General features: G+C 32.1%; 4 protein-coding genes, 1 long non-coding RNA gene and 1 pseudogene across 5 annotated transcripts in view; 3 read left to right on the top strand and 3 right to left on the bottom strand.

Moving 5' to 3' along the window:
• The window catches only part of LOC131605362 (uncharacterized), a 1,923-nt pseudogene extending 601 nt beyond the window's left edge, over positions 1 to 1,322 (bottom strand).
• A 1,433-nt stretch (positions 1,323 to 2,755) lies between these two features.
• LOC131607265 (sm-like protein LSM36B) lies at positions 2,756 to 5,233 on the bottom strand. The gene is made up of 4 exons (XM_058879282.1): positions 5,080 to 5,233; positions 4,752 to 4,897; positions 3,126 to 3,239; positions 2,756 to 3,038 (listed from the first exon to the last, which is right to left on the bottom strand). Exons 2-4 carry the CDS (start codon positions 4,861 to 4,863, stop codon positions 2,992 to 2,994), a joined length of 273 nt encoding a protein of 90 aa, XP_058735265.1. The 5' UTR covers positions 4,864 to 4,897; positions 5,080 to 5,233; the 3' UTR covers positions 2,756 to 2,991.
• A 772-nt stretch (positions 5,234 to 6,005) lies between these two features.
• On the top strand, positions 6,006 to 7,112 carry LOC131607264 (uncharacterized). The gene is made up of 3 exons (XR_009285232.1): positions 6,006 to 6,129; positions 6,331 to 6,429; positions 6,552 to 7,112. It is a non-coding gene; the product is annotated as an uncharacterized LOC131607264 (long non-coding RNA).
• A 6,744-nt stretch (positions 7,113 to 13,856) lies between these two features.
• LOC131607263 (transcription initiation factor TFIID subunit 7-like) lies at positions 13,857 to 15,111 on the bottom strand. Its single transcript, XM_058879281.1, has 3 exons — positions 14,920 to 15,111; positions 14,529 to 14,794; positions 13,857 to 14,433 (listed from the first exon to the last, which is right to left on the bottom strand). Exons 2-3 carry the CDS (start codon positions 14,790 to 14,792, stop codon positions 14,275 to 14,277), a joined length of 423 nt encoding a protein of 140 aa, XP_058735264.1. The 5' UTR covers positions 14,793 to 14,794; positions 14,920 to 15,111; the 3' UTR covers positions 13,857 to 14,274.
• A 25,376-nt stretch (positions 15,112 to 40,487) lies between these two features.
• On the top strand, positions 40,488 to 45,471 carry LOC131602380 (probable alpha,alpha-trehalose-phosphate synthase [UDP-forming] 7). The gene is made up of 4 exons (XM_058874467.1): positions 40,488 to 40,786; positions 41,243 to 43,283; positions 43,765 to 44,038; positions 45,025 to 45,471. The coding sequence occupies exons 2-4, from the start codon at positions 41,287 to 41,289 to the stop codon at positions 45,334 to 45,336; spliced, it is 2,583 nt and encodes an 860-aa protein (XP_058730450.1). The 5' UTR covers positions 40,488 to 40,786; positions 41,243 to 41,286; the 3' UTR covers positions 45,337 to 45,471.
• A 23,987-nt stretch (positions 45,472 to 69,458) lies between these two features.
• LOC131602378 (aspartate aminotransferase, mitochondrial) overlaps positions 69,459 to 72,089 on the top strand; it is a 4,058-nt gene continuing 1,427 nt past the window's right edge. The window contains exons 1-6 of the mRNA XM_058874466.1: positions 69,459 to 69,729; positions 70,061 to 70,146; positions 70,928 to 71,134; positions 71,260 to 71,365; positions 71,657 to 71,761; positions 71,852 to 72,024. Coding sequence (XP_058730449.1) covers positions 69,556 to 69,729; positions 70,061 to 70,146; positions 70,928 to 71,134; positions 71,260 to 71,365; positions 71,657 to 71,761; positions 71,852 to 72,024 — 851 coding nt within the window. The 5' untranslated portion in view covers positions 69,459 to 69,555. The remainder of the gene's footprint in view (positions 69,730 to 70,060; positions 70,147 to 70,927; positions 71,135 to 71,259; positions 71,366 to 71,656; positions 71,762 to 71,851; positions 72,025 to 72,089) is intronic.

Below are 72,089 nucleotides of genomic sequence, written 5' to 3'. Positions count from 1 at the left end.
CAAATCTATAAGTCTTGTGATGATACTGCTTCAAGCATGATTGTGGGCTTACCATGATCACCTCGACAATAATGTCCTTTCCATGCAACATGACAATTTTTTCATTCCCAATGCATACAATCAATGGAACCCAACATACTTGGAAAGCCATGTGACTCTCCCATTTGTAAAAGATGTTCAACATCAGTGTTGTTAGGCTTTCTCAAATACTCAGCCCCAAATACAGCATTCACGCCCTGAACGAATCTTTGTAAGCACTCAATTGAAGTGCTTTCACCGATTCAAACATATTCGTCTACAGAGTCAGCAGGAGACTCATACGCCAACATACGAATAGCTGATGTACATTTCTGCAATGGTGAAAGACCCATTTTACCAGTTGCATCGACCCTTATTTGGAAATATTCATCATGATTTCCAAGGGCATCTACAATTTGAAGAAATACATGTCTATGCATTATGAACCTTCTTCGGAATTGAACATTTGTGTTTACTGGATTTTCCGAGAAGTAATCATTGAGTAATTGATTGTGCTCTTCTTCACGACCTCGATCTGTCGTTGTTCTTCTCTTTGGCCGAGAGGAACTTCCAAATTGACTTTCATTCTGAAGTTGTTGTTCTTCATCAATGTCGTCCATAAATTCTTCTTCAATCAACTCCCAAAATTCTTGATCGTAATTATCTGAATTGTCTGAATCCATTTTAGTGAGTAAAGAATGAGAACAAAATGAGAGAAGAATAAGATGAGAATGAGAAAACAATAACATAAGTGGTAGTATATATAATGGTTTGAATAACGGCTAGTTTGAATAACGGCTAGTTTGAATAACATAATATTTATTATAATTTAAAGTGGTACTAATAACCATTTTACATAGGTGTTGATAAATTAAAGTGGTACTAGTGACCATTTTACATAGGTATAAATTAAAGTGGTACTGATGGCCATTTTACATAAGTGATACTAACTACATTCCATCTTTTTTCATCTTATTACAATATTTTTTATGAATATCTCGTTAACTACCGCTCATAGTAGAAGTGTATTTCATTATTATTTGAATTACCTTGACTTCTATCTCGTCCTCCTTACATTGCGCTAGTCTTTCCATTGTCTTTGCTCTTTTATTCCTTGCATCTTGCTTAGCAGATGGAATTTCGTTTGCCTTACCATTCATTTTTGCTGCTTTTTGTCCCATTGGATGTTCCATTGGTGATGAAGAGTTAAACTCATAACTTGAAGGTGTATTTGGGTTCTCCGATGGTGCCCCACTAGCAGAAGTCTTTGTTATTTTTGAAGAACTTCCAATCGATTCTCCCATCCATTTAGGTTCACCTTTTAACAGTCGCCATGCGTACTCAAGATTGAATGTTGTACCTTGATCCTGGGAAAAAAAGCATGTGCAGCAGCCATGATATCGTTCTCCGATGTCCCACTTCTTTTTCCATTAACAGCTTGTTTGTAACACCCAACAAAATTTTGAACCAAGCCATTTATTTGATGCCATCGACATTTTAATTGTCCCCCTGACTTTTCTCGCGATTGTCCACGATATTGGTTATAATTGACAGCGACTCTTACCCAAAAACTCTCAGCCTTTTGATCAACTCCCACAATTTGATCCTTTGAAACATTGAACCATGATTGGATAAGAAGTATATCTTCATCCCTTGTAAATTGCTCTCGAGATTTTTTTTAATGACAACACTTTTCTGTTTCAGCACCAACTTAAGTAGAAAACAATGGAAGTTAACAACCGAACATTGGTTCATGACAACAAAATTTCATACTATAGAATTCATTTGAGGGCTGGGAAACATATTTGGATTGTTTGGTCACGAAAAAAATATGACAGCATTTGTTGACACCGATGAAATTTGAAAAATTTGAGAATTAGAATTTTGATAATTTTACATGTAATTGAATATAGCTTGTTGATAATGAAAATGATTAGGATCCATTTGACCTAAACAGTTTTAAGTTGAAGTAAAAAAATAAAAATTTGAATGAAATTTTGAAAGAAACTTCAAATTTATGAGAAAATGAAAGTGAAAAAAATTGGTGTTGATAAATTTTTTCCTAAAAAACTATATTTATAATTGAGAAGTTTAAAAAAAAAAGAAAGGAACTAGCCTCAACAGCTAGTTTGAATTTTTTAATAATAAAAATAATTGAAAGAACCGATGAATTTTTTAATAATAAAAATAATTGAAAGAACAGTTGTATATTTTTAGACCGTTTGTATATTTTTAGACCGTTTGTTAACTAGAAAACTTTGAAAACACAAAATTTGTTGCCACTGTACAAAAGAACCGGACAGAATTGAAGTTTATTACCTCTCACTATAGTTCAACTTACGAAAGTTCATTAAGCAGGCATGGATGGCACGTTCTCATTGCAGTGAATATATAATTTGAGTATGTGTTCTAGTAAAAGGAAATAATCATGATTATACTATCCATCATAAAGGGGCATAAGGCCCCAAAAAAACAAACAAAATGACAGTCAAGCCAATATCATAATGTGCTCGTATGGTTAACATTAGATTTTACCTTTTACATAATGTGCCCGGTTTATATCTAGTGCAACAAGATCATGAGCTATATATACCTCAACAGTATCCACTATTCACACAAAAAATCAAGTTTTAAGTTGTACCGTTGCCAGGATAGAGTTAGGACAAGTTACAATCAGATAACAACAACCATACATTTGTGGAAGATATCATCATAAACATTAAAAAATAACTATATCGAAGTAATAACATTTAATATTAATATTTTAAAATTTCAAACCAAGCTAAAATATTCTGCCAAGAGATCCCAGCAAGTATTTTACAAACCGGTTGAACTGTTTTGCCTTAATATATAACCATAGCAACTCAATTACCATGAAAAACATGAATTAAAAAAGCTTCACCAACACAAAATACAAAAAGTTACAAGAGTCTTTCAAAGTTCAAACCAGCATGTATTTGGATTCCTGTATTTCTAAGCCCCGTCTGCTAGAGTCCTCTTTGAGGTACTGATGTACAAAACTGCATCAAAAAAATTAATTTTCAATTGCTTAATTCTGCAGTCAAATAACAATAAAGAATCAAGAACATTTTACTCCAAATGCGTACCATTATTCCCACGAATGAATGCATCACCGTACTTGTTCTTGAGTTGTCCATTAACATACTCCTCAGTTTGTTCCATTGCAATATTCATATAGCCATCTAGACAAGCTAAGATACCTGCAGCATTAACGAAAAGGATTCAGCCTAGTTTATGTGTACCTAAAAAAATACAGATTGACATATGCACCGATCTACACCAATAAGTAATAGAAACAAACTAGTAACAGAGGCAACTTAATGAACAATCGAAAAACAGTCCATGCAATGCATAATTTCAGAACTACTGTTTTAGGGTTTAGAAGATGAACATTGATGTTTGATAGACCCTGATGCTCTCTTGAATCCAAACCTAACTTTTTCTTTCCACCTCTAGTATTTCCCCTTCTCCCTTCAATTCCCAATTCATACTCTTAAGTCTTAACCAATGTAGTAAAGCAAAAGATCTTAAGTAGGATCGGTCGGCGAGTGAAAGATCGTAAAACTCAGAACGTTAGAACGGCACATAAGATCCTACCGAAGGGAAAAATGGTAATTTCATAAATATATATACACACACATACACAAACACATGAATATTATAATACAGGCCCCAAAAAAAACAAAACTTTTTTTTTACGATCTTGCTTCAAAAAGCTCGATCTTGACCACGCCAGCAACAAAAACGATATTTTTCGGATCGTAGCACTCTTGAGCATCCTTAGCACGTAAGATCTTATGATATCCAGCACTCGATCTTGACTACGCTGCTCTTAATCAATAACTAAATGATTAGTAACATTAGTAACATAAGTTAGACTTAGAGGTAATATAAATATACAATCCATTGTGCCATACTTATTTTCTTAGTGTTCCCTTTTTTACTATTGTATCAACTGTTTTTCTTTGTTTTCTCACTTCAAAACTCAATTCTTTTCAACTTCTCTTACATAGGGAGTTTTGAAAACATATTACCATAATGATTATCTTCAGCCATTTCTAGATGGGCCCGGACTTTCGGAAGAAGAAAAGAACAGCGCCAATTTGACGTGTTATCGCACACGGGTCAAAAACAAGTTAATAAAAATGAAGTTTAGGGAAGCAATACTCAAGTCGTATCATAGGTATTCCTAATTCAATTACCTAAATCTAAAATCGATAAAGTTATAAAGGGGGTTTTTCGTGTTTGGACAGCTTTAGTATAATTCCATAAAAATGTGTATGAGTAAAAACCAATCAATCCGCTGAATTGATAACTCTAGCCTATCCATTCTACGGTTTAATCTCTAATTTCAATTCTATTCATGTTTGACTAGAGTACATTATGCAAGCGTCAATCGACCCTATGCGAATTTGAGTTCCTAACCGTCAACCGGAGTTCATTTTATAACTCCAAATTATACGAAAAATTAAAAGGATACTATAATGATATGTCCATTTCATTGAATCAAATTTGAAACAATTTCAAAAAAGAGAACTCAAAATCATTCCAATTCATCCAAACAAATTTGAAACAATTCAAACAAGAGAACTTAAGATATCCAAATATGGTATATAAATGAAAAGAATCAACCAAATAAAGATAACCTAGGAATGTGATTCAGTATTTGAGCTCAAAATCCAAAAAATCCAAAAAAAATATAGGAATCTGACCTCGATAGTCGACACCAGAGTTGAGCTTAACAACAACTGGCCTACCACGAATGGATTTGAGGAAATCAGCTGGTGTTTTCGTGGTTCCCGAACCTTTCTCTGCTCCACTCATCCTTTTTGTTTACAATCTAAACCCTAAAAAAAAACTTCAACAAACAAAAAGAACAAAATCAACATAATGAAAATGAAACAACAATTAGAGAACGTGTGATCTATTTGTTGAAATCCCTAACCCCTGTACTGAAAATTAATTAAACATTAGACACAAGCGAGTAAAGAAGATAAGAGAAACGGCAATAAACGAAATCAAAAGAGGATGGAGATTTACCTGGTGGAGACTGGAGAGTGTGTAGCCAAGTCGAAAGGGGAGAAAAAAGGGGCGCGATGGGAGGGAAACAGAAGAGAGGGGTTTGGGTTTTGCGTATGAGGGTTTCGATAGGAACAGGAACTGAAACAGTGAGTAATGTGATGTGAGTAAGTAGCGCCTAAAATAAAAAGATTAGGGTAAATAAATTTAGATATTACGTGGATAAGATATATTTTATGAAGTTATTTGGTATATATTTAAACAATACACATGTTAATTGGAGGAATATCTATAATAAATTTAAATATGTAGTATGTTAAATAAAATATAGCAATAAAATATATATACATATATATATTATATAAAATTATAAGTTTAATATGTATGAATCTATAATATAAAAAAATTTACTGTTTTGTTCTGGTATTCACTAAAATACCCTTTGATTAACTTAGTCTAAAATAATATATTTAGGGTAAATAATGTCTTTTGTGTAGTTTATTAAACCCATAATCAAAATGTATGCTGGCCCACAATAACAACTCACACGTTTCTGTACTAATGCTATTATTACCTTTTCCTCTTTCCAAAATTTCTTTTCGTCTCTACACGGCAATCCAAACAACCCTTTCTCTTCTCTTACCCAAATTGGTCTTGGAACCCTAATTTTTGCTGACAAAAGCTTGCTTTCTGGATTCAAACATGTCACATTTCACAAGCTACCGTTAATGTTTCTCTTCTTTTCCTTCAGACACAAACATACCATCTGCCTCACCAACAAATACCGCCATCTCTCTCCACGCCAATGCCGGAATATCATTGATGTTTTATCAACTAAGTTAGTTTCAGCTGTACTTTTAGCTTCACGATAGCTCGATTTGATGGCAAAAGATTTTAATTGGGCCATATGTGATGTTTATTAATTTGTTTACTTTTAAGAACCTTATCAGTACTCTGGTTGTTGTCTCTCTGTGGCAGAGTTTCGGTTGAAAAGCTCAACTGGAGGTTGGTTAGGGTTTTGTTGCCTGTGAATGTGATATTTATCGCCATGCTTGTCTCAAGCATGTATATGTAAGTGACATTCTTGTATTATACTCATTGATTTGCTTTTTAATTTCACAAATTTGAGTTCATTTCATTGTTGGTAAGGACCATTTGATGGTAATTCAATGTTTATTTAACCTTTATTTGGTCTGACGTATATCTCTGCACGTTTCCGTTTTGATACATGTTTTTGAAGTTACTTTCTCCTCTTATATGTACTTTATACAGATTATCTCTGCTGGCAGCGAAGGTGTTATACATCTCTCATTTGATGCAGTCGGTTATGCCTGGCAGATTATGAATTGTTTTCTTACCCCAAGTTATTCGGTATGCAGCTGGTTATGTCTGGCAGATTATAAATTGTTTCCATATTCTGTAAGAGTCTTCTCTGTTTTTTCCTGTGATTGATAATTTAATCATTCACTAAACATTTTTTCATTTTGTGACAGCTTACCCTCAGGTGGGTTATGGATGAAGCAAAAAAATCTACAAAATATGGTTCTCTTAATGAAGTGGCAAAGGTGTTGCTCAACAATTTATTGTCTTTACCTTTTGCAATAATCATGATATTCCTTTTCGGCGAGTGCGATTATGTAATACACACGTGAGTGTATGTTTCTTTGTTTTGAAATTCAACGAAGCCTTATACAATCTCACCATCGGTTTTGTTTTGGTTTCTAGCGACGTAGTGGACTGATCGGACTTTCCATCAGCTTTTGTTTTGGTTTCTAGCGACGTAGTGGACTGATCGGAGTTTCCATCAGCTTTACCTCAATGTGGTTTTTACATCAAACTAGCAAGTTGTCATTTAGGTTGCAGTAGTCTATGGTTAAAATGACTACTCGGATTTGCTATAAGACTTCAGTTTATGCTTTTAATTTTCTTTAAAATGGAAATAAGAGCTAAATATTAACATTTGACTCATTGACATGCAGCGTGGTGTTGTTTCTGAAGTTTCTTACTCTGGTCTTGTAGCTTATATACAATTAAGGAGACTGTTAATTTTTGGTGCAAAGGTAACACCTTCTTCTCTAAATAAGTTTACAATCAAATGAATTTACATTGATAGATTTTTTATTCCTTGATTGTTTACTTTACAGACCAAAACAAAATCAGTACTTCTGCATGACATCCTTCACTTCGAACGTCTTCGCTCTTCAAACCTGTAGATTTTCTGTAACATTGAATTTACCAATTGGTGATGATTTTAATTGTTAGTTGTTTGGTTTCTGTGATTAAGCAGGGTGACAAAGCATGGGTAATACATATCCATCTTTTTTGTAGTTGCCATTAATACATTTCTCCAAGCACTTTTTGGAAAAAGATTGTATGGAGTAGTTAGAGGCTCGTTTGCATATGTAATTCCAGTTACTTATATTATTGGTGACTCTGATTGCAACCGATTAATGATCCTTACGAAGTAAGTTTTCATCCTTCCTTCTCATCATTGCGAATTTAAGACAACATTAAATCTAAACATTAGTTATTCAAATTTTGGATTTATGATTTACCTGCTAGGCATTTTCACCAACCATTATGAAATTGATTTTTTTTATTCATAGGGTAATGATCAAGTGTTACCTTTTCGCCCTCTTTTGATCAAAAGATCAACCAGTGGACTTTTGAAGGTGCGGTCAGGAAATGCACCAGCAAATTCTTTTCCAACTGTTACAGCAACTCCGTAGCCGGGCAGATCCTGATTCCTGCAAGCCATAAAAAGTTTGCATGCTGTTAGCATGAATTTTGTGAGTTGATTAACTATTTTTGTGAGTTGATTGGTTATGTAAATAAATTTAAAAAACTATGCATCTCAGTGTAATGTATAGAAGTGTTAGTTAATTAGTTGCAAAGTGAGTTAATAATGTTGTTAATTAGTTGGCATTTGGTAAGCACACATGTTGGTTATATAATTTATGTATCTAAGTGTAATATTCATTCAACTGATTTGACTCAGCATCTCATTTTTTTCTACTTCCAAAAGGTTTTACTCAGTAGATTTCCAGCAGTTGGTACATAAAGATGTCTCTACAAATGCAATAAGCAAAAATACTGCATTAGTTTTTCTCTTGGGCTTTACTTTGTTGAGTTTGTACTTGCTACTTAGCCAATACTGCTCATTTTTAATTCATTTGGGGGGTCCCGTGCTATTAGTTACCGCTGGAAAACCTCTCTTAAGATTTGTTGTTCAAGGTAGTTTTCCTTTAAAACTTGATTCCGGTGCAGCAGAGTTTGGAGGTATCTGATCAAGGATGACCAAACCAGTTATCATTGATGGTGTGCTCAATGCTCCAAAAGCTTGAGGCTGAAGTCTTCTCCCTATGATGTAACCACAGTTTAATTCATTGTTCACAAAAATGAATTGATTATTTAAATTTAGGAGACATTACTTTATCTTGGTCCAATCTAAGCCCTCCATATAATGTCATATAATGTGAACTCTTCCAAGTTTTTACTAAGCTTGAAACTGTTCCCAGAATGGTAACACCAGCATCCTGAAGACCTGAACAATTGTAGTTAAATGAATAATGCCTACTTGGTGCACTGTATATAATTAAGATGATGCAACATACATCTTTAATTTTCGTTCACGTTACTTGGTAGTCCATAATTGAATGTTTTAAGGGAGAGTATTTACCTGTGTTCTAGCTGAGAAAAGTGTGTTAGTGATAGAAACAACTAATTGATAGATTGGAGAGTAATTATGTGACCTACCAAGATGTAAACGTGAAGATCATTTGAAATATAATGAAAAGAACTAATTAAGCTATTGATATTAAAATATCGAATAATAATGATTGATTTAAAAATTTTTTATAAATGTTTCAAAAACAAAAATAATTATATATAAGAATAATTATATTGTTAATTCAAATATAAAACTTTTATATATGATAGAAATTATACAAACCAATTTTTTAAAAAAATTATAAACTATTTTGGTCATGGCATTTTGTCTTTTTGTTTTCATTTAATTTTTATTATATCTTTGAAAATAAAATGCGTGTAACATACCAGTACCCTTGCGAACACACAGGTACTACAACACCAGTACCTAAACGCACGAGTAATTATGTCGAAATGTGTTTGAACACACGAATTATTACATTTTTTTACAATTAAAAAAATATTAAAAAATTATTCAAACATGAGAAAAATATGTTATTTTTGAATTATTTATGTATCTAATATTTTTATTTTGAAATTATTTTAAATTTAAGATAGAATTTTTTTTAATATAATATATAAAACATTGAAATATATAAATTATACAAATTAGTTTTGTTTTTCTTATTTACATTTTTATTATATTTTAAAAACAAAAACATGCGTACCACACCAGTACCCGTGGGAAAGCACGGGTATCCCACTGATCAAAATATTAAATAATAATATGACAATTTTATTATTGGTTTAAATATTTATGACAACAATTTAGAAAAAAACAATACTAATATAAAAAATATTTATATTATTAATTCAAATATTTTGAATTTTAACGGGAACATGAAGTTCCTGATAAAAATATTGAATATCAATGAAAACATCAAGTTACTAATTAAAATATTGGATATTAACGATAACATGAAGTTAATGATAAAAATATTAAATATTAACGGGAACATGAATCTACTGATAAAAATATTGAATACTAACGGGAACATGAAGTTCCTCATAAAAATATTGAATATCAATGGGAACATGAATTTATTGATTAAAATATTGAATATTAACATAATCCACACATTTTCTTTATATATATTATTTCTCAATGGAACCTCTACATTTCTTAATTGCATCCTAAGTTGTATTATTCAATCTAAAACAATATAAACTCTATTTTCTAAATTACTTTTTATTTTCAATATTCAATTTTTTTAATATTAATATTTTTTATAGCTTTACCCATTTTTTACCAAAATTTAGTCTTTTTACTAATACCTTTTGTTTTTCTCAATCCAAATGCGCAAAAACGACAGGTACCCGTGCGAACGCACGGGTATCACACTAGTTTTGTCATTAAAAACAATGCATATAAGAATAATAATAATTGTTAAATAAATAAAAAAGACCATTTAATTATTTAAAAAAATTAAAAAATGTAATATTTTTCATAATAAAGAAATTATTATTTTATGACAAATTATACATTGTGCAATATAAGCAATAGATTACAAAGTTATTTTATAACACTTAAGTATTTTCTATAGATTACAAAGTTATCATATATGAATTTGGTAATTCAAAACAATGCATATAACAAATATAATATATTTTAAATCATACGATGTCGCACGGGTCTGGTCGAGATTTCACATGACATGTATTTAGTTTTGACTTGTAAAGTTCCTTTATATATATCAAAAATTTATGCAATAGCTGATATTTCATTGATATGTTCACTTCTACCCGTTAATTCAGATGAGTTAATTCTAAAAATTTATTAAACCTATTTTAGAAATTATTCCATTTTCTCAAGTTCTTTTATATATATCAAACATTTATTCAATAATTGATATCTCATATATATACATTCACATCTACCCATTAATTCAGATAAGTTAAAAACTCAATTGAATTCGAATGAGTTAACTCTAAAAATTTATTAAACATATTTTAAATATTATTTCATATTTTCAAACATAAAATATATGACAGCTCTTGTCAAACTTAAGAATTTTACAAATTTAAAATGTAATTAGTTATCATTTAATTTCCTTTAAGATCTATGATAATAAAAAATTGAATTGAAAGCTCGAAAAATTGGATTCTTCGTATTTGCACTAAAAGACTTTTCATCTTCCCGTGTGACCTTTCAAATTAATTGCATTGAGTAGGAAAAAACTGAATTTGCATTGAAAAGTTAAAAAGACGATTCCTAATGTTTCAAAAATGCTATATTATTCATATAGGACAAAAAATAAAAAAGTCACCCGTATTTTTTTTATGTTAGATGAAAGCAAAAGTCATTTAAAAAAAACTATTTTTGACTTTTAAAATTATGAAATTAAGAAATATATAATAATTATGAGGAATTTAATTTTCAATTCAATAATAATTATTTCATTCAATAATAAAATTTCCTAAATCTATATTAAATGATAATTTGACAATTATTCTTGTAATTATCATTTAATTGCCTTTAAGATATATGTGAATAAAAAATTTGAATTGAAAGCTCAAAAAATTGGGTTCCCCGTATTATATATATATATATATATATATATATATATATATATATATATATATATATATATATATATATATATATATATATATATATATATATATATATATATATATATATATATATATATATATATATATATATATATATATATATATATGTATTAGAAGACTTTTCATCTCCGCGTCAGATTAGTTGCATTCAACAAAAAAGAATTAAATTTGCATTTAAAAGTTAAAAAATATGAGTTTTAATAGATATGGTCATTTGCATTTTCATTGTTTCAAAAATGCTATATTATTAATATAGGACAACTAAAAGTTAGGAAAAACAAATAAAAACAGTCATTCCGTATTTTTTATATTAGATGAAAGCAAAAGTATGTAATTTATAAGTACTTTAGTTTTTATATAATATAAATTAAGATAAATTCTTAGAAGAAATAAATTTTCTCCCATTAAAAATATTCCTTTTATTCTTTAATACTTAAAAAAAATCATTTTCACATATTTTCTAACAAATATATTATATTGAATAGGATTAAAATAATAATAAATAATATAATTAATATATTATATATTATATATTATATATTATTTTAATAATTAAAATAGTTATAAAAGCAGTGTTTATTCCGATTATGTAATAATTAGTACACAAATGATTAAGAAAATAATATATTTTTAAATAATTAAGACATATTTATCAGATTGTGTACATTCTCGAATAATTAAAATATATATGGAATAATACATCGAAATGCACAATAAATAAATAAATATATCATTTAATAGAATCTCATATTTTTATTTACACTTCCAATATTTCTATATGATTTTTCTTTCCACAGCAATTATAATAAACTTTTTAAAAATCACCTGCCTCTTCTTCATTTTCATCGAGAATACAGTCTATTTTTTATAAATTAATTGTATCAACAATATACTTTTTCTCGTTTATAAAAATATTGATAACTTATTTCTGTTTATAAAAATAATTATATCAACAATAGACTTTTTCCAATTTATAAAAATATTTGTAGCTTATTTTCGTTTATTAATTAATATAATTGTATTAACAATAGTATTTTCCGTTTTATAAAAATATTTATAACTTATTTCTGTTTATAAAAAAAATTACGAATAAAAAATTATTAACAGATTTTCATTAATTTTTTTAAAAAAAATTTATTCGACGTACAAAAACATGTTGTGGCTTTTAGCTGATTATTAACAAAGAAATAAATAAAATAATAATAAATTTATATATAAATATATAAATAAAAATAACATTTTCAAATTGAGATAAGGTAAACAAAATCATTACATTAACTCATTATTTAATCATATTTTTTGTATTTATTAAATTTCAACTTATTAATTAATAACTAATTCTTATTTATCATGAATACAAAGTTTAAAAAAAAATTGATGAATGATAAAATAGAGAAAACCACTGATATGCACTTATAAAAACATGTTAAATATGTAAATTTTGGAATACAAAACATATAAATTTATTATGTATATTATTTTTATAAATGTAAAAACAAATGATGAATAAAAAGTGGCAAATATCCTCAATAAATAAATAAAATATTTATTGTAGTAATAAGGGATATGTACAAATATCATAAAGTGATTGATTTATGCATAAAAAAGTATAACGTGAGAATTCTAATTTATGAATAGAAATAAAAATTGGATCCCCTGAAAAGATAACATTAATAGCTATAGGAATTTCTATTTTTTATTGTTTCAAATCATAACGATTTATTTAGGAAAAAAGATATTTTAAATGGAACTTTAAAAACGTGATTTTTTAAATAATGATTTTCTTTTGTTAAATAGTAATTAGGAGTTAAAAGAGAATAATTCAAAAGATGTGTGATGCTTAGAGACCCACATAATCTATTTAAATAAATAATAATCATAATGAACATTGAAAGAAATCATTGGTATTAAAGTCATTGAACAATTAAAAGGCATAAAATGATTCAGTTTTTTGAAAAAGTAAAATTAAAAGGCATAAAGTGATTTAATTACGTGTTTATTAAAAGCAGATTGAAGAGTTATAAAATGTTTTAATTTCCATTTAGTAATAATAAATTTAATTCAATAAAAAATTAATAAAGTGATGAAACGTTACAATATTAGATATGTATATACACACACAGTGAAAACAGTTATATTGCATTATCAACCTCTATTAAACCTTTTTTCATTTCATGAATATCTAACAAACACAAAATCAGTTGGTCTATTTGATTTTTCAATGAAGATATGCTATAAACTCCTCCCATAATCTTTTGAAATACAATTCCAGCTTTGCAAGAGTAAATTCACCTGCCGTGCAGGATCTTCAAAAGCTATGTTCATCTTAATCTTTATTTCTACCAATCAAACTGCAGATTATTTCTACCAATCAAACTGCAAAACCGAAAATGAATAAATGAGATTTTTCATGTTACAATAGAGATAAGATATAAGCATAAAAAGTAGAAAATAATCCAATACAATAGACCTTGTTGAGAATAATAGCATTATAACATATATTTGTGTACTTTAGATAACACAAAACTGCACATACAAATTATAAAATGAGAAAATTCTACTAAACTTTGAAACTTATATATAAAATTAATAAACAGAGGCATACTGAGAGAGACAAACCAATCTTTTGAATACACTCTGCAACAATAAACATGAGAATTAGTTAAGAGTCAATAAATTGATTCAATTCAATTAGATAGAACATAAAACCCGAGAAAAAATATAAAGCCCGAGAAGCATCAAATTACATTACACTGCATATATTTCTGTCAACATCAGTACACTCTAACTAAAATAAAAATTAGTTTACACAACATAGGGACCTAACAAAAGTTGGTCCCATTTCAGATCTATTGTAACATTGCGTTTGCAGGAACAATGAAGAAGTATCCCAATTCTATTCCTATCAAACAAAAAATCCAATTAGATTATAACCTAACCATAAAAACCAAAATTGAATCCAAAAAAGTAGATGAATAGAGAGGAAGAGTAGAAGATCAAAGTTTTGCGTGCGTCTCTCATGGGAGGGGTGAGGCCATGTCTACACTCAATTACATCTGGAGCAGCGTCACCGGATTCACTCACCATAACTATCTGTTAGTTGCATCCATCAAAACAAATAGTTATTTAACTATCCAAATCATGAATTGTGAGTAAATGAATAATGTGAATAACCATGGATATCTGACCTGACTAATATCGGCGGTCTTGACCAAAGAGTTATCGTCGTAAGTCTTGTATGATTCAACAATAGAAGGAAGGTCAAGTAGATAAGCTGGGAAGTGGTCATCCCCAATAACAAACTCGCCGCTTCTGCCGCTTCTTCCATCCTCGGTAAATTGCAAATCTAGCGACTTGTCCTCAGACGACGAAGAATGATTGCTTTCGTTAAGAAGACGCTCTATCTGCTCCGCAACGTTAGGCGGAACTCTAAATATGAATTGTTCCTCCATGACTACATATAATAAGTTGTGTTATGAATAATAGAACAAATTGAATTGATTTGAATTAATGTAAAAAAAAATCAACATTCGCAAACCGAATAACTGAAGGAAATACGGTGTTAACAACGTAACTTACCAGAATCAAAAATTGATCGAGGAGTTTTGAAGTAGAGATGATGAGAGACACTTTGATCAGTTTAATTTTGGAAGATGGTGTTTGTTGCAGCGGCAATCGGAGCGTGAAGGTGGCACTAGGGTTCTCCAGTAGAGAGGATCGGAGAGGTTTGATGGGGAAGAGAGAGAATAAGAAGAATAGCTTAGGGTTTGAAACTCTCCTAAAACGTGATTTTTTAAATAATGATGCATTCTTTTCATTTTATCAAATAAATAGTTGGAAAGTGATTTTTTAGAAAACTGGAAAGTGGCTTTTCATTTTTCAAGGTGAAATTTGAAATTCAATATTATGTATTTCCAGCTTCTTGTGTATTAAAATAAATAAAAAAATCAGTAAGAAAATAATGAGGAATTGCCATGTCAGCAAAACTAAGATTACAATCAACCATATTGTAGTATTTAACAAATAGACTAACTTGCCCTTAATAATTAGATTAGTTTAAGTTAAAGTCAATTAGGGTAGACGTGGAATTTCCAGGTACTTTAACTTTTATATATTGTTAATAGATCTTAACTTTTTAAGGGATGTATTAAAATTACTCTATATTTAATTTTTGCTTTAATTTTGAGTTAAATATATTTTTCTTTATAAATAATTTTCACTTTTAGTCTTTTAAAAGTTTAAAAAAAAAAATATCTCTCAACAGTTTTACATGGGTATAACCCTAACGTTAAATGGAATTAATAGACACTGACATACATGACCGTCAATCGTGTATAAGTAAATTTATTTTTGGCTAAATTACCTGCTGGGTCCTTTAAGTTATTTAATTGTAACAATATGTTCCGTTATGTTTTTTGTCTACAAATAGGTCCTTTATGTTAACTAACGTCTGTAACGTTGACCTTATTCACAAAATTCGTTCCAAAAAAGTTAAGTTGGCACAAACGGTATCCTTACAATATCTCTCCAACTCATAATTAAACACTTATGTATGATTGTGTGAGTTATATAAACACTAAAATTAACTATAAAGAAAACGACGTGGGACTTAATTTCTAGATTTAACTAAAATTGAACAATGTTCTCACATGCTTAATTTTTAGTTTAATGAATGAATTGTCATCATACATTACATTAATTTGGATATAATCAATTGGCATTCATTATAGATAAATCAAAATTTAAAAGTAAATATACTTGCCAAGCTTATTCATAGCATCACACATGCAAGCCAAATCAACAACAACTTGGACTCCAGTAAAATTAAAATCCTGGGAAGAGAAATAAGAAATGGTTAAAGGAAGAATGTATATAATCTAATATCGCCCATTCACGAATCACGATGATAACAACTTCGCTGCACCCAGAATTAAATAAGGTACTTGCATGAAAACACGAGCAGGCTTAAAAAGGATCTCAACTTGCTTTGAATAAGTGTTTTCCCAGTCGATAATATTTTCAACATTTGCTTTTGTAACTTGGAAACTATCACAATTACGAATGGCAGATTCAAGAAGAATTCGGATAAGGTAAGGTAACATATCTGCCATACAACCACAAAAATAAAACCATCAGCAACTCAAAGAGAATGTGCTATTCTAAAGAAGGATATACTAGTCCTTCATTAGAAAGATGATAATTGAACAAAATCACCAATACCAAAAATTTCAACAAAAAAAATCTAGTTGAGTGATCATCAATGGTCTGAAGAATGATGTGTGGCCTGTTGTTCGTACTGCAATGGAGTATATGGAGTAATTTATAGAGATGTTGATGGTCTTATCGAGAATGACGACAAGAATGGAGGAGGAGGCCTTCACAGCTGTTTAGGGTATATTTCCATGTCCCACATCGTTTTTTTACACTTAAAATAAGTGTTTATATAACCCACACAATCATACATAGTGGGTCAGGTTGATGTGCATAAGGTATATCCACATGCACGTTGCATAAGTCTCGTACGAGTAATATTTAAATTGTTATTATTAATTGTGAGTAATGAGTAATTATTCTGAGTAATATCAAATTTTAACTATTTTGAGTAATATATTCATTGTTCTGAGTAATATTTATACTATTTTGAGTAATTTGTATATTATTTTAAGTAATAAATATAATACTTTGAGTAATATAAATAATATTTGAGTATTTATGCACTATGCATAAGGATATATCTTATGCACATCAACACATCTCAGATAGTTGTCTAATAATGAGTTGGAGAATCAAAATAATCTTGAATACAATTTAGTTTTAAAGAATAATGATTCTTCAATAATGTAAATAATGTAAATGAATAACGATTATCTTGAATAAAATTTGGCTCATAAAGAATAGTGATTCTTCAATAACATAATCCCTTAATAATATCTATTAATTATTATGGAATTAATCCAAATATTTTTTAATAGTGTAATGAATCCTAATATTATATCAAGTTATTTAATTTTACAGTTTAAATATATTTTAGTAAAGATCCATTAATATTTGTTATTAATAGTGAAGTTTTAAATTGGATTGATTTTTATGTATACCAAAATTAAAAATAAATTAACTATTAATTTTGCATTTTTTTAATTTATATACTTTAAATAGCATTTTGATTTATTTTTTTCGATTTTGATTTTTTTATTAAAAATATTTATTTTTCTATAACTTTATAAATGCATCTATATTAAGTCATTTTAATATTCGTTAGCAATAATATAGTTTTAAATTGACTTGATTTTATCATATAAAAAAAGACAAGTCAACTATTAAAATAAAACAAATTTAATATTTTTGGAGGCTACATAACTATTTTTATAGAACACAAATTTTTATTTTTTTTCAATATCAATATGTTCAATTTATTATATATTGTTTGTTTTAAATTTTCATTTTTTTAAGAATATCATTAATTGATTTTTATTACTAATTTCAGCAAATATATAATTATAACCTTAATGTTTCGATTTAAATTAATTAAATTTTAATTTCAATAAATTTTTATAACATCAAAATATTTAATGTTATAATAGTAAAGTTCTTTTATATTCGCATTTAATAGTGCAATTTTAAATTGGATTGATTTTGATGTAAACCAAAATTAAAGATAAATCAAGTATTATTTTGTTTTTTTTCTTCAATTTCTCTATTTTGAATAGCATTTTGATAATCAACTATTAAAATTAAACAAATTTTAAGTTACATTTTTTATATTCAACAAACTATTTTCTTTGATGATTTTTCTATTTCCACAATAATATAAAGAATTTAATCGAAATACACTAAAAAAAATTTACACTGACACCAATTAATCACTAATATAAATATAATGTTATGAGAATGATTATATTAATTTACAAATAATATTTACTCAGATTAAAGAGCCATTGGTTTGGAATCAATAATTTTTCTGATTTTGATTGATTTTTAATAATTAATTTACAAATAATACTCAAATTTATATTTTAAAAAAAATCTGTTTTTTAATCTTTTCTATTTAAGGATGCCGATAATTTTTACCATGAATTAAAGATGTCACTAAACTAAATTTCTCTAAAAATTTGTTAATGAAGTTAAAAACTTTAATCATATATATATATCTCAAAGTCAATTTGAGTATGTTTAAGATTCTTTTTTCTACAGGTTTGTTTGTTTAGTGTTCTATCTAATCCTTATTATGCTTCTTTCTCTGGTCTTGTTCTAAACTCATTCGATCCAAAATAGAAGAAAAAATGTGTGCCACCACAGATAATATCAATTTAGGAGAAGACTTAGAGATAGAGGTATTGTGGCGATTACCTGCAAAATCATTGATGAGGTTCAGATGTGTGAAAAAATCATGGAACACTCTCATCACAAGTGTCTTCTTTGTAACTGGAAGAACCAATTTACAGATTCATGAGAACAGTTATCTTCTAGTCGTTCACAAAACACCCAACATCAAGTTTCAATTATGTGACATAGACAGTGAAAAACCAATGCTTACTAATTCAGTGTTTTCAAACCACGTAGCAACAATCCAATTCTATGGCAGTTGCAACGGTGTTTTCTGTCTCAAAGGTAATTATCCATACACTAATTATCATAATGAGTTGATCATGTGGAATCCAATCACTAACGAGGTTCACTTTATTGCTCCTGCTCCTTCGCTCGGGAACTGTTACATTGACGAGTCGTTGTATGGTTTTGGTTCCGTTAACGATAGTTTCAAAGTTGTTAAACTTAATATATCTACCAACAATGGGAGGATGAGAATGCTTTATCTTTTATCGGCCGAAATTTATAGCATCAACACTAATTCTTGGACACTCATCAAGAACCATCCTCCTGTTACTATGGTCACTCGTCAACATCCTCCGAGATACAACCCTCTTGTTAATGGTGTTTATCATTGGATTACCGCGTCTAATCGAAATAATGCTGCAAATATTCTCTGCTTTGACTTTCACAATAACAAATTTCAACAGCTTCAAGCTCCTTATTCAAGATATCCTGCACTACTTTTCTCCGAAGATGTTGCTGCTATAAAGGATTCTCTTGGATATGTGGTGCAGCATAAATCTTCTACTACGATTTTGTTGGAAATTTGGACCTTGGAACAAAACAGATGGTCCAAAAAGTATAACATTGGGCCATTTAATTCAACGTTTACTATTTTTGGTATTTGGAATAATGGTGATGAAATTCTTATGGGAAAGGTGGGACAACTGCTTAGGTCTTATGATCATCATGGAAACGTTCTTCGCCAATTTCGAATTGATATTTTAGAGAATGAATATTTTTGGATTTATGAATTTGTACCAAGTATACTCCTGTTAAAGTAATTCATTAGGAACAGGCTCTAACCTAATCTAACACAAGTAAAAGACAAAGCTTTATACTTCAATTTTTCAGATCTATTTAAAATAGATCTCCAAACTTTTTGTATTTTATACTAATATTAATATTAATGTTTTCAAATTAATACTTTCAAATTGACACAATATAAAACTCGTTGCTAGCACCTCTAAATCGGCATTTTTTGTTTGGCGAATCACAAGATCAATTTCCACCTTATGCATTTCATGTTAATTGTTTTTAAAACTATTAAAATAATAACAAAAATTGTGTTATCTCTTTTGGAAGGACACTTGGATTGATGACAATCCCTTGTGCGCTAAATTCGCTAAACTTTTTTAATTTCTTGAACCAGCAGAATTGATTGTTGGTCAGGTGGGAGTTCTAGTTAATGGTCTGCTCACTTTGGAGTTAAAGTGAAATAAACTTTTGTTTGATTATTGACAAGAGATGGTTTCTAACTTGATATTTTTAATCAGGGATGTCTGTCTCTCCCTCCAAAACATGATATAACATGATATCCAAAACATGAAAAGTGACATCGGTGTCTTTTTAAAGATGGTGTGTTTTCTCTCGTTTCGGCCTATTTTGGGCTCTTTCATTCTATTGGACATAAAACTTCATACGCAAAAGAGATTGAATTGTGGATGCTTGAAAAATGTTGGTTAAAATAAAAATCTTTGATAAAATTAGAGTTTAAAAACATTAGTAAAACAAATAAGTAAATACGCAATAGAAAAAGAAATAAATGAAAAAACAGAGGAAAAATAATAAAGTAAAGGATATAAGGAAAAGAAAAAACATCACAGATTTGTATATGTTTACCCTAAGATTTATACTCCTAACCCAAAAAAAAAAATAATACTTGACAATTTCCACTATCCTGAGAGATTTTAATAGGATATGTCCATAAATCTCCTTTTACAAAAATTTAAAGTTTTTCAATGGCTAACTTCAAACCAATCATAATGTAGACTTTTGACTGAATATCCTCTAAATTGATCTTGGATTTTACACGGACTGACCTCTGAACCGAGTTGAGATTTTACACAAGCTAATATCAAAGCAAGATAAGATTTTACACATCCTGATCTCGAATCAAGATGAGATTTTACATAGACCGGTATCAAACCACGATGAGATTTTACACGGATTAATATCGAACGAACATAATTTTTACAATGGGCTGAGCTCTGGAAACTTTGTGGAGATTTTGATGGTCGGTCTTCACAAACCAAAAAGAGAGCTTTTGCAACAAGCAAAATTCAAGAACCAAGCATAGACTTCTTAAGACACCCACCAAAGCAAACAAGAGTTTTTACTAGTTTAACTCGCAACCAAACAAATTCTTATAAAAGATATTTAACTCAAGAGAAAATACACTCTTGGGTAAATTACAAATATGTCCTTACCCAAAACAATGAACCTTACTAAGCACAAGAACACTCTCGAAGTATTAAGGCAAAATTCAAGTGAGAAAAATGATATATTTATAGAAAATGACGAGAGAATGAGAATGTATGATAAAAGATTGTTTCCTGAGTGATTTGAAATGATAGATGAGATCTCTATTTATAGGCTAAAGCATGATATAAATTTGGACACATTTCATGCAAAATTTAATACCGTCGATTAAGCTAATTGGCTTTTTTACCCCCAAAAGGAATGTTTTAATTTATAGTCATTGTCAATCATTAAGAGACTCCTCCAATCCTTTCTGTGTATTATAAATTGAAATAATCGATTATACCACTATGGATAATTAATTATTTACTTGGATATATGATTTTAACTTTAAAGATATGATTTTAACTTTAAAGATATGATTTGATCTTCAAGAACATCTTCAAAAGGATAGCTTGATAAACCTTCTTAATACTAAGAGCATCTTCGACCGCTTGATCAATCTTCAAGAGATAAGTACTTCACTATATATCTTTATATATCAGGAGTTATCATCATTAAAACCAAACAGTTAATTTAAGCTTTGATATAAAAAAACCTGGACACTTTGGATCACCTTAATAGTACCTGCAAGCACATAGTGTTAGACGCTGGCCTAAGGATCTAGAGGGGGGGTGAATAGATCTCACAGAGTTTTTCGGAATTATTTCGAACTAAGGCGAAAGCGGTTCTGAATCGACTTGCGTCTATTCCGGACCGTTATTGCAAGGGTCGTATATGTGACAAAACCACAAGATAATTGAGATTAACGATGAAGTGATATGTTATCGAATCAATACATTTCACAGCTGAAAATCAATTAACTTCTAAATTGACAAACTTTGGTTTGCAATGCAGTAATAATGGAATAAGTAAAAAGACAAACACTTGGTGATAATGTTCAAATTGATGATGATTCAAGATGTGGTGAATTGTGATGTTTATGCAGAATCTTAATTCACAATTTTAGCACTTGAATCGTTAATCAATTTTGCAATTATGACCAAGTATGAACAGAACGTAAATGAAAAGATAAAAGCGACAAGAACACGATATTTGTTCAGGCAGTTCGTCGATCGTCCTCGCTACGACTACGTCTGCCCCCAATTCCAAATTGAAATTGGGAAATCTTCCATTAATGTTGAAAGCAGTTTATACAAAGAAGAAAGCAAAGCGATAAACAATAAACCAAATTTGTCGATCCTTTGAATCTTCTTCCCCCTTAATCTTGAGTCAGATCAAGGTGTCCCAAGAGCTTCACTTGATCCCTTTTCTGCAGTGTCTTGAATTGCCTTGAACCCTTGTTCTTCAATCTTCACACTCAGATGGATCCTTGATGAAGCCTCTTGATAAAAACCCCCAAGAATCACCTATCTTGGAGGACAAAACCCTCGGATTTTATTCACCAAAAACCCCACAAATCTTCACCCACTAGGAATCTTCAATTCCGTTCCATGGACGTTATCGAACTCGATCACTAACCCTCAACGCAAGAATGATTATGTGTAATTGTGTTGGAGATGATGAAGAACGAAGATGAGAAGCCTTTGTGTATCTTTCAGTCGTTGGTGTTCTCAAATGCAATAATGAACCTTGGACAATATATATGAGAGCTTATCAGTTGGAGCAGAGAAAACCAGAAATTTTGGTATTTTTGATCAATTAGGTCGACCTCTTGTAGTGCTTAGGTCGACCTAGCAGAGGTGCATTAGCTTTGAATGATATTTGTTCCCAGTTAGGTCGACCTGTTAGGGAAGTAGGTCGACCAGAATTCTCTTAAAATGCGTTTTGGGACATTTCTTCAGTTTAGGTCGACCTAGTTGATGTGTGGGTCGACCTAGCAGAAGTGTATGAAATTTTCTCCATTTTAGGTCGACCTGGGTTGACAGTAGGTCGACCTAGCTGCTGCTTTTCTGCATTCTTCTTGTTTTGCTTGTGTTGAGTCGACCTATATGCATAGTAGGTCGACCTGCTCTGTCATAAGTGACCAATGCTTGCTTTTCTTTGAGTTCTTCTGCTTGTGCCTTGTTGCTTGTATGCTTGTTGAGTTTGCCATGAATCAAAAACATCTTTGTGAGTGTGATCTTGTATTCACACATAGATCCATACATATTAGGCTTCATGATACTTGAAATTATGTTCCTCAAGGGACACATGTTGCACACAATTTTCTGGTAACTGATTTGACAAATCACCTATTCATATTGTTAAACCAATAACAATAAAATCTTTAACAAATCTTCTGCACATCATTCTCTAAAACGTAATAGTCTGGCATGTTAAGCAAAGGCCCAAATGTCTTACCACATGTTGTAACACTGTGTCCAGTATGTGTCATTTCTGGAGTTTCGTATAGCTTAAGAAAGCTAGATCAACTTGAACACTTCTCCATATTGTTGTTTTGTAAAATGCAGCTAATCCAAAGGAACAATTCACAAAGAACTTCGATCTCCCCCTTTGGTAAATTATGGTAAAATAACTCTTCAAGATATAACACTTAGTTCAACTCTTCAAGATATAGCACGTTGTTCATATCATAATAAGTGCAGTAGATTTAGTTGACTTCATCAAAGCATTCAAATAAAAGCAACAACGGTCTTCCATGATTAGAGTTAAGCACGACAACAACAATATAAGCTAGTAGCTTCAAGATCATAAGCTTGCACATAATCCATTTAGTTGCTTCAAACCAAACAGACAATCCAATATGCAATCATTTATAGACTTAGTCACATAGTTAGTAGCATAAAATCCTAGTAACGAACAATCATTAACATGTAATCATTCACAAACTTAGTCGTGCGCAATACAAATAGTTAGTAGTTAATACTTTGGATACGTAAAATCTACTAACACAAGTATACTAACAATCAAATATGTTTACATACATACAAGGGTCATATGTCTTGCCTGATGCTCTATCATGAAGCACGATATTAGTACTTCCTGATCAGTCAGTACTAAATAACTACTAGGTTTACCTACACACAACAGATAAGCCCCTTCTCACCAATACTCCCCTTTTTCCCATTATTTAACAAAGGGTTAGTTCTTCAAAAAAGTCAGCATGCATAAAAGATATTTTGCACAAGGTCAGCCATGCAAGGTTAGTATGTTAGAACATACACAACCAAAACATGAGAAAAGCCACCATATTCAGCATTAAAATATGCACAATAATTATTACATAACCCAGTCTTTTAAGGCTTACAGAGCCCTTATAGAATGACAAAAAAACATGTCTAAAAGCCACTAAACTGAAGGGAAAACTTCAATTCTAGTCCTCAATTTGTAGAAGGCTCCATACTCCAGCTTCTTATATTAATAGCCAATGTCAGTTGTCCTCGTCTGAATCTGAATCACTTGACTCCAGAACCATTGTAAAACAACTTCTATCCTTCTAATCTTTTATGCACAAGGTTAGTTATGCAAGGTTAGTATGTTAGAACATACACAACCAAAATATGAGAAAAGCCACCAGAATCAGCATCAAAATACGCACAATTATTATTACACAACCCAGTCTTTGGAGGCTTACAGAGCCCTTATAGAATAACGAAAAAACATGTCTGAAAGCAACTGAACGGAAAGGAAAACTTCAATTATAGTCTTCAATTTGTAGAAGGCTCCACACTCCAACTTCTTAGATTAATAGCCAATGCAAGTTGTCTTCATCTGAATCTGAATCACTTGACTCCAGAACGGCTGAAACAATAACTTTTATCCTTCTAATCTTCTCAAGATTCGTGTTTGCGAGCCTAATATTTCTGGTGCCTCAATAAGTTTCAACTATGGAAATGTTATTCCCAACTTATCACGCTTCCTTAACTTTGTTTAACCAAGACTCTAACATATCACCAACATCCTTAGGGACTTCAATTTCCTTTATAAGGATGTTCCCACTCATGTCTCCAAAATTTTCATTCATTTTGTGAGGATGATCTTGAGTTATCATAGTTTAATCCTAAATATGAGGGCAATATGAGGTACAAAGAAGGTTTTTCTTGATTGTAACAACATCCAAGTTGTAACATATCTCATAAAATAAAAGAATTCTCTTTATTTTTAGTGCCAAGGTGGTATTAGGGGAGATAAATGTTTTTTTCTCTTTTAACACAACTCCCTAATATTGATTGCTACAAGGTTTTATAGAAGCAGAGCCCCAAAGCACTCCTAGACTTTTTAACCATGAGTTTATCCTTGACAACAACCTCCTCCAAAGTTACATTTTAATAGTTTCCTTTCAACCTTAGTATCTTATGACACACACTTTTTCTTCTTTAGTAACCTTTCCTCAGACTTGAGAGAATCATTATCCTTCCCATGTATCTGTATGATGTCCAAGACATCTTCTTTAACATCTATTTCTGATTAAATCTTTCCATGTTTCTCATAATTAGAATACTCAGTATGCACTTTCTTCCTATGATATGTGGTCTCACTCACTAACATGTTACCCATAATGTTTGCTACATCTATATTTCTCTCTTTGATCATTTGGTCATCTTTCAACAGCTGAGTGCAATTGCTTACACCATGTCTATATAATAAGTTCTTTATTTGATTTACTTGATAATGAGAAAACTAGATAGTATCACCTATCATGCTCACTTCAGACTCAGGCTACATTTGATGGACAACATGCTTCATCATCTTGATTGGCAATCTATATTGCACAATGTCTTCTCCAAGACTGAGAATTATCTCATTCTCATTGTCTTCCATATGATCACTTTTCAAGTTGTTAACATATATACTGACGCAACTGATTGAATGTGAGAACATGGTTTCAATATCTTCATCCTCCTTCATTTTGAATAGCGCATATTGTTGGACCAAAAGATTTGCTTTAGCTTCTTTGACTTGTTGATTTCCTTCATATGAAGCACACAGAGATTTGAAGCTAGTTTTGGCAGTAGATTTGTCTAGAATCTTGAGATTCTCAGAGTGAGTTTGAGAATCTATCAAGATTCCTATGACTATATGATGTGTTATATATATATATATATATATATATATATATATATATATATATATATATATATATATATATATATATATATATATATATATATATATATATATATATATATATATATATAATGAGGTGTGAGGCTCTTTATATCAGCCACCATACTTACTCCATTAACAGCAAAATCAATATCATCTTAAAGAATATCCCATAACTCATCATCAATACCTATGATGTGAGTATACATCTTGCTTTTCCACCACTCAAACTTAGTAAAATTTCTGTTGAATGTTGGAGGTTTGAAAATGTAATTGTTCTTCTCATATATACTGGTTTTCGCATTGTTAATTACTTCAGATTTAGGCATGAATTTTTCTCTCAAGATATTTTATGTACCACTAATAAGTGTCGATGCACTGACCGTGCTCTGATGCCAAATGAAGTTTAAAAAAACACAAGAAGGGGTTAAATTATGTTTACTTTTTTTCTTTCTCTTCTTTAAAATCTATTATCAGATCTAGATTGTAAGTTCAAAATCTAATATAGAGTTTGATTGACAGCAGTTGAATAATATTGAGCAGGAGTAAAGAATATAGCAAGACAACACACAAATAATCTATCTCGGTTCCTCCTACAAATTAGGAGTAGTCCAATACCCTTGCACTTCCAAAAGATTTCCTCTATAACTGAATCTGATTACAAGTTACTCAAGCACAAAAGCAAGAGACTTCCAAACATACATGTAAGGAACTTCAATGCTCAAACGCACAAGCAAAAGACTTTTGATTGCTCAAGTATACAAGCAAGAGACTTTCCAAATGTTCAAGCATGCAGGCAAGAGAATTTACAAATTCTCAAGCACACAAGAAAGAGACTTCACAAATGCTCAAGCACGTAAGCAATAGACTTCACAAATGCTCAAACACGTAAGCAATAGACTTCACTGCTAAAGCACACAGGCAAGAAACTTCTAACAATCTATCTAACAAATAAATAATAGTGATAGAGTGATAGTTATACTTGATATACGATCAGAGGTATAAAAAAATTACAACACAGAAAACTCTAAGGATGAGAACTTATAAGAATGTACAACGGTAAGAAGTTCTAAGTTATCTTGTGCTCTTTGTTTTGACATAGTAACTTCTCCTTTTCTTGACAAGGCGCAATGTTGTGTCTTTCTCCAAACCTTTAGTTTTTTTATAGAGTTCCATAAAAGAGTCGTTGGAGAGATATTCGAGCACAAGAGAGACATTGCAGAGAGGCATCAACATAACTGTTTTAAAGCTTTCTCAAATAGATAATTGTTGCAAACTCATTTTGACTTCCTTTACTACATATTAGTGACTATTATAAATATTTTATTATATTAATATACTAAAATAATATATTTAGTAGCATATAAAGAATAAAATATTGTAATAACATTTAAAATATAAGAAAAATTTGTTATAAAAATTTATATATATATATATATATATATATATATATATAAAGAATTAAATGAATTATTATTATGTAAAAAATAACGGTTCTTATACTAAAATTTCATTAATACACTTTTAAATTTCGTACATTATTATCATTCATTGTATTCCTTAAATTTTTTAATTTTTCATATCTACTCTCACTGTTTATAACCACGTCTCAAATATTCACTTTCCAGTCCGTATTCACTTATCATTATAACTCACTCAGTTATTCATGTATTATTATTAATAGTTTTGGCGGTATCATTCATACTTCACTTTGAATAGAACTTTGGGTTATCTTGAGTATAAAGATATCTTATTTGAAAATACTAAAGTTATCCACATCCTCCGCAAAGACAAATCAAATTGCAGATCCCATGTCAAAGCTCGCATCCACTAACATTAATCTTCTAATTCACAACTCTATACCATCAGAAAGAAATTTATTTTTTTGTTTATAATTTTTTTCTCTTTCAATCACAAATAATGTATACAAGTAATTTAATATAGTTTTTTTATAATATTACATATTCACGTAAATATGACATATCTTTCAATTTTAAAGAACATAATTGAATTATATTTATATATATATATATATATATATATATATATATTATTAAGGATTATCATATTGTTAAATTTTGTTTATATTCAATATAATTTTAATCTTATGGTTATGATTAACTATACTTAATCAAATATATTTTTTCATTCAGAAAAATATTAAGGTAAAATTCTAATCAAACTCGTGGAACGCACGACCCATATATCTAGTTTCTTATTAATAAAAAAATAAAAACGTTACTTTTTATAAGGCCATTGCAACGCTTTTTGGTTCTAAAACCATTATAATTTTTTTATAAGATCATTGCAATATTTCTATTCATATAAAGTGTCGTGACGAATGATGTAGTTGTCACGAAATATGTCAATATCCTCACTCATAGAAAAATGTGAAGGCAGTTGACCCTAATTGTCGCGAGAATTGTCATAATGTTTGATTAAGGGCGATTTTGTTGGAATCGTCACAAGCCAAGTGTTGTAAATTACAAAACTTATTGTAGTGATGAACCTCCCTCATTTGTTGGTGTCCAGTTATCAAGATATCACGATGAAATGAATGCATCCGTTTTTTGTGAGTAAGCACCAAAAGGTTTCAATTACCATTCTATAAAATGTACTAGGGGAAATCCTTAAGGTTTGAGTTCAGAGCCAATAATAACCAGGCAGAGTACAAAGCCCTTGTAGACAAAATGAATATAGCCAAAGAAATAGGTGTTTATAACTTCACGTAAAGGCGAAACTCTCAACAAATCACCAATGAAGTCGTCAAATATTGGAAAAATAACCCAAGTCTCACATTGATTAAAGATAGTGCCCACAAAGGGTTTATATAAAGTGACATTTCTCACCTTACCAATCGGTTTTGTAAGGATAAATTAGGTCAAACTCTAATTCTATCATTAAGGAATATCAGACAAAGGAATGTTGGCTTGTCATATACCTTCAGAAAATACAAGTTTTGTCAAAGCACTTCAGGTTACTCGATGTGGTATACGTGTGTAACTCGGTGGGAGAACTGACTTTAATGTTTCGCAAACAAATGTTGCGGTGAGCAAGAGTCGCCACCGACTTTTATTTTATCCAATTAGGAAAGGCAAAAAGAACAGGAAAGACCTTTTGAAAGATTTTGAGTTCGGGGGGTAAGTTATACAAAGGGAAGATGTAAGCACCATTTGTATCCATGGTTATCCATGCGCTCTTAATTGCTTAGCTTACTTTTTGTTTGAAATGTTTGAAAGGTGTCGTGTGTGTTTAGAAAAACAGTTTTATTTTTGAGAATGTCAGAAAAGACAACGTTAGAAAACAGGGTGTGAAAAGTATTTGATTTGAATTGATTGTGAGCAATCACTTAAGAGTTACCTACCCTAAGTTCGTAAGGTCTTTCCTATTCTAAAGAATTTCCTTGAGCGATAGTACTATCCATACCATATAGGGGCCGGTAGTCCTATACATTGGATGTACGGGTCATCGAAGGGTCATCGAATCGTCATAGGGGCTATCCATACCATAAAGAGGGTAGGAAGTCCTATGAGATGTGAATAGTCATAAAGGTAACCAGTAAGGATACCTTAGCAATCGAAGGGACTATCATCATTTATCGTAGGCAACTTGAGGGACGGGATCATTTTATCGTAGGCAACTTGAATGGACTATGATCTTTATTCTGAAGGGACAATGATGATTTTGAATCGGAGGCAACATTCACTAAGGTATTCCTATGCTCGAGGGACTTGACTATTATTCGAAAGGAAATGGAAGAGGGGAAACCCTAAAGGTGAATGTGTGCGAGGTGTGTTACTTGAGTTAAGGTTAGCTAGCGATTGATTTTAAATCTCTTGTCATACAATCCTAAGCATACATCTAAACAAATATAGGAGTGCGGAAAGTAAAGGCAGAAAAGTAAAGGTCCTACGCTATTACAAGGCTTTGGGGAGGGATTACATAATAAAAAATGGGGGATGCGGAAAAGTAAAAGTCCTAGTTAAAACTATTACAAAACTAACCTTGCGACCTATACATCGATTTCTAATATTTAAATATAAATGAAATAATTTAAATAAATAAATAATCAATCATGCGACAAACATTGAGAGTTTGAGAGGGAGAAGAAGAATCGGGAAGAAATTAGGGTTAGTGAAATCAAGGTTAGCAAACTTATTTCTTAACCTAATTATTAACTAAATTAAAATTAATCCTAATTAACTAATTATTTAATTAAAATATATTCAAAATTACAAATTAAAATTAATATTACCTATGTCTAATTATAGGTCCTAAAAATAACTTTTAATTTTATTTAACCTAAAAAAACTTTTAATTTTGGACTAATAACAAATAAAAAATCTTTTTTAATATTTTTTTCTTTTATAAAAAAAAGTTAATTAATTAAATAATTATAAAATTAACTATTTAATAAAAACAAATTAAAATGGTTAGTTAGTTTTTGTTGTTAATTTTCACTAAAAAAACCTAGGGGTTAGTGTTAAAGAAATAATAAAAAGAACAATAAATTAAAAAATTAAAAAAAAATTGAAGAGGTAAGCGCTGAATCTGATATGGATGGTCCCTGCAGCTCCATGGTGGAACGGAGCTTCAGACGCGTTAGATTAATCCCAGTTCGATCTGACGGCCAGGGAACTAGGATGCATCACGCATATGATTCGGAGGAATGCACCAGTTATTGCTCTTCAAACTTGGTCAACATGGGGCCCAGATATTAGTGAATAACCAAACAGATGCCTCGTTTGCGCCACGTCCACAATCAATTATTCAGCACCTCCCTCAACGATCAGAGCTAGGGCTCCGGCCTTCTTCTCCGACACCCTAAATTTTGAAACCTGCAAGAACAAGCGGATTGAAAGAAAAAAACAACCCAGACCGCATAAATGAACCAAGGCGAGTTCAATGCTAACGTTTTTAAGTCTTGAGGAGGCCTGAAGAATGTTGTACGAGGCTTGGCCGTTTGTAAGCTCCAACAATGGTGAATAGCGTTTTGGCCATTAGAGACCTCATGCAATGGTTCTATCCTGTCCCATATCATCTCAGGAAACTATTAGCAATGTTAGTTCAATCGAAAACACGACGGAAAACAAAATACAAATTTCATAATGTTTATGCAAACTAAGTTCATGATGTATGATTTTCAAGAAGCTTTGGCCATTGCTTGGGACCTGGACTTACTCAATGAGGCCTCAAGAATACGATCGAGTGCATTGAAACTCTTGAAAAAGGCTGCAAATAACTGAATAAGGATTCAAAAGTGCAAGTTTTTATGCAATTTTTGATGCAAAACCTGGCCTCCTTGGTTACTGTTTTTCGTCCCCTAATAGCATGAACGAGTTTGGTATATATAGAGGCCTGAATTAGGGTTTGATATCTCGGGAAAGAATCAAATATTTGATTGGAAAAAATTAGATTTTGATTCATGTATTAAATCTTTCCACTTTAAGCTCCACTGTATTTTCAACCTTTTTTCCATTGATTTTTGGCCCTTGGATGATAACTTGGATCTGAAAAGGTGAATGAGAATGATTCATAAAATATCCTTTTATTTAATTATGATTTTATTTGGATTAAATTGATTTTAAATGAATAAAATAAAAAATAATTGGAATAAAACCATAAAATAAATAAATATTAACTCATGGGCCTCTTGCAAGCTTGTTATCACGTGGATAACTCAAGATTATAAGCCCAATACTCAAAAGTGTGAAAATCACCAATTAGGGTTTCATGCATTTTCCAAATTTCGCTCAACTTGCACCAGTCATAAATCTCTCAATATTTATCATATGAAGATGTTATAGGACTTTTTGGAAAGCTCAAGATGTCCTCCACAAGCTACTTTGGAACCTTTTTTGAATTTGAGGGTTTTATCTTGATGATATTGGTCCTGAAAAAAATAGCCTTCTGTGAACTTCTAGAAGGACCTGTAATGTTTTGGCTCATATCTCTCAAATGATGCATTTCTTAGTCTTGGGCCCAACATCAAAGTTGTAGAGAATTGAATTTTCTTGAGAATAATCTTTGGTTAGACAATTTCTGATAAACAATGTGAGAGTTATGACCAGTCAAAGTTCAGTTGACTTTTGCCTAAAACCCTAATTTAGAAACTTTATCTTTTGATAATTTTTGGAGCTTTTCCTGATGAATCATGATTAACCCTTGATCAAATGATTAATATAACTTCAAAATGTTGATGTTGACAAAAAATCAGGAGTTTTGACTGTGGGTTGACCATAGTTGACTTTTAACCTAGCATAGTCGACTGTTGACCTTTTGAGCAATTGACTGGGCAGTCTTGTGAATCAGAGCTTGAAACTTGGTGTGAGGATTCTTTGAGGCATATGAGGAAGTTTGAATACCACTTTAGGCATTAGGACTTGATTATACCTTGAGAGGATCGAAATCCTAGTTGTAGGCTCGTTGCTTAGGAGACAGATAGTCATGCCTATTTCTTGTTTGGCCTTGAGTAGCTGAAGATCATATGAGCCAAAATATCTTGAAATATGATGGGAAAATTTTGGGGTATGACAACGTGCTTAGAGAATAAAAATCTCAGGTCAACCTCCTATCCATGCTCACCAGCACCAAATTACATGGTCACAACACGACCGTAATATATGAGACTTTCACTACTACAAATAATATATTTCATAACAAAACTTTCACGTCACCCAACAAAAAACCGAGGTATAATGTCAAGGTGCGCTATGTTTTATTTAAAAAAATAAATACCATATATTCCCTCGGTATTTTAATACAACCGGGGAAAAAATAATTTAGGACATGCTTCGAATCCCAACAAATTCAGTTTATGTGTTTATTTCTTTAAAAGTGGTGTCTTTCTTTTATTTTATTTTTGTAAATTAAATGGTATATTCCTTCAGTTTTTGTAATAACCAAGGGATTAGATGATTAGATTTTACTATAAAAGCACATGTTAATTAAGTTTTACCATGAAACTAACTTATATGTAGCTGCTCCAAACTCGTACGCATGATTCTTTGGGATGGATTGCAAGACAAAGAAATCTTCAAGGTTATGTGTTGTATGTTGTTCTTCTAACACCAACCTTGAAAAAAAACTCTTTTTCCACCCTTGTAATATATCTCACATAATATTGTTGATGTTGTTTTAGAATAACCTCCTTATGTTGTCAATCAAAGAAAATACTCCATAATTTATTGCTTTCTTTGGTTGACAGCATCGAGAAATTATTCCTAAACATGTTTTAAATTACAAGTAATTGCAGCACATAAAAATGATGAATGGTACTAAATTAAAAAGGAAACAAGACATTTCACCTCCAATTTTTATCATCACCATTTTTTGCAAGTAATATATTACCTCGAGTTTTTGATAAAACTGAGGGGATGTTCCTTATTTTATTTTATGTTTTAACTAAAAAAACTATTTCCCTCAGTTTTAAAGAAGAATCGAGGGATTTAGTTACTCAACTACAACAACGAACATATGTCATACATTCATAAAGTAACAACACTCAAGATATTACTAGCACATCAATCCACAAGAAACTCTCTACATCCACCACTATATATCTTGTTCGCTTTCTTGTGGAAAGCACCATGAAAAATTGATAATGGAATCTTGAAACGGATCTTTGGGATGAATTGCAAGTGTAATTTTTTTCTCAAGGTTGGTGTTCTTACATAATAACTTATCTTTTAACTTTATATTATGTATATAACTTTTTATGTTATGTATCTAGCTTTATATTATAAATTGGATGCATGCAAAACTATTTAACTTGAAAAAAAAATGCATACAAATGGTATACAACAAAATCTGGATAACAACAAAGATTTGTTGTTCTTCAAGAATAACAACAACAATGATGAATTAGATTAGTCAAATTTTGAATTTGTCATTCATCAATAAAAAAGAAACTTTGTATTTTAATAAAAAAATTGATATTTGTAAACAATGTAATTTAATATTCTGTGTAAATAATGTAATTTGTATTAAAAAAAACTTTTTCCCCTCGGTTTTTGACAGAAATTGAGAGGTATGTGGCGTTGGGGATGGAACCTATTTTATTGTATTTTTATTCAAAAAGAAACACATTTCAGTTTTGAGTCATAACCAGGAGGAAATATAAGCACATTTATTGAGTTTCTTCACCGTCCTTAAACAAACCGTTGCTATCAATTTAGTGAGTATAAACGCGTAAGACATTGTCATTAGTGATCCGCGTGAAACCTAAAAGACATTCATTATAAAAACATTAGGAATATCAAAAATTAATAATGAAGGCATTTGACATGAAAATATTGAAACTTAAAGAAGCTTAGAAAAATTCTCTATGATGAATTGCAAGAGGAGAAAAATATTTTGGGTTCAAGATTTGTGTATTTAAATAATCATATAACTGGATATTTTTTATCTAACCCTTTTTAGTTTTACATCAGAAACAAATGCATGAAAAAACCATTGAGAATATACTTGGATCCAACATTTGATCTTCTAAAAAATTCAATGGAAACAAAGATCCAGTATTTGATCTTCATTGACAATGAGGATTATGGACCAGATTTAAAATTTGTTATATATTTTTGCTTTAATATTATGTGTAAATAATATAATTTGTAAACAAATTAATTTATTAATATTCTGTTTAAACAATGTAATTTGTATTAAAAATAATTTATATTTCTCCTCGGTTTTGATCTTAAATTGAGAGGTATGTGATGTGATGCTAGTTTTGAAAAAAAAAAATTTAGGAGGACTCTTTGAAAGAATTATTTTGAATGATTAAATATAAAATATTTAGGAGGATCACAAACATATTTAACTTCTTTTTCTAAAATAAAATGTCGCTGTTTTAGTAACTTTAAAATAAAATTAAAAAATTAAAAAATATATAATTAGACTTTGTTTAAACAAATTTTCCTTCTTAGAACTAAATTTATTTCGCACTGTAATTATTATTTTAATTTTCAGTTTATGTTGTAATTAGACCTTGTTCAAAATTTATTTGGATTTGTATTTTGTATTATTTTGTCGTGTGTGATGACTATGTTTAAAATTTAAAGTATGAACTTGTGAAATTATGATATTTTGAAAATTTGTAGGTGTCGTGATCATTGTTAAGAGTCTCACATCGGACAATATATGGCCTGAACATGTCCTTATAAGTGGGGGGTAATCCTCACCCTACAAGCCGATTTTGTAGGGTTGAGTTAGGCCCGACCACATTTCTCAACATGGTATCAGAGCATCGTTTAAGATCCGGTGGGCCACCTTCTATGGTTTCCGCTATCGGGCCACCCACCATTTATTTTCACGCTCCAGTTTTCTAGTCCTGGGCGTGAGGGGGAGTGTTAAGAGTCCCACATCGGACAATATATGGCCTGGACATGTCCTTATAAGTGGGGGCAATCATCACCCTACTAGCCGATTTTGTAGGGTTGAGTTAGGCCTAACCACACTTCTTAACATAGTATCAGAGCCTGGTTGAGCCTAACTCAACCCTACAAAACCGACTTGTAGGGTGAGGATTACCCCCACTTATAAGGACATGTTCAGGCCATATATTGTCCGATGTGGGACTCTTAACACACCCCCTCACGCCCAGGACTAGACAAGTGGAGCGTGGAAATAAATGGCGGGTGGCCCTATAGCGGAAACCATAGAAGGTGGCCCACCGGATCATAAACGAGGCTCTTGATACCATGTTAAGAAATGTGGTTGGGCCTAACTCAACCCTACAAAACTGGCTTGTAGGGCGAGGATTGTCTCCACTTATAAGAACATGTTCAGGCCATATATTGTCCGATGTGGAACTCTTAACAATCATGGCCGGTCCTTTGAATTTTGGTGCCTTGGGTGAATCAAAATAGTGGTGCTCCGAAAAAAATTAACAATAAATTCATAAGGATAAAAGAAATAATCGGATAAAAATACATTTTCATTTGACATTGGGCAAAAAGAATACGAGTATGGATCTTTGAATCAATGTTTATACTACATCAAAATATAAACCACTATAAAGAGACTTCTTCTTCTTCTTCTTCTTCTTCTTCTTCTTCTTCTTCTTCTTCTTCTTCTTCTTCTTCTTCTTTTTCTTCTTCGTCTTCTTATTCTTCTTGATCCAATATTTTTTCCTATAAAAAAATTGACCAAACCTTTAAAATTATTTAAATATCATCCTCTTAGCATTTTTTTTCAAAATCATTAATAATTTGTTCATAATCAAGGTTATTCAAAAAATTATTTTTAATTGAAATCAACGCAAGACTATTTAATCTATCTTGTGACATAGTAGATCTCAAATAAAATTTTAATAATTTTAATTTAGAAAAACTTCTTTCAGTAGATGGAACACTGATAGGAATAGTCAATATTATTCTATAAGGTATGTATGTATTAGAAAGATAATTAAAAGTATATAAAGAACTCAATATCATATAGCTCGATTTTGATTTAATTGTTAAAACTTCTCCAATAATTTTCAATTCTTCAAACAAAATTTCACCATCAAGATCAAGAGAATCATCATGTTTTAAACAAGTTTCAAGATGTTTACAACATGCTTTCAAGTCCCTATCAGATAATGATCTAAGCCTTTTAATACTAAACACGAATCCAAAAATATTTTCATATGTGCTATACTGCTCAAATCTTCTATCAAGTGAGTCAATTGTTTGATCTACAATATATAAGAAATAGTGATTTCGGAAAGACTCTTCAACAGACTCAAGATTCAGTTGTGTGAGTTGAGATATATTTTCATCATAGTGTTGTTTTCTACGAATTTTACGTTTTTGAATAAACACATATTCAATCTCTATTTCATTTCCAATCTTTTCAGCACTAGCTTTAGCATATACAGATCCAGATTCTCTATATTTTTTCAAATACTTGATGAAACCTTTTGCTAGTTCTATAGCCACATCAATACACATGTCTTTTTTTTTTTTTGCAAACTTTTGCTAATTTCATCAACAGCAGTTAAGAATCCAAACCAAATCATCATAGCTACTAAAAATTCAAAGTTTTCAATTTCATGAGTTGCTAAAGATCCGGCTCCATTCTTAATTTTGGGATCATTATCTTGTTCGTCTAGTTGAAGTAGTGCTTCTCTTACATCTGAAGTTTGAGATTTAATTGCATATACACTATTCACATGACTTTCCCAACGTGTTTGTGACAATGGTTTAATAGTTAAACCTTTCACATTGTCTTTAAGAATTTTCCAATGTTTTGTTGAATGAGAAAATACAGTATAAATACGTTGTAACACTCCAAAAAAATATTTAGCTTTGGTACAAAAATTTGCAATATCACAAAGTGTCAAGTTTAGGCTATGACAACCTCTAGGGTTAACACCTAATAATTTTCTCTGTACACCCTGATGTTTACCTTTCATGTTTGATCCATTATCATATCCTTGTCCTCTCACATTATTAATATCTATACCAAGAGTTTCTAATGCATTTTGTAATTCTTCAAACAATCTTTGACTTGTTGTGTCATAGACTTTCAAAAATTCTGCAAAAACTCTTCAATTTTTAGTTGCTAAAATTATAGATATATTGATTGATTTTATTTTAGGGGAATTAATTGATTTTATTTAGGGGAATTAATTTTATTCTACTTTATATTTTATTTATGTGAAATTACATTCTTCTATTAATTTTGACTTTGTAGCGCTCCTATAATTTTGTTAGCCTGTATTTTCAAAAAACAATTCTAGCAAGTATTTTTTTTTTAGAAAATTTTCTTTTAATATATGTAGAGACAAATTCATTCGATTTGATCGGTTTAACAACTATATAGTTTTGTTATAGAGATAACTGAATTAATCAGTTTATAACCGATTTACTCACGCAATTTGACAAGTAAACCAGTGATTCGACGAATAAATCAATACCGAACCTCATAAGTTTGATAATCGGTCCGCTTTTTAATACATTGATTATATTTTTTTAAATGTAAAAATGACAAAACAAGTTATAGTAAAAAATAATAATTAGAGTGAAGACCCATTTTGATCCCTCACAAATATTACACGAGTCAAATTAGTCCCTTACAAAAAAATTGACTCAACTTAATCCCTTACAAAATTTAACTGTATCATATTAGTCCTTCTGCTAATATTTTTCTCAAATCGATTTTTTCCCACTTCTAAACTGGTTCTTTTCATTCTTTTCATACTTTTAAATCGTGACTGTACTGACACGTTGAATTTTTTTATTTTTTAATTTTTAAATACTAAAATTATCAAGTTCAGTGTCCGACAGGGTGTCAGTTCTGTGATGCTAATTTTGAAGATGATTGGCATGTTCTGTTTGGGTGTAGCACTACTATCCAATGTTGGTGGGCAACAGGTTTGTATTCCGTAATTGCACCCCGGTTAACTTCCTTTGATGATGCTAGAGATCTTATTTTTGATATTTGTAGTAGGGAGGATAGGAAGACTGTTGGGAGAGTGGCTGTTATGATTGAGGTGATATGGAAAAATAGAAATAATAAATTATGGAATAATGAATAGGAGGATGCTACAACACTTGGTTTAATAGCGCTTAGTAATTGGCAGGCTTGGTTGGCGGCACAGAAGGAAACGGATTTCAATATCCATCCCCAACATCCTACGAATTGGGAACCACCGAATGTTGGGTGGTTCAAGTGTAATGTCGACGCGGGTTTCAATTCCCAAAAAGGCACCACGAATAGAGGGTGGTGTGTTCGTGATAATCTTGGTCGTTTTATATTTGCAGGTGTTGCTTGGGATGTTGGTACTCACTCTATCTTGGAAGCGGAGGTCATTGCACTTAAAGAAGCAATTCAAGGAGCTATAAGCTTGAATCTCCGACAAGTTATTTTTGAAAGTGATTCACAAACGGTAGTTCAAGCCCTTCGAAAGAAGCACACGGGTAGCTCTGAGTTTAGTCTTATTGTTTCTTCTTTACAAACATTGTTGCTTTCTTTTCCTAACTTTGAGGTGAAGTTTATTAAACGTCAAGCGAATTCGGTTGCCCACTCGTTAGCGAAGGCGGCCAATTCTTGGTCTAGGCGTAGTAGTTTCCATTTGATACCTCCTTGTATTGAACATCTTTTGAATAATGATATGAGTTAAGTTTGTTTTTGTCAAAAAAAAAATACTAAATTATTTTTTATTTTTAATTTCATTTTTAAACAGTTACCAATGAATAATATCAAAAAAGCCAAAATTGTTTCTTATAAAATTGACTGTCATTTAATCTGGAAGGACTTAGGTTCGAGACCATATTGATACAAATTTCATATTTTTTATTTTAAATTTAGAATTGTCTAAGATTAACCACAGGGGTCCGAGTTCAACTCCTTATAAGAAACAATTTTAGCTTTTTTATTTTATTAATTTATAATTGTTTAAAAATGAAATTAAAAAAATATTAATTTAGTATTTAAAAATGAAAAATAAATAAAATCCAATGTGGCAGTCCAGTCACGGTTTTATAAAAATATTAACAGAATGACTAATATGATCCGATTAAATTTTATAAGGGATTAAATTTGGTCTATTTAATTGTGAAGGACTAATTTGACTCGAGTAATATTTGTGAGAGACCAAAATGGGTCTTTATTCTAATAATTATTGTAGCTAAAATATTATTTTGATAATATATATAATCAATTATTTGACACAATGTTATATAATTTTATGTATTTCATATTAATTTCTTCTTTTTTACAATTCAACTAATTAACACACTGAATGCATTTTTTTCATTGTGTAAAATTTTCTTTTTTAGGATACAATTATTGCTTTTATCTTATTCACTATGTTGAAATGGATAATCTAGTGCAAGATCTTTTATTTGTCATAGGTTTTTTTTTCACTTCTCAACCTTCTCTACCCTTTTTACCCTTGCCCGCGTGGCGAGTACACCTCAGTGACGCACCAACGTACTTTCCAGTACAACGCGTTAGCCTCTCAGCACGTGAAAAGCGCGTGGTCAATTCTTTCGCCGGGTGTTGCCAGCTGGCTATCAAGTCGGCTTCACTCGGCTGGCAAAACCTTATCCATTTTCACATTAAAAGTTTCGATAAACTCACCCATCTCACGCTAATCACTCCATCACCGTCACCCCTATTGGTCACCCGAAAAACACACCAATCATTATAATTACGTTATTGTCTCCCCTTGACCACCATATACGTGCGAAAACAACTTCTCATTGGTCCGTGACGTAAGCACTTCAACACATTAGGTGTCACCGTACGAAAATACGTTAACAGTAGATAGATAAGAGTTCACGATTAACTTGTGCTTAAAAATATTAAAAAATTTAAATCTTTTGAAATGTTTTTCAAAAAGACTCGAATTAATTAATAATCAAGTTGTCTATATTTTATTAATTCCGTGAATCTTCACTTTTATATTTCAATAACGCTTTTTTCTAATTCGTAATTCAATTTCATTTTGAAGAATAAGAGGAGGAGATAGAGAAAGAGAAAGAGGGGAGATCTTGTGTAAATAAGAAAACCCTAGTTTTTCCTTTTTGGGATTATTTTCATAATTTTCATTTCTATTCAGCTCCAATCTGCTACTGTTACCCACAAGGAATTTCATTTCATTTCATTGCTTCAATCGCACAAGGTTCGTTTTCAATTCTTCTTTTGTGTTTTTAATTTGTATCGGGTTGGGAAAAAAGTGTTTTTTTTTGTTGCCTAAGTTAATTTGTTTTTTCATCGAGTTTTATCGTCATCGATCTTATTGTAGCGAGAATCGTTGAGTTTTGATTGTATAATGCCATTTTGTCTCCGTTTTTGTGAAGGTTATTTGTTTCAATTTCAATACTCATTGTGATGTGACCCGTTTTAAGGGTCTAGAATTTGGGGCTTTTGTATGTGATGTATCTGCATTTTGTTAAACTGGTGATCGTTTGCCTTCTTAAGGGACAGAGCACAGACTAGTGTGTTTTGATTATCAATACATTGATACTGTTCTTATGTGTGTGTGTGTGTGGTTTTGTTCGTTGTGAGTATGGTTGCTTTTGTTCTGTTTATGATTAATGATTTTGTGTGGTTGATGTTCCATTTGTCGATTTTGCAGAGTAGAGTTTGTGGAGAACTGTGTGTTTTTAGAAGGACGCAAAGATGATGTCCAGATCGTATACAAACCTTTTAGATTTGGCTTCTGGGAATTTCCCGGCGATGGGATCGGGGAAAGAGTTTAAAGAACGAAGGCGGATGCCAAGGGTTATGAGTGTCCCGGGGTTTGTTCCGGAGGTGGATGATGATCAGGCTGTAAGTGTTTCTTCTGATAATCCGTCAACTATTTCTACGGATAGAATTATCATTGTGGCGAATCAGCTACCTTTGAAAGCGAAGAGAAGAGAGGATAACAAAGGATGGAGTTTTAGTTGGAATGAGGATTCCTTGCTCTTACAGCTTAAGGATGGATTTCCCGAAGAGATGGAGGTTCTTTATGTTGGGTCTTTGCGCATTGACATTGATCCCGCTGAACAAGATGATGTATCGCAGTATTTACTGGATAAATTCAAATGTGTCCCTACATTTCTACCTCCTGATGTTTTGGCTAAATTTTATGATGGCTTCTGCAAAAGACAGTTATGGCCACTTTTTCATTACAAGTTACCGTTTTCGACTGATAAAAGCCACCGATTTGATCGCACTTTGTGGGAAGCCTATGTTCTGGCAAACAAACTTTTCTTTCAAAAGGTAGTAGAAATAATAAACCCGGAGGATGACTATATTTGGGTTCATGATTACCATTTGATGGTGCTGCCGACTTTTCTTAGAAGGCGTTTTAACAGGGTTAAAATGGGATTTTTCTTGCATAGCCCCTTTCCATCATCAGAGATATATAGGACTCTTCCTGTCAGGGAAGAGATACTGAAAGCTTTACTAAATTCTGATATCATTGGATTCCATACGTTTGACTATGCTCGCCATTTCCTTTCCTGTTGCAGTCGTATGTTGGGTCTAGAGTATCAGTCAAAGAGGGGCTATTTAGGATTGGAATATTATGGAAGGACTATCAGTATTAAGATCATGCCTGTTGGGATTCATATGGGTCGGATTGAATCTGTTATGAAAATGGCGGATGAGGAGTGTAAGGCAAGGGAGCTCAAACAGAAATTTGAAGGGAAAACCATTTTGCTTGGTATTGACGACATGGACATTTTTAAAGGCATAAATTTGAAGATTTTGGCTATGGAGCAGATGCTCAAACAACACCCCAAATGGCAAGGAAGAGCTGTTTTAGTCCAGATAGTTAATCCAGCTAGAGGTAAAGGGATACATGTAGAGGAAGTACTTGCCGAAATACAAGAAAGCTGCACCAGGATCAACAGAGTGTTTGGCCGACCTGGCTATGAACCTATTGTTTTTATTGATAGGGCGGTTCCAATTACTGAAAAAGTTGCCTATCACAGCCTTGCCGAGTGTGTTATTGTCACAGCTGTAAGGGATGGGATGAACCTAACTCCTTATGAATATATAGTTTGTAGACAGGGAATATCTGGTTCTGAATCAAGTTCCAATGTGAATGACCCTAAGAAGAGCATGCTTGTAATATCCGAATTTATTGGGTGTTCTCCATCACTTAGTGGGGCTATCCGTGTCAATCCATGGAATGTTGAAGCAACTGCAGAGGCAATGAATGAGGCCATTTCAATGAGTGATGGAGAGAAGCAGCTTCGGCACGAAAAGCATTATCGGTATGTCAGCACTCATGATGTGGCTTACTGGTCGCGTAGTTTCTTGCAAGACATGGAGAGGGCTTGCACAGACCTTCTTAGAAAAAGATGTTGGGGAATAGGTCTTAGCTTTGGATTTAGGGTTGTGGCACTCGACCCTAACTTTAAAAAACTCTCAATTGATGCTATGGTTTCAGCTTACAAGAGAGCAAGGAGTAGGGCCATTTTGTTGGATTATGATGGTACTGTGATGCCACAAAACTCCATTAATAAGAGTCCAAGTAAGGAGGTCATCTCTCTTTTGGAATCTCTCTGTGCAGACCCCAAAAATGTAGTTTTCATTGTTAGTGGAAGGGGTAGGATTAGCTTAAATGAATGGTTTGCTCAATGTGATAAACTTGGAATTGCTGCAGAACATGGGTATTTCTTGAGGTTCGTTTTCTCTCTCTCCCTCTTTGACTTGATCTACTTTGCTTTATTTTGGTCAATTTTTAGGGTGTGAATACAGATGTATTACAATAACTTCCCTCTTCCCTATGTTTGAGCAAGGACTATTAGGTGGGGATCAAAAAGTCCTATTTGATAGTGTACAGTTTACTTTTATTTGAAATTTCATTGTCTCTGGTTTTGCAAATGCTGTCAGTTAGTCATCTTGAAAACATCAGCATTTTCTTCAGGTGGTCATCCTATAGGGAGCGGTTTTTGTTAAAAAAATCTATCTCTTTTCAGAAAATGTTTTTGATTACGCCCTTCATGTATGGATTTGCATTGATCTAGAAGCTAACCTTACACTTAGCTGATATATAATTTCCCAAATCTCCTCTTTCTCTATTTATTATGCCCTTCAACTTTATCACATGTTCTCAGCTTCTTATAACTTGGCACTTTGTTTACAAAATTTGAGTATTTTCAGGTGGTCCCAGGATGGAGAATGGGAAACTTGTGGTAACTGCTCCGATTTTGGATGGATGCAGATTGCTGAACCAGTAATGAAACTATATACAGAGGCAACTGATGGTTCCAGCATTGAACGAAAGGAAAGTGCTTTGGTATGGCAGTACAGGGATGCAGACCTTGGGTTTGGATCTTCTCAGGCGAAGGAAATGTTGGATCATCTAGAAAGTGTTTTGGCCAATGAGCCTGTTTCCGCAAAGAGTGGCCAGTTTATTGTTGAAGTCAAACCCCAGGTATGTATATATAATTTTCTCTAATGACCTGTTTGTAAAAAAATTGAACTTTTTTTCGTTTTTCAAAAGAGTTTATATAGCAAAATTTAGGGGCTTGTTTGGTTGCCATTTTCTGTTTTCAGTATTAACAACAAAAATGTTACTTTGTTTTCATTTTGTTTTTCATTTTTCAAAGTGTTGTACATTCGTTTTTCCCACTACTTACCTATCATAAACTTTGAACACAAAAAACAAAATGAAAACAAGTGATAACAGAAAATGGGAACACAATTGGAGTCAAACAACGTTTTCTGCCTCCAATTTTAATAATAATTACATGATTGGATGGCACATTGTTTTGTTTTCTATTTTCAAGGTTTTGTGAAGTTAATAGTGCAATCAAAATAACTTGTATTTTCACCGTTTCCTATACAATAACTTTGAAAACAAGAAACCAATTTTTGTAGACTTCCATTGTTTGCTGCCCAGTATTATGTCCATTCTGTCCCTTGTGCTTTCATATTTTTATTTTATTTTGGGAATCATTAGAATATTTGTTATTAACCATGCTGAAAGCTCATTAGAACTTCTGCAATTTTATCATTGGAGCATTATTTACCCTTGTTTGAAATATAGAGGTAATTATTGGGAACAAAAAGACATTGAAGACGTTACAATGAATGCTGCATTCTGCATTCATATAATTCTATATGGTTCCACCTATACTTAGAAAACCATTCCATTTACAGGACCAAGAACCTGTTGTTCAATTTTTTTGGATTGACAAGCCTTCTGTTGTTCCTATGGATACAATTTATTCTGTTGTAGTTTTTTGGATTAGCTTTGTAGTTAATATTTTCAATTCAATATTGAATTCTTATATCCAGCATAGCCCTTTGTTGTCACCATATAATTTTGGCATGAACATTAGAATTTTAATATGCTGTTAACTGAGCCACGCCCTTTTGGGAAAAGCATAATTTATCTTAATACCATTTGTGTTGCAGGACGTGAGCAAAGGCTTAGTAGCAGAAAAGATATTTACGTCGATGACTGAGAGTGGCAAACAGGCTGACTTTGTGCTGTGTGTTGGTGATGATAGATCAGATGAAGACATGTTTGAAATAGTTAGTAGTGCAATTTCAAGAAATATTCTTTCCCCCAATGCTTCTGTATTTGCTTGCACGGTTGGACAAAAGCCAAGCAAAGCAAAGTATTATCTTGATGATACAGCTGAAGTAATAAACATGCTAGAATCTTTGGCCGAAGAATCTGATTCTTCACCCGGCATAATAGAAGATTCTGGGGATTCCTCTTGAATCCAAATGTGACCGAGGTTTCTTCCGATTTAGGTGATGTTTTTTTTTCTTCTTATTTTATAAATTTGATATGTAATATTCTTTATGACAATTGGGGCGTTTGCAGAATATGTTTTCATAAAATTTTCCTTTTCATTTTCTTTGGTTATCTTTTTTTTAGTTACATATTACATATATTATTTGGTAAAGTCCCGTTACTGTTTCCTGACATTTCTCTTATATCATTCTAGTTTTGGAATAGCAGAAAGATTTTAATTTGTTTTCATCTTGTATTCCAAAGGAAGGAAAAATCCACTTAGTGTAGGATAGGGTTTAGATGTGGTTGTGGTATTCCAAAGGAAGGAAAAAGTGAAAGCACATTCATGCTTGGCAATGGCTACCTTTTGGAAAAATGACATTTGATAGGATATGTAAAAGTGATATGGAAAATTACTTTATAGATAACAGATTATATTTGAAAGGGCTTTCTTTAGTTATCTTTTATTTGAAATTATCTGGTGGCATCAAATTATTTGAGAAAAGCTTATATTGTCCACAAGTTATATTTTTAGTTTTATTTTTTTTAAGTTTTCTAAAACAACTTTTAGCTTATTTGAAAACAAAATAACTTCATTTTTCTTTTTGCTATAAAAATAGATTAACAAATGCATATGGAACAATGAAATGATTAATGATTAGACAGAAGGCAATTAACCTATAAATGGTCACACCTTATCCACTCTTTAAACACGCTCCAATACTGTGAAGCCACGTCATTCCATTTTTTATTTAATTTATTAAGGTATGTTAAAGTGAATGATAAATTTAACGTGTATTATATCCATTGATTTTTTAAAATACTAGTAGGAAACCCGTGCTGTCGCACGGGTCTGGTTGGGATTTCACATTACATATATCTAATTTTGACTTGTAAAATTCCTTTATATATATCAAACATATTTTATACAATAGCATATATCTCATAGATACGTTTACATCTACCCGTGAATTCAGAAGAGTTAACAAACCCTAGTTGAATCCAAATGAGTTAATTCTAAAAATTGATTAAATCTATTTTAGATATTATTCCATTTTTAGAAATCTAAATTATATGATAGCTCCGGTAAAATTTCAAATTTACAAATTTTACAAATCTAAAATGTATGACAGTACCCCGTCAAAAGATTCAAGAACAAAAAATAAAATATTTAAAAATTAAACAAATAATGAAAATATGAATATGTTAATAGAAAAATTAGATCTGTACAATTATTAAAAAATAGAAATCTAAAACTTAAGGTAAATAATATATATTTATTCCCATATATTTAAAATAATCTTATTAAGTAGTTTCCATTGGATAGTGTAATAAATATAAGAATCTCAAATTTAAAATGTTTTGTCAAATTAATTCTAAAATAAAAAATTATGAAAATTTCATAATCTGCTTTTTATTCTCATTTATACAAATAATTATATAAATCGTTAAATTTATTACTTTCATAAAATTATTTGTAACTTACTTATTCACGTTTATAAAACTAATTGTATTTTATTCACGTTTATAAAACTAATTGTAGTTTATTGAGTTTATAAAATTGACTATATTAATAAATTTTTATCTTTTATCATTAGTTTTTATTATTATCATTTATTATTAAATTTTCATGACTACCATTTAAAATGTTTTTATCATGATTACAATAATGAAGTTAATTTGAAAAGATTCTGATAAGATTTAGTTATTTCTTAAATTTATTAAAATTACAAAATCTCAATTGATTTTGTTTTGTTTTATTAACCTTTCTATAAAAATCTAAATAATTTCAAAATATATTATATCTCAAATAAGGATCTAAATAATTACAAAATAATTTTATTCGTATATTTTATAATGATAAATTAAATATTTAACCTTGAAATAAAATTTGTTTAAAAATGATAGTAAGTATTATTGCATTAAGTTAAAAAGACAACTCTTCAATTACTTTTACAGTAAAAATATTTTAATTGAAAAACTAAATTATTGTTTACACTTCAAAATTTTGCAAGTACAATTCTTTTCTGACATGTGGCCTGCTTCAATTTTATAAAACAGTAGTAAAAGAAATAGTTAAAAGATAGACATTAAAATAATCAGTCAATAGCTCATATCTCATAGATACGTTCACATCTACCCGTCAATTCAAACCCCAGTTGAATCCAAATGAGTTAATTCTAAAAATTTATTAAACCTATTTGAGATATTAGCTCATTTTCTCAAACCTAAAATGTATGACAGCTCCCGTCAAATGCTTAAAAGTTTCTACATTTAATGTATATTATTATAATATAAAAATATAATTTTATAAGTTTAATAAATTTGAAATTGAAAAAAATTCTCTAGGTTTAATTTTAGATTTGAAATTGAAAAAGTTATAATTGAGTCTTAAAATTAGTGTTATATTAACCAATTTGAAGTGTCATTTTTCACTATTTGTTATAAATAATAAAATTAATCATGACTGGGGTTTTGCAATATTTTTTGTTGGGTAATACTCTTTCTAATTAAATGTTCCATATATTTTCCAATTTAAGAAATAATTTTTAAAATTTACTATCAACATTTTTTACAATTAAACCCATTAATTTAAAGGATTTAAGATTTTAAAATTAAATTAATGTATTATTTAATTGTAATATTTATTTAGTAAACACAATAATTAGAAACATTCAAATATTAAATAACATTTTTTATGATTAAACCCAATAATTTGAAGATTTTAAAATTAAATTAATGTATTATTTAATCGTAAGATTTTAATTTATAAACACAATAATTGAAAACATTCAAATATTAAATACAAAAAATATTTATTGGACGTATTAGACGTGATATTGTTCCATTCTTTTTTATTTTAGAGATATCTTTTCCGTAAATTACAATATTAAAATTTTATAGTCAAACTAATTTTCTATATTCTTAGAGAATCTTCTTAGACAATCTATTTATTTTTATGCAAACCTTTCAATATACCATTTCATAGAGAACTAATTAATATGTTTTTAATTTTTTTTAGTAAATTATAACTATTAATAAAATTAAAACAAAATATTTAAATAAATAACACAAATATAAAATTACTAAAAATATTTGTAATTAATAAAAGAATATCCAAAAATCTAAAAGCACTTTCAGATGAAATGCCCTTAAAAGTACTTTAAAATCGAAATGCCCTTAGAAGTACTTTAAAAAAACAAAAGAGTACTATCTGTAAAGTTTGAATTCATTCAAATAACACGACAAAATTATATTATTATACTACTTATTTGTCTCAAAATAAAAGTTATATTATGATACTACTATTTAGGTAAACTATATATTTTAAAATTAATAGCAATTATAAATATATTTAATAATTTTTATTTTATGTATTTATTACTACCACAATTCATTAATGAGTCTTATGATATTTGATGATAAAGAATAAAATAAAATAGAATAAAATATATCAACTAAATTTATTAGTCTTTATTGGCTACACTAAGAGAATAGGAATAGACGCAAGAAGATAGCCAAGTTTGGGTTTGTTTGAGTTTGCTGGTGGTGGCAATACAAATCCTCTTCCACTCACCGTTAGTGTTTGAGAATGGATCTTACTTCTAATCAACAACTAAATGCAAAAAAAAAAAAATCAAAGAATTATAATTTCATAAACCTCAAAATGTTATTAAGACAATAATCAACAACCAAATATTCTAAAAAAACAATCATAATATATACATTACTACGAAACATAACATTCACACAAACATTTTAATAAACAAACGCCTTCTCGCCTCAATAACCTGGAAATACAAAAAATCAGATCCAATTAAAATTATAGGACTTAAATAGAATTCAAAATAAAAACTCTTTACGTTTGTACTCCAGCCTACATTTTAGGCTTCAACATTTGAGATGTTCTATTAAAATTCAACTAAAACAATTAAAATTTCATTGTTCCAATGCCCTCAATCACCTTGTCTCAATCACCTTTCCATGATTGAAGTTAATCCCATATCTATGCTAAAATCAAACTTAGTACCAATAAAAAAATCAGAAAAAACTTGTTGCAGACCATATATGCTTACACCTAACTGCTTCTTTCACAGAATCGATTGGACATGCCAAAGGTTGAAAGAACAAAACAAATTTCACTTGATTTGGCAAATTAAAATCGAAATAAAAAAGACACAAAAACAAATATGCAAATTAAAATTGTACTTGCAGCAAAACAGACATGGAGAAGAATTTGAAAACCTCAAAAAGATAAATTGAAGAAGAATTTGAAAACTTGAATTAGTGGAGGCTTTGGGTTTTCAAAATCATAAAACTCATCCTTCCAAATTATGCAATAACTCTATGCATTTAATAGTAGCTATTAGAGTTTTGTAATTTGTGTAAATAAATAACTTAATAACAACAAATAAAAATAAATATAAAATACCAACAAAAATTAAGGGAGCGACACATCAGCAGTAATAAATGTCAAATCAATAATATTGAGTTATTTTGCAAAAAGTCATTTCTATCCATGGAATAAAAAAAGTTTTAGTACATTTATCAGAGGGCTTTAAGTGGAATTTCGAGGTACTTTTGCTTTTATATATTAATAATAGATATTTTTTGTATATGATCTTTTGCTTTTAGTTTATTAAATAAAGATAAAATTGGTTCAGGCGGAAGAATTTACCTTACCTTACGCATCTTGTGTGGCTAAGTTATAATTAGTTAAGAGAATTGCATGTAAAAACATCCTAAGAAAATATGAAAATGTCTCTCTAATTGTTTTGGAGATTTGGAGATGTATTTTCGGATGCACTATTTTATCTTATTTAAATACGGTTAAGCCGACTATCACTTTAATTTTTTATCAAAATTTATTTTGGAAATATATCTCATGAATCACTTCATGTTCACCCCATACATCCTTTAGTGAAATGTCTTCTTTTGATATGAATTTATTTTGCATTTGATTTAGAAATACTCTCAGGTATTTGACGATATATGACTTTGCTTGTATAAATTAAACCATACACTTTTAGAATAATATGAAAATGAAATATAAGTTAATAAAATCATAGTACACAATGAAGTCAAAATAAAATAGAATCGAAAATAGGGCTCCTAATATAAATACTGCCAACTACAGTGTATGACAGACAACGCCCCCCCTGTTTGTACACTGTCTCTTGTACTATAGTGTCTCCCGTGCCTCCTCGTCGTGGCATGCAAAATGTCCCTCAACTCAGAGACATCCGAAAATAGTCCTATGACTGTACTTGCATGCTCAATCTCCACGATATGATGACGTCTAGGCAACACATCAACAACATGTTATGTCCTAGTCTGCTTCTCCTTAATTATGTCTTGAGGAGCTGACCTAGATGGATCTCCAGAGCATGTGATACCATATAAGGATGTGACACTCTAAAATACCATTGGATATAGTCGTGTACATCACTCCAGTCACTAGCTTTTTCAAAATGCTCATAATCTATCTAGGAAACACAACCGTCATTTAAGCATGATCCTTTAACTTCCTTCATATCTCTATAAAAAGAAGTAACCTCCTCTGTCTCTCCATCATCCTTGTTTCAAATTCCTCTCTTATCATTATTCTGGTGTTTCACAATGTCTACTAAAACCTTTCATGGAAACAAGGAAACTCTAGAAGTTGTTTCTGAGAAACGATCTAATATTACCAGACTCAAGGATATTGGACTATATATAATAAGGAGTATGCAACTCCAGCATTGGTCTGGCTACTACGCCTCTTTGAGCGAACCCGTCTTTACTTCTCTAGTAAAGAAATTATGGAAGTTCGCCAGAATAAGTGATGATGGAAACACTATCTGGTCTGCAATTTACAGACTTCCCATTGACATCACCATCTCATCAATTGTGGATGTTACAAGGTGTGTCTCATCTGGAGTCACCAATGATGACTATCAATCAGATCTAAGTTCGGTGGAGACTTTTAGAATTCTTCATGACAGTTCAATCCCGTATGAACCAACCAATCCTGAAAATCTGCTTCCATCTGCTCGAACGTGGTTCAGATTCTCTCTTACCAATCTTCGTCCTCAAGCAACGACAAGAAGTACTCTGTCTCACGATGATAGAATCTTCATCTATCTTCTGTCTTATCACTTCAGAATAAATCTCCCTAAAACTATTTTCAAACACCTGAAACACTCCATTGAAATCTCAAGAACACAAGTAGAATCCTACATTCCTTATGGAAGGATATTGTCTAAGATAATATTTCAAAAAGGAATTTGGGCTATGGTAAAGAGGATTGGACCAGAACATGCACTGGTTGAAACAAGAATAATAATGATTTTGATAATGATTATGATAAGCTGAGTCTGAAAAAGGATGCAATATTTTCAAATAATGACATATGCATTTACTTCTAATGTTTTCTTGTTTGATGTTTAACCAAGGAACATTGAACAAGTTCACTAGGCATTCTAAAATAGGCCAGAAAGCTAATCCCCTAAGAAGTATGTTAGAAGGATTGAGCAATTTAGAAGTCAAATATCTGATAGTAGAGTCAACAAGTTCCAAAAGAAATGACATTCTGAAATCACCAAGTCTGAAACTCATGGGGAATTTTCTCATCTGAAAGACAAGGTTTCTTTCTGATAAAAGGTGTGGCCAAAACATCAGAAGTCACCAAGTTATGTTTCCACGCTACATAAGTTCTAATGAACATAAGCAAATCACTTCAAAAGCCTCTGAAGTTATATCTCTAATATTGTGTCTAAAGAAAACTAGCTCTAAAGATCTGAAGACAGAAGTTCTGCTGAACAAGTCCAGATGCTAAAGGTTTATGTTCTTTCTGACCATAGGGAAGTATTCTCTATCTACTTTAAGTTCTGATAACTCAAAATTTCTAATTTTGTGAGTCTTGGGATCAAAGAAAGACTTTGAACAAGCATAAGTTAAAATTTGGCGTTAACATATTCAAGGGAGTTGTTGCTAGAAACTCTGAATATGTTATATCGTGTGATTACCCTGTTTTAAATGTTCTATCAAAATACATAGTTTTGTCATCATCAAAAAGGGGGAGATTGTAAGAACAAGATTTGGTTCTGCAATATATCTATGAGTTTTGATGATAACAATGAAGTATTTGTGAGAGAACTATTTTATGTTCTGATGTTTGTTTATGTGCAAGATTATATTTATTAAAATTATCAGATCAAACAAACACTATCAAGACGGGTGTTGAATATCATATGCGAGTTACTATGTGTAACACAAGTCGCAAATATTTCAAAGCAAGTATGCTTCTATATCTGATCACAATCGGAAAGATATAAGGACATCTGATATTGCTGTTGCAATGATCCTATGGATTATATTTGAGAAGTGGTTCTGATTCGGAAGCCAGCAGAGATTTTGAACGAATAATCCTCTGAAGAACCAAGTGCCAAAGACTCTGAAGACTGAAGGTTCTGAAGGAACAAGTGTTGAAGGTTTTGAAGATTGAAATTCTAAAGATCTGGTTTCTAAAACAAAAGGATTCTGAAGACCAAGTGGTGAAGACTCTAAAGACGCAATTCTGAAGACTCTGAAGACTTGAAGTTCTGAAGATAGAAGTTGCAAAGAAAAATGTTGAAGTTTTGTAGACAAGGTTCTGAGCGAACAAGTTCTGAAAAACTTAAGACCTGACTATCAGAAAAATCAAGTGTCACGACTTTACTCATGCTTCAAACATCTATCATCAGAAGCCTCTAAAGTTGAGAAGACAAATGTTACCGTTAGCAATGATAAGTACACAATACGTATAAGCTTTATTCCACTACCTCTCCATTAGTTTAAAGTATGGAAAAGGACATACGTGGCAGTACTATTCTAAATCATTGTGTAACGACTCTCTTTCTATAGCCAGCCGTTTCTCAACGGCTATTCTTCAACGACTCTATTTTCTTTGGCTATATAAGAAGAAAATCACTTATTTTGAAATATTGTTGGTGTTGTAATCATCATAATATATCCAAACCATCAACCAATATAATTGAAACAAGAACAACTGCCTTTAATGGCTTTTGCATAATTTTATTGATTATGAAGATGATCATATAACTTCTCAATTACAAATCCACAATATGAATATTGTGCTATGAGATGATCATTGAAGAAATGAGAATAAGGACTGTTCTCAGAAGAGTCAAGATGAAGACGTTCTTCCTTCTAATACATCGATATCAATAAAGTTTTCAGAAGCTTATGAAGAAGAAGACATAAGAAAGTCAAGTGCTTTGGGATGTTGTCTATAAAGAAGCTACTTAAAGAAATGAAGACCACACATCAAGCTACAACACAATGTAAAATTCTTAGTGTGTATTAGGATCTTCTGATGTACTTAATTTAGTTTACTCTTGCTTGTGTAGAAGCTCTAATTGTAAACACAAAATTAATCAATTGAATATTGAGTGTTTCTTGAGAGACCGAGTGAAGGTCAGAAGCTCGAGAAGACAGTGAATGTGGTCATTATGGAAATCCTCTTAGAAGACCGAGTGAAGGTCAGAACTCTAAAGGGGTCAATGAATATTATATCTGTTAAATCAGATCACTGAACAGGTCATTGGTTACTAGTCACAAGCAGTTGCTTGTGAAGGATAGAAAAACACTTAGAAAGGGGGGGGGGGGGTTTGAATAAGTGTAGCTTTAAAACTTGTAAGATAAAAACTATTTGCACAAAGATTTTTATCCTGGTTCGTTGTTAACTAAACTACTCTAGTCCACCCCCTTGGAGTGATTTACCTCACCTGAGGATTTAATCCACTAATCACACTTGATTACAATGGTTTTCCACTTAGCCAACTGCTAAGTCTTCTAGAGTATCCTGATCACAACCTGATCACTCTAGGAACAAACTGCTTAGATAACTTCTAAGACTTGCTAGAGTATACTGATCAACAACCTGATCACTCTAGAACTTACAAATTAATGTAAACAAATTCTTTTAAGAGTTACAATGCTTCTTATAAAGCTATTATCACAACTGTGATTTTCTCTTAAGTTTAAGCTTAAATCTCACTAAGATATTACAACAGTAATGTAGTGAGCTTGATGATGAAGTTTGAGAGCTTTTGAATTTGACAGCGTTTCAGTTTAATGCGCAAGTGTTGTATTGAGCTTCTCATCAGAACTTCATATATATAGGCACTTGAGAAGATGACCGTTGGGAGCATTTAATGCTTTGCGTATTCCGTACAACATTGCATTTAATGTTTCACTCTTTTGTCAACTACCTCGAGCTTTGTTTCTGCTGTGTCTACTGACGTTGCCTTTAATAGCTTCTAACGTTCCTTTTGTCAGTCAGCGTAGCCTGCCAGTCTAGTACTTGCTTCTGATCTGATGTTTGTGTAAACAACGTTTGAATGTCATCAGAGTCAAACAGCTTGGTGCAGAGCATCTTCTTGTCTTCTGACCTTGAAGTGCTTCTGAGCGTGATACCATGAGAGCTTCAGTGCTTCTGCTTCTGATCTCAAGTTCTTCTGATGCTTCCATAGACCCATGTTCTGATTCTGCTTGACCATCTTCTGATGTCTTGCCAGACCATGTTCTGATGTTGCATGCTGAACCTTCTGAGTCAGTTGCCTCTTGCGCTGATTTTGTGCATACTCTTTGTATAATTCCTGAATTGGAAATTGCATAGTATTAGAGTACCACATTATCTCATACAAAATTCATATCCTTGTTATCATCAAAACTAAGAATATTGATCAGAACAAATCTTGTTCTAACAATCTCCCCCTTTTTGATGATGACAAAAACATACATAAATGATATGAATTTGCGATCAGAATATCAGACGGCTAAAGACAATTACACAGCTATAGCACAAGCATATAGACAATGTGTGAATATGTCTCCCCCCTAGATTAACAATCTCCTCCTGAGATAAATAATCTCCCCCTGAAATAAATACTAGGAGAATTTTTATAAATAAAAGACTTCCCTGAGTATTTCAGTAGAGACTTTCACATATGCTTAGATCTTCAGAACATTCACAGCTTCTAATTCTTGCTTCCATAGGACAGCTTCAGAACTTAAATTTTCTAGATCTTCAGAATATTCATAGCTTCTGATTCTTGCTTCCATTGGACAGCTTCAGAGCTTGAATATCTTCTTGAGTCATTGCATGCTAGATTGTATCAGAACATTGTTGAATGTACCAGAGCATTATCAGAGCATCTCTACATCCTGAAATGTTACAGAACAAACTAAACGACAGAAGTCAGCATGAATGATTCAGAACATAAAATATGTATCAGAACATATAATTATGTATCAGAGCATACAAACATAAAATGTTTCAGAGCATATTTTGTAACTAAAACATGCATCAGAACATATAAAGAATAAGAATGAAAGTATATTCTATCATCAAAATATCAGAACATTCTTCCTTCTTGCTTCTGATTCTTGAAGCTTTATAGCACTCAGCTTGCTTCAATTTCCAAGAGCTTGATTATTTATAGAATTGCTTTTCCACATCTCTTTGCTTCTCATGTTGAGCTTTTAAAGAGGATCTTCAATTCCTGCAAGACAACAGTCAAAGACATAGAACTTTGCAAGTTCTGTTAGAAATGTGGAGCCTTTCTCCCAGCAACTGATAAAATAAATCAGATCATTTATCACATTTTCTCCCCCTTTTTGTCATAACATCAAAAATATAGAAGATTCAGATGAAAAAATACGACAAACACATAGAAGAAAAGGATAAATTTCATTAAGCACAGAGAGAAAGTTCAGAAGTACAAGAGGAAGAATTCATGATGATGTTGCTTGGTTTGAGATCACAGACTAGGGTTTGAAAGAGACGAATGCAAAGAGAGAGATGCACAAAAGGAGAGAGAGAGAGAGAGAGAGAGAGAGAGAGAGAGAGAGAGAGAGAGAGAGAGAGAGAGAGAGAGAGAGAGAGAGAGAGAGAGAGAGAGAGAGAGAGAGAGAGAGAGAGAGAGAGAGAGAGAGAGAGAAAGATGAAATGAAGATGAAGCGGGTTATTTAAACGGTTTGAGAAAGAAAAAGGAAAATAAAGTAAAAAGAAAACTGTTTAAAAGAAAATGACATCAATATGCATTTAATGAGAAATGACGTTAGGAGAGATAGTGTGACAAAGTGAAATGATTTGCACAGTTACCTAGGGCGGCGTCTCCTCAACTGCACGCATGCTTGTCCAAAAATAGTGAACACGTGTTCATTTTCTGGAAAGACTGGTGACAGCTGTTTTGCTTTAAAAGAGCTTCTGAATCAACTTAGATAATGAAACGTTAGTAATAACAGAATCAGAACTTCTAATTGATTAGTATCAGAACTTCTTATATCTGCCAAGTCCTAACACATTTCGGAAGGTATTCATACAAAGATCATCTCATCTTCTCATTCTGGGCATAAGTCCATACTGATATTCTTCAGAATGTACTTAAACCTATCTTCAGCAAGGGGTTTTGTAAAGATATCAGCCCATTGATGGTCTGTATCCACAAAGTTCAAAGAAAGAACACCCTTCTGAACATAGTCCCTCATAAAATGATGTTTAATCTCAATATGTTTAACTTTGGAATGTAAGATAGGATTCTTAGATAAACAAATAGCCGAATTATTATCACAGAAAATAGGAATGTTACTCTCATATATCTGATAATCTTCTAGCTGACTCTTCATCCATAGCATTTGTGTCCTACATCCAGCAGCAGCAACATATTCTGCTTCTGTAGTTGAGAGAGCTATGGTAGCTTGCTTCTTGCTGTACCGTGAGATCAAATGACTTCCAAGAAATTGACAACTTCCAGAAGTACTCTTTCTTTCAATTCTATCTCCAGCATAGTCAGCATCACAGAATCCTACTAAGTTGTATTCTTTAGATCTTCTGTAGACTAAACCAACGTTAGTAGTACCTTTCAGATACCTCAGAATTCTCTTAACAGCAGTTAAATGAGATTCTCTAGAATCTGATTGGAATCTAGCACACAAACACACACTGAATAGAATGTCAGGTCTAGAAGCGGTTAAGTATAGAAGAGATCCAATCATACCTCTGTACAACTTCTGATCTACCTTCTTACTTACCTCATCCTTACCTAAAACACATGTTGGGTGCATAGGACTTTTGGCTTCTTTGCTTTCAGAAAGATTAAACTTCTTCAGAAGTTCTTTCACATACTTCGTTTGATGAACATAGGTTCCATCAGAAGTTTGATTGATTTGAATCCAAAGGAAATACTTGAGTTCACCCATCATGCTCATTTCAAATTCATCCTGCATAGACTTAGCAAACTCCTTTCCAAGTGAAGCATTAGATGTTCCAAATATAATATCATCAACATAAATTTGACAAATTAAAATATCCTTCTTAGATGTTTTACAGAAAAGAATCGTGTCCACTTGTCCTCTAGTGAAACCATTGTCTAGAAGGAAAGAACTTAATCTTTCGTACCAAGCTCTGGGAGCTTGCTTCAAACCATACAATGATTTCTTAAGTTTGAAAACATGTTATGGAGACTTAAAGTCTTCAAAACCAGGAGGTTGATGGACATAGACTTCTTCATCTATATAACCATTTAAGAAGTCACTCTTAACATCCATCTAATACAGAGTGATGTTATGTTGAGTGGCAAAGGAAATCAATAAGCGAATAGATTCTAACCTGGCCACTGGTGCAAAGGTTTCTGTATAGTCAATCTCTTCTTGCTGACTATATCACTGAGCCACCAGTCTGGCTTTGTTTCTGACTACTTTGCCCTTTTCCCTGAGCTTGTTTATGAACACCCACTTAGTACCAATGATGTTGAACCCTTTTGGTCTAGGAACCAAATCCCATACATCATTCCTTGTAAACTGATTTAGTTCTTCTTGCATGACAATTATCCAGTCTGGATCTTCTAGAGCTTGATCAATAGAAGTTGGCTCGATCAAAGAAACAAGACCTAATTGACATTCTGCATTGTTCTTAAGGAATGCTCTTGTTCTGATGGGATCGTCTTTCTTTCCAAGGATCACATCTTCTGAGTGAGCTAACGAGAGTCTAGAAGATCTTCTGACTGTTGGCTCTTCAGAAATCCTGAGGTTTTCTAAAGACGCAACAACTTGATCTTCTGATTCATTGCTTCTGAGACTTTCAGCTTCTGGAGCTTTACTTCTTGGTTCTACAGCTTCTGATATGTTAATATCTATATCTGCAAAATTCTCAAACTGCTTTGGTTTTTCAAGACCAAGCTTATCATCAAACATAATATTAATTGATTCTTCAACAACCAATGTTTCAGTATTGTATACTCTGTAGCCTTTAGAGCGTTCAGAATATCCAAGAAGAAAACATTTTTGTGCCTTAGAATCAAACTTACCAAGATGATCTTTAGTATTCAGAATAAAACACACACATCCGAAAGGATGAAAATATGAAATGTTGGGCTTTCTGTTCTTCCACAATTCATAAGGAGTCTTATTTAGAATAGGTCTTATAGAGATCCTATTTTGAATATAACATGCAGTGTTTATTGCTTCTGCCCAGAAGTGCTTAGCCATATTGGTCTCATTGATCATGGTTTTGGCCATTTCTTGCAGAGTCCTATTCTTTCGCTCTACAACTCCATTTTGCTGTGGAGTTCTAGGGCAAGGGAAATCATGGGCAATACCATTTTCTTTGAAGAACTTCTCAAAGAATCTGTTCTCAAATTCGCCACCATGATCACTTCTGACCTTTATGATTTTGCACTCCTTCTCAGATTGGATCTGAGTGCAGAATTCAAAGAACACTGAATGTGACTCATCCTTGTGTTTTAAGAACTTTACCCATGTCCAGCGGCTATAATCATCTACGATGCCTAATCCATATTTCTTCCCTCTAACAGATACTGTTTTGACTGGTCCAAACAGATCAATGTGCAGAAGTTCTAATGGCCTTGAGGAAGAGACAACATTCTTAGATTTGAATGCAGGTATGGAGAACTTGCCCTTCTGACATGCTTCACAAAGAGCATCTGATTTATATTTCAGATTTGGGAGACCTCTGACCAGATTTAGTTTGTTAATCTGAGAAATCTTTCTCAAACTAGCATGACCTAATCTTCTGTGCCAAACCCATTGCTCTTCAGAAACAGACATAAGGCAAGTCACCTTCTGCTTCTCAAGATCTGAAAGATCAATTTTATAGATGTTGTTCTTTCTCTTGCCTGTAAATAGGATTGAGCCATCCTCCTGACTTACAGCCTTGTAAGACTTTTGATTGAAGATTATATCAAAACCATTGTCACTTAATTGACTTATGGACAATAAGTTATGCGTTAATCCTTCTACAAGAAGTACATTAGTTATGGAAGGAGAGTTACCAATACTTATGGTTCCAGAGCCAATAATTTTGCCCTTCTGATCTCCTCCAAACTTGACTTCTCCACCAGACTTAAGCACCAGGTCTTGGAACATAGACATTCTTCCCGTCATGTGTCGCGAGCACCTAGAGTCCAGGTACCATGACATTTTGTGCTTTGTCCTCTTTGCAGCTAAGGATATCTGCAACAGAAATTATCTTCTCCTTAGGTACCCACAATTTCTTGGGTCCTTTCTTGTTAGTTTTCCTCAAGTTCTGATTGAACTTGGGTTTAGCATGATAATTAACAGGAGGAACAGCATGATATTCTTTAGATTTGACATCATGATATTTCTTAGGTTGTGTCACATGCTTCTTGGTGTGTACAGTGTTAAAACTCTGTGCATGTGAAGTGAGCCTAATATCATGTGCATGGCCATATTTGAACTGATCATACAATGGCTTGTATGTGATTTTCAAATCATCAACAGGTTCAAATTTATGTGAGGTCTCACCCTCATAGCCAAAGCCAAACCTTCTGTTTCCAGAAACACCATATATCATAGAAGCAAGATGACTTCTGCCAATACTTCTAGATAGGAACTTTCTGAAGCTCGAGTCATATTCTTTCAGAATATGATTGAGACTAGGAATGGATTTTTCTGATTTAGAAGGAGATCCACTATCATTGGATAATTTTAAAACTTTTTCCTTCAGTTCAGAATTTTCCACTTCCAGCTTCTTAGTTTCAAATTCAAATTGCTTTTTCAGCTTTTTGTATTTGATACTAAGGTGAGCCTTGAGTTCCAGAAGTTCAGTTAAGCTGAAAACTAATTCATCTCTAGATAGTTCAGAAAATACCTCTTCAGAATCTGATTCTGATGTAGATTCTGATCCATCATCCACTGTGGCCATCAGTGCAAAGTTGGCTTGCTCTCCTTCAGAGTCTGATTCTGATTCTGATTCAGAATCATCCCATGTTGCCATAAGCCCTTTCTTCTTATGAAACTTCTTCTTGGGATTTTTCTTCTGAAGTTTTGGACATTCTTTCTTGAAGTGTCCAGGCTCATTGCACTCATAGCAGACGACTTTTTTCCTGTCAGATCTTCTGCCACCAGAAGGTTCTCCTCGTTCAAACTTCTTTGAACTTCTGAAGTTTTTGAACTTCCTTTGTTTGCTCTTCCAGAGTTGGATTACCCTTCTGGAGATCATGGACAGTTCATCTTCTTCTTCTGATTCTGATTCTTCAGAATCTACTTCTTCAGCCTGAAAAGCGTTAGTGCATTTTTTAATATTAGATTTTAATGCAATAGACTTACCTTTCTTCTGAGGCTCATTTGCATCCAGCTCTATCTCATGGCTTCTCAAGGCACTGATTAACTCTTCCAAAGAGACTTCATTCAGATTCTTTGCAATCTTGAATGCAGTCACCATTAGGCCCCATCTTCTGGGCAAGCTTTTGATGATCTTCTTTACATGATCAGCCTTGGTGTAGCCTTTGTCCAGAACTCTTAATCCAGCAGTTAGCGTTTGAAATATTGAGAACATCTTCTCAATATCTTCATCGTCCTCCATCTTGAAGGCTTCATATTTCTGGATTAGAGCAAGAGCTTTGGTCTCTTTGACTTGAGCGTTTCCTTCATGGGTCATTTTCAATGACTCATATATATCATGGGCAGTTTCCCTGTTAGATATCTTCTCATACTCAGCATGAGAGATAGCATTCAGCAAAACAGTCCTACATTTATGATGGTTTTTGAAAAGCTTCTTTTGATCATCATTCATTTCTTGTCTTGTAAGCCTTACGCCAGTAGCATTCACTGGATGTTTGTAACCATCCACCAGAAGATTCCATAAGTCACAATCTAGACCAAGGAAGTAACTTTCCAGTTTATCTTTCCAGTATTCAAAGTTTTCACCATCAAATACTGGTGGTCTAGTATAACCATTGTTACCATTTCCATTGTATTGCTCAGCAGAGCCAGATGTAGATGTAGGTGTGTTTGTTGGAATTTCACCAGCCATCTTTTACTGAAGCGTTTTTCTCTTCCTGAATCTTTTCTAAACACGGTTAAGTGCTTGCACCTTAGAACCGGCGCTCTGATACCAATTGAAGGATAGAAAAACACTTAGAAAGGGGGGGTTTGAATAAGTGTAGCTTTAAAACTTGTAAGATAAAAACTATTTGCACAAAGATTTTTATCCTGGTTCGTTGTTAACTAAACTACTTCAGTCCACCCCCTTGGAGTGATTTACCTCACCTGAGGATTTAATCCACTAATCACACTTGATTACAATGGTTTTCCACTTAGCCAACTGCTAAGTCTTCTAGAGTATCCTGATCACAACCTGATCACTCTAGGAACAAACTGCTTAGATAACTTCTAAGACTTGCTAGAGTATACTGATCAACAACCTGATCACTCTAGAACTTACAAATTAATGTAAACAAATTCTTTTAAGAGTTACAATGCTTCTTATAAAGCTATTATCACAACTGTGATTTTCTCTTAAGTTTAAGCTTAAATCTCACTAAGATATTACAACAATAATGTAGTGAGCTTGATGATGAAGTTTGAGAGCTTTTGAATTTGACAGCGTTTCAGTTTAATGCGTGCGCAAGTGTTGTATTGAGCTTCTCATCAGAACTTCATATATATAGGCACTTGAGAAGATGACCGTTGGGAGCATTTAATGCTCTGCGTATTCCGTACAACATTGCATTTAATGTTTCACTCTTTTGTCAACTACCTCGAGCCTTATTTCCACTGTGTCTACTGACGTTGCCTTTAATAGCTTCTAACGTTCCTTTTGTCAGTCAGCGTAGCCTGCCAGTCTAGTACTTGCTTCTGATCTGATGTTTGTGTAAACAACGTTTGAATGTCATCAGAGTCAAACAGCTTGGTGCAGAGCATCTTCTTGTCTTCTGACCTTGAAGTGCTTCTGAGCGTGATACCATGAGAGCTTCAGTGCTTCTGCTTCTGATCTCAAGTTCTTCTGATGCTTCCATAGACCCATGTTCTGATTCTGCTTGACCATCTTCTGATGTCTTGCCAGACCATGTTCTGATGTTGCATGTTGAACCTTCTGAGTCAGTTGCCTCTTGCGCTGATTTTGTGCATACTCTTTGTATAATTCCTGAATTGGAAATTGCATAGTATTAGAGTACCACATTATCTCATACAAAATTCATATCCTTGTTATCATCAAAACTAAGAATATTGATCAGAACAAATCTTGTTCTAACAATCTCCCCCTTTTTGATGATGACAAAAACATACATAAATGATATGAATTTGCGATCAGAATATCAGACGGCTAAAGACAATTACACAGCTATAGCACAAGCATATAGACAATGTGTGAATATGTCTCCCCCCTAGATTAACAATCTCCTCCTGAGATAAATAATCTCCCCCTGAAATAAATACTAGGAGAATTTTTATAAATAAAAGACTTCCCTGAGTATTTCAGTAGAGACTTTCACATATGCTTAGATCTTCAGAACATTCACAGCTTCTAATTCTTGCTTCCATAGGACAGCTTCAGAACTTAAATTTTCTAGATCTTCAGAATATTCATAGCTTCTGATTCTTGCTTCCATTGGACAGCTTCAGAGCTTGAATATCTTCTTGAGTCATTGCATGCTAGATTGTATCAGAACATTGTTGAATGTACCAGAGCATTATCAGAGCATCTCTACATCCTGAAATGTTACAGAACAAACTAAACGACAGAAGTCAGCATGAATGATTCAGAACATAAAATATGTATCAGAACATATAATTATGTATCAGAGCATACAAACATAAAATGTTTCAGAGCATATTTTGTAACTAAAACATGCATCAGAACATATAAAGAATAAGAATGAAAGTATATTCTATCATCAGAATATCAGAACATTCTTTCTTCTTGCTTCTGATTCTTGAAGCTTTATAGCACCCAACTTGCTTCAATTTCCAAGAGCTTGATTATTTATAGAATTGCTTTTCCATATCTCTTTGCTTCTCATGTTGAGCTTTTAAAGAGGATCTTCAATTCCTGCAAGACAACACTCAAAGACATAGAACTTTGCAAGTTCTGTTAGAAATGTGGAGCCTTTCTCCCAGCAACTGATAAAATAAATCAGATCATTTATCACATTTTTCTCCCCCTTTTTGTCATAACATCAAAAATATAGAAGATTCAGATGAAAAAATACGACAAACACATAGAAGAAAAGGATAAATTTCATTAAGCACAGAGAGAAAGTTCAAAAGTACAAGAGGAAGAATTCATGATGATGTTGCTTGGTTTGAGATCACAGACTAGGGTTTGAAAGAGACGAATGCAAAGAGAGAGATGCACAAAAGGAGAGAGAGAGAGAAAAAAAGATGAAATGAAGATGAAGCGGGTTATTTAAACGGTTTGAAAAAGAAAAAGGAAAATAAAGTAAAAAGAAAACTGTTTAAAAGAAAATGACATCAATATGCATTTAATGAGAAATGACGTTAGGAGAGATAGTGTGACAAAGTGAAATGATTTGCACATTTACCTAGGGCAGCGTCTCCTCAACTGCACGCATGCTTGTCCAAAAATAGTGAACACGTGTTCATTTTCTGGAAAGACTGGTGACAGCTGTTTTTGCTTTAAAAGAGCTTCTGAATCAACTTAGATAATGAAACGTTAGTAATAACAGAATCAGAACTTCTAATTGATTAGTATCAGAACTTCTTATATCTGCCAACAGTAATGTAGTGAGCTTGATGATGAAGTTTGAGAGCTTTTGAATTTGACAGCGTTTCAGTTTAATGCGCAAGTGTTGTATTGAGCTTCTCATCAGAACTTCATATATATAGGCACTTGAGAATATGACCGTTGGGAGCATTTAATGCTTTGCGTATTCCGTACAACATTGCATTTAATGTTTCACTCTTTTGTCAACTACCTCGAGCCTTGTTTCCGCTGTGTCTACTGACGTTGCCTTTAATAGCTTCTAACGTTCCTTTTGTCAGTCAGCGTAGCCTGCCAGTCTAGTACTTGCTTCTGATCTGATGTTTGTGTAAACAACGTTTGAATGTCATCAGAGTCAAACAGCTTGGTGCAGAGCATCTTCTTATCTTCTGACCTTGAAGTGCTTTTGAGCGTGATACCATGAGAACTTCAGTGCTTCTGCTTCTGATCTCAAGTTCTTCTGATGCTTCCATAGACCCATGTTCTGATTCTGCTTGACCATCTTCTGATGTCTTGCCAGACCATGTTCTGATGTTGCATGCTGAACCTTCTAAGTCAGTTGCCTCTTGCGCTGATTTTGTGCATACTCTTTGTATAATTCCTGAAATTGAAATTGCATAGTATTAGAGTACCACATTATCTCATACAAAATTCATATCCTTGTTATCATCAAAACTAAGAATATTGATCAGAACAAATCTTGTTCTAACAATCTCCCCCTTTTTGATGATGACAAAAACATACATAAATGATATGAATTTGCGATCAAAATATCAGACGGCTAAAGACAATTACACAGCTATAGCACAAGCATATAGACAATGTGTGAATATGTCTCCCCCTGAGATTAACAATCTCCTCCTGAGATAAATAATCTCCCCCTGAAATAAATACTAGGAGAATTTTTATAAATAAAAGACTTCCCTCAGTTCCCTGAGTATTTCAGTAAAGACTTTCACATATGCTTAGATCTTCAGAACATTCACAGCTTCTGATTCTTGCTTCCATAGGACAGCTTCAGAACTTGAATTTCCTAGATCTTCAGAATATTCATAGTTTCTGATTCTTGCTTCCATTGGAAAGCTTCAGAGCTTGAATATCTTCTTGAGTCATTGCATGCTAGATTGTATCAGAACATTGTTGAATGTACCAGAGCATTATCAGAGCATCTCTACATCCTGAAATGTTACAGAACAAACTAAACGACAGAAGTCAGCATGAATGATTCAGAACATAAAATATGTATCAGAACATATAATTATGTATCAGAGCATACAAACATAAAATGTTTCAGAGCATATTTTGTAACTAAAACATGCATCAGAACATATAAAGAATAAGAATGAAAGTATATTCTATCATCAGAATATCAGAACATTCTTCCTTCTTGCTTCTGATTCTTGAAGCGAGAATTCATCAAAGAGTGAAAAAACCAATTCAAACCCCCTTTCTTGTATTTTCTTCATACCTTTAGATGAGAACGGTATTATGAGATGTCGTGATAGAGTTTGAGTTTCAGATATGTGAGATTTGAAGAAAAGGATTCTTGAGGAAGGACATCGTAGTGGATTGAATATTCATCCTAGAGCTACTAAGATGTAACAAGATTTGAGGAAATTGTTTTGATGGCAAGGTATGAAGAAGGAGACAACGAAGTTTGTGTATTCTTGTTTGATCTGTCAAAAGTCGAAGATTGAACATCAGAAACCGTCTGATTTACTGCAACCGTTATCCATTCCTGAATGGAAATGGGATAGCATTTCTATGGATTTTGTGTCGGGTTTACCTAGGACACCGAGTAACTGTGATGCTATTTGGGTTATTGTGGATAAATTGACGAAATATGCTCACTTTATTCCAATGAGAATGAATTATTCGATGGAGAGGCTTCCAAAGCTGTACGTTGAGAGGATTGTTTGTTTGCATGGTGTTTGCATGATATTATTATTATTATTATTATTATTATTATTATTATTATTATTAATATTATTATTATTATTATAGTTATTATTATGGTTATTATTATTATTATTATTATTATTATGGTTATTAATTATGGTTATTATTATTATTATTATTATTATGGTGGTTATTATTATTATTATATTATTATTATGGTTATTAATATGGTTATTATTATTATTATTATTATTATTATTATTATTATTATTATTATTATTATTATAATATGTGAAGTAATGAAATTGGTGTTGTGAAATCATGTTTTGATGTTTCTATACGATGAAATATGTTAGATACATGCTAGAATACCTTAAACCATGATTAATTGTTGTTTGGGTGAGTTTTAGTGGAGAAAATTTGGATGAAGCCAAATATTGTTCGCATAAAAAATTTCCTACATAATCGCGCTTAGCGCAATAGACCAGGCTTAGCGTGGTCTGAGATATTTTGTTTTATTTTTTTCATGAACTTGATGGGGATTTGTATGCTTATGATTTATCATTGATTTCCATGAATTTTAATAATTTATTTGACACGATTTGGAGGGGTTTTGGTTGACCTTTCGAAGATTACATGATACTTGATTTCGTGTAATAAAAAGTTGTGAATTGATGGTGGTTGGGAATAACATGACTTGAATCTGTTTGATACATGTTATTGTGATGTGTTTATGAGATGAATGCTATGAGAATTAACTATATGTGATGAATGACTTGTGATGTGTATAATTATGCAATGAGGAGGTAATTCAAATGTGTTGAATTATGTGATGTATGCTTGTATTATTAAGATTGAGAGATGGTCTTAATTGCATATGATTGTTGATATTGCACATGCATTCATTCGGTGAGAAAGATGCAATATTCAGTAGTTCCGTGTGAGCTATTGACTTGTCTCAAACCTAGAGGATTGGTTTGAAGCTTAGAGGACGAGCTTATTAGTGGTTATCTGTCTGAGAGATGGACGCAGGGAATCTGCTAAGGATAACATTGGTACCACATGCATTTTCATTGAGTCTCATTTGGAGTCACACGTGTCGATGTGAATTGTGTTTTGGTGTGATTATGTGATAATTGTGTGATTGGCATCTTGGTGATAATTGTAAATGACTTACTTGACTATCTTGAATCTTTCGAGCCATGTTGTACGATATCGCACAGGTACCGAGGAGTAGAGGTGCTCGTTTGCTTACGAGGATTTTGCGAGGAATTTTATTTCGTTTTATCGTTTTCTCAGGTAGAGAGAACTTATGCTCTAGCTATGTAAAACTTAGGGGTTTTCTGTTTGATTTCATGTTATGTTTGAGAGATATTGTATCACTCTCTTTGTGATTTTAGATATGTTGAGATTTTGTGATATGTGACCTTAGTGCCTGATGCTTTTATGCATGATTTTACGTTATGAGGTTACATTATTGGTATCGCTTTATTATTCCGCTGTGATGTGCATATGAAACATGATATTCAAATGTGTGTTATGAACATGACCGGATGCATTTTGTATGTTTATTTTAAGTTGTATTTTTGTAATACAAGTGACGCCCTCTTGATATGCTTGCTTTTACTCTGATTATGCAATATATTTGTCGTGGGGTTAGAATGTGTTATATCGAACATGTTGAAAGGGAGACATAAACCTATCAAATAGAACAAACACTCGCGAAGAGAAATAACATATCCATCGTACTTGTTAGACACCCTCTTATCTTTCTCTGAGGTAAGTACTCCCAATTCAGACTAGGATCCTACCTTAGTAAAGGCTAGATCAAAACCAGTCTCTAAGGAGAAAGCACATGTTGTGTCTAACATCTTCGGATCTACCCAAACTAAAGAAATATCTCCATTTCCTTGCGACACATAGTAGGTGAAAAATTCATTCTGAAGAGCATAATCAACACAAATGAAGAAATAGTATTCCAATCAATCGCACCAATAACAAGAGTTCGAGCGACAGAGGTATCTAAAACTCTTGCCTATAAAACCTTAAAAGGTGTCAAAAATAAAAGGAAGAATGAAAAATAGATAGATTGTATATGCATGTCAAGTACCAACATGCAAAGATCACGTATGAGCTTAGCCAAGATACTAAAGTAACACAACTCGCGAGAAAGAATTTAGCAAGACAGTACAAATTTGTTACAGGTCGCGAATGGTAGAAAGGAGGATAAATGATGCTTAGAAACTTTTTATATGTGAATCATTCATTAAGGATCATACGATCAACTACACACTATCCATTGTTGAGATAAAGAATGTTCAAAGTACTGAAGTAATCTAAAAAGAGGAAGCATAATTATCAGTGAGCATATGGACATGCGTTTGTTGTTCTTAGCAAAATGTTGCCTATTACAAGAAATGTGTTTAATGTTTCTATTTCTAATGACAATAATGTCCCATTAAAGCCTATCACCTCCTCGAGAAGAGCAGCATGGCTAGAGCATATACGACAAACTCTCATCTTGTAAAATAGAGACACGAGCTTTAGGGACAACTGTTCTGGCTCGCTCATAAGACCCAAGACGAAAGACTCAGTGGTAAAGAAAGTATAGCGAGCACAAATAACATGTTATCTTGTATTCTCCTTGGAGCATGTAATTCATTCTTTAGAAGCACTACTAGTCATGCAAATCAATCAGACGTCTGACGTCGATCCACACCTCACTTTTCGCTTTTAGTTTAAATCATTTCCACGGTTTAGAGAGAAAATACATCATTCTGAAGTATTCAAGTTCATTCTCAGTCTCTCATCACTTTTCATTCTCTCATTAACTTGAACATTATAATGCACATCGAAAGCTCAAATCCATCATAGCAAAACACCACTTCACCATTCACCGAGCAATTCTGATTTCACTTTTGAAAAAAAAAACTTTGTTATATATTTTAAATATAATTAATAGAATTATTTATATTATTAACTTTAATATATTATATGTTATGTTTAAATCAAATTTATTATTTTACTGTGCGTTTCAATATTTTATTAATAAAAAATTACACTAATAAATATTCTTTTAAAAATTTCTATAAAATACTCCTTTGTATTTGTACCCAATATTTGGTAATAAATATTTCCCATATATTCATTATATTAATTTGTTTATTTAAGAAGTGAAGAAAAAGACACATACCTGCTTTTTTGCATTTTCCTTGTTGAGTTCCCAGTTCTGCTCAATTCTTCTCTTACCTCTCTGCTCTGTATCCATACTCTCATGGCTATTCGCAATGTTCTCAACAGAAAATTCCTCAACCAGAGCTCCGTTACCGGAGCTAGATTCATGTCTTCGTGGTTCAGAAACATCGAACAGGCTCCCAAGGATCCGATCCTCGGAGTTACCGAAGCTTTTCTCGCTGATCAGAGTCCTAACAAAATCAATGTTGGAGTAGTAAGTCCTTCGTATTTTCGTTCTCTCTCTGCTTCGGATCTTTTTCTGCATGTTTTTGTAAAATTCAATTCGATTTAGAAAGAGAGTGAAACGAAACTATCAAATCTAATCACCAGAACAGAGCAGCACTGTTTTTCTATCTATCTATATGAATTTCGTTTATTTTTTGTATTCAGATTTCAGATTCGTACGTTTCAGATTTGTTTTTTAAAGATTATATTTGCATGCAAACTAAATTGTGATTTTCTTGATTTGATTTAGTATTTATTTATTTATTTGGAATGGATAATCATGTAACTTGAATTTTTGTTTTATTTGCAAATTACGAAAGGGTGCATATCGCGATGACAACGGAAAACCAGTGGTTTTGGGATGTGTTAGAGAAGCAGAGAAGAGAATTGCAGGAAACCAATTCATGTGAGTGAAACTTGTTATTTATTTATCTTTTTTGGCTAATTCTAAGTTCTAACATTGATTTTAGAATACTTGTTATAGATTTGAAAATACTGTATAAAAATTATGAGAACCTGTTAAATACTGTATTTTTGTTAAAATTAAGTGTTTGATTTTTGTGTTTACAACTTTACTTGTATGAATGGAACTTTGATTTGGTTGCTTTCATGTGACAATTTGTGGTGGTCACGTAATGTAATCCACTAGTTGGTTTTGCTTTTTGGGTTTGTGTTGTGGAAGGCATAATCTCTTTGGAAATAGGACGCTACCTAACTGTTGTTGCTGTGTACTTTGACAGCTATAGCTATTCATGATTCCTTGATCTGTGTGGTGTTAGTGTAATTGGTTTCTCTCTTTAGGTGTTTTGGGTTATGTAGGGAATCCTATTTTATTGCTTCTGCTTTTTCTGGTTTCAAAGATTAAAATTTGTGGGTTCCACCACATCTCATAAATTTGTATTGGAATGTGTACCAAACTATTAAACAAGATGCTTAATGTAATTAGTTTTGTAGAATGTGCAACTAGTTGGAAACTTCTATTTTTTTATGTCAAATTTTATTTTAAATGGTAGTAGCAGTCAATTGCTACAGTGCATGATTTTTTTATTTTATTTTTTTCAACTTTGCCTTTTTATTAGAATAATAACAAACAAGTCCCTAGTAATGTTCTTCTGGAACAGTTTTGTTTTAGTATTGCTTAATTTAGTTTATGCCATTGCTTTACATTGTTGCAAATGTTTGAGCAGGGAGTATCTTCCTATGGGTGGAAGCTTACATATGGTTCAAGAATCACTGAAGCTGGCATATGGAGAGAACTCTGAGTTCATCAAGGATAAAAGAATAGCTGCAGTTCAGGCTTTATCAGGGACTGGTGCATGTCGACTTTTTGCCGCATTTCAACAGCGCTTTCATCCCAACTCTCAAATTTATATACCAGTTCCCACTTGGTCCAAGTGAGTTTTATCCAAATCCTCCATTGACCATTTGAGTCTAAAGAGTTTGGTATTTAGTTATAAATTTTGATATTTGGTAGATATGTTGCATGGAGTTATTTTTCTAATAATGTAATGAATTACAGCCACCATAACATTTGGAGAGATGCTGGAGTGCCTATAAAGACATTCCGTTACTATCATCCCGAGTCTAAAGGACTGGATTTTTCTGGACTGCTGGAGGACATTAAGGTATATTGCTCTGATTCATAGAATTTTTCTGACTAGCTTTATCAGCGGTCAATTTTTATAGATGATGTTTTGCTATTAATCCGTACTCTTCACTCCATGAGGTGTCAGCTCCCTAGTAGGAGTTTGACATTGTAACATCAATGGGCGAAATTCATTTCCCTTCGAAGACGGTAGTGAATGACCGTCAGTGTCACTTCAATTGATAATAATTTCCCCCTTCCCCAAGTTTTTTTTCTTCTAAAACATACTATGTACTCTTGTTGCCTCTTAAAATGGTACTATGTTACACAGAATGCTCCCAGTGGTTCCTTCTTTTTGCTTCATGCTTGTGCTCACAATCCTACTGGGGTAGATCCTTCAGAAGAACAATGGCGAGAGATCTCTTCCCAAATAAAGGTAAACGGGAATGATATATTGAATCATGGGATTTTAATCTTGTTTCAGTTATTGATTCTTATTGCTGTTCGCTGTTATGATTGTTTGCAGGCTAAAGGTCATTTCCCTTTGTTTGACATGGCATATCAAGGTTTTGCTAGTGGCAATCCAGAAAGAGATGCAAAAGCCATCAGGATTTTCCTCGATGATGGTCATTCAATAGGACTTGCCCAATCATTCGCAAAAAATATGGGACTGTATGGCCAGAGAGTAGGATGCCTTAGGTAATTTTATATTAATCTTTTGAGTACAGATATTTTTGTGGTAAGTAGACTGTTAAAGTAAAACT

The sequence above is a fragment of the Vicia villosa genome, linkage group LG5, assembly GCF_029867415.1.
Source record: "Vicia villosa cultivar HV-30 ecotype Madison, WI linkage group LG5, Vvil1.0, whole genome shotgun sequence".
NCBI classification, from domain to species: domain Eukaryota; kingdom Viridiplantae; phylum Streptophyta; class Magnoliopsida; order Fabales; family Fabaceae; genus Vicia; species Vicia villosa.
The sequence above is the reverse complement of the archived record's forward strand: the minus strand, read 5'-3'. Positions and strand labels throughout refer to the sequence as shown.

Bases quoted from the DNA above. Each gene is read 5' to 3' on its own strand.
- LOC131607265 (XM_058879282.1), bottom strand. From the start codon at position 4,863: ATGAGTGGAGCAGAGAAAGGTTCGGGAACCACGAAAACACCAGCTGAT. The intron at 3,240-4,751 runs GTCAGATTCCTA...TTAATGCTGCAG, and splicing joins CTCTGGTGTCGACTATCGAG to GTATCTTAGCTTGTCTAGAT. The intron at 3,039-3,125 runs GTACGCATTTGG...TTTTTGATGCAG, and splicing joins ATTCATTCGTGGGAATAATG to TTTTGTACATCAGTACCTCA.
- LOC131607263 (XM_058879281.1), bottom strand. From the start codon at position 14,792: ATGGAGGAACAATTCATATTTAGAGTTCCGCCTAACGTTGCGGAGCAG. The intron at 14,434-14,528 runs GTCAGATATCCA...TGCAACTAACAG, and splicing joins AGACCGCCGATATTAGTCAG to ATAGTTATGGTGAGTGAATC.
- LOC131602380 (XM_058874467.1), top strand. From the start codon at position 41,287: ATGATGTCCAGATCGTATACAAACCTTTTAGATTTGGCTTCTGGGAAT. The intron at 43,284-43,764 runs GTTCGTTTTCTC...GAGTATTTTCAG, and splicing joins GAACATGGGTATTTCTTGAG to GTGGTCCCAGGATGGAGAAT. The intron at 44,039-45,024 runs GTATGTATATAT...TTTGTGTTGCAG, and splicing joins TTGTTGAAGTCAAACCCCAG to GACGTGAGCAAAGGCTTAGT.